Here is a 72,089-nt window from a genome sequence, read left to right as displayed (position 1 = left end):
TCTGCAATTATAAACTTCAGGTTACTTTGGAGTTTTCCTTCTGCTCTTTGAAAATTCCAGTATCAGGGTAAACATATACTCTTTGTTTGAAACATTTAATAGGCTTTCCTAACTAGACCCAAATGAAACACATTCCAAGATGGGCATCTTAGCACATATTTAAATCTTCCATTTTATCCAATTATTTTTCAAATGATCAAAGGAATGCAAAACTGAGATACAGTGAGTGGCAAATACTGTTTGCCTCAAATCAAGGACCTCAAATCAAGGAAATTTTCTCTAAGACTGTGAGTGCCTAAAAAAAGACTGAAGGAAGGGCTAAAAATAATGTGAAAATCTGGAGTTCTTGGGCTGACTCGGGAAAGTCAATGTGTAGGAAATGCTTTCCAGTGGAATTCCTGTAATATCACAGTAGAGGTCAATAAATTATGGCTGGTGTGACAAATGCATCCTGCTGACTGCTTTTGTAAATAAAATTGCATGGAAACATAGTTTCACTTATTTATTTATGTATGGTCAGTGGCTACTTTTGCACTATAAAGGTGGAGATGAATAATTACGACAGACATATGGCATGAAAACCTAAAATATTTACTATTTAGCCCTTTACAGAAAACATGGTCAATATCAGATCCAAGGGTAAATATGATGTCATTTGTATTGAACAAAGTTTAACCTCAACATTAATTCCAAATATTAGACCAGGTGTAAGAATTTATACAGATTAAGATACTGCATTATTTCATTCACTATGGGTTTCATTAAAGGCCAAGGGACAGCAGGCTGAACATCAAAAGTAGAAGCCACTGCCATAAGTTGGTTCAAAGAGAAAAGTCATGATATTTGGAAAAGGGAGATATCACTAAATATAACAAATTTAAAAAATAATAAAACTGGGTTACCACAGAAAATAAAAGAAACATTTTAGCCTCCAGAGGTACCACAGATATGAGAGAGTACACAGACAATTGAAGATTTAAATTGGCAAATTGAATCTAAACTATTTCCATCTTGCTTGTCATGAAAGATTTAAACAACTCAATGCAATCTCCAAGAGAATTCCCAACCATGTGAAGAGTAGCCATCCATCTGTAAGAATAAGAAAACATTTGTTCACTGGGCATATGAATAGATATAGCAGTTGAGAAAAGGGGACCCATCTTAGAACTCTATGCTAATACTTCTTAGAAACAGATCTGCAATGTAAAAGGCTAAAACTATATGGTGTTTTTAGTTGACATTCTCAGTGTAATTCGGAGGGCATTTATATATTACAACAATATGCAGTAATGAAAAGGTAATACTCTGAGTGAGGGAAAATTGATTCCGAGGGAAAGGCTGCTCATTTAAAAATATAGTGGGGACAGTAAACCCAGATCACAAGTATCAGGAAATTCAATTAATTAATTAATTAAAGGAATTCTCCTAGAATTTAGATAGAAAGGATTCAAAGACAAGAAAGGGAAAAGATAAATTGGATGGGTCTCTGTCCTTAACTAAGCCTGGAATTCCAGACTCAAACATTCATCTGCTTATTTGATAATTACACTTGAATATCAAACAGGCATCTCAAATTTAATAAGATCAAAACAAAATTCTGTATTTCTGTTGTTCTCAAACCTTCTCCTCTTAGTTAATATCACCATCCTACAGTTGCTCAAGGCCAAAATCTAGAAGAAGTCATTGATTCCTGTCTTCCCTGAAACCCCACAAGGAATCCATCAGTCTATTCTGCCTAAACTTATCTCTCTGTACCTTCCTTCCACCTCTGCCTTGCTGGTCCAGGTCAACGTTATCTCTCATCTGAACTGATATAAAAGTCTCTTTTCAGGGCTCCCTGCTTCCAATCCTGTCAGCCATCAATCCATTCTCCACAGGGCAGTCAGTGATCTTTTAAAAGTGTAAATCAGATCGTGACACTTTCCCACCAGAATCCTCAAATTGCTTCTCTTTGTAAGAATAAACAGGAGGAATCTAAAGACAGTCATGGGATAGGTTTTAATTTTCATAGGTACTCCCTTAAAAACAGACGGGACAACTAGGAGAACAGAACCTCAAATCCACATATATGTCTACAACAAAAGTAAATGATAACATTCCCACAAACCTCAAAATATAATCAGGTGCTGAGAAACCACGAATAGCGAAAGACCAGGGTTTATCAGCATTTGTGCAGAAGGCAGCATGGAATCAAACAAACATGAAAAGAGAAGAATCCCCAAATAGTCAAGAACTCCTCATTGGAAAAGTTGGTGAGGCAAATTTGATGACAGCAGCTAAATGGAGATGGTTTTCACCCAGACTAATTCAGAGGTGAGTGCCAGGGTCCCAATGTAAATGTCTCAACCAGCCATTGTTCCATTCTGATAATCAGAACATCAGATAAAGAATGTAAACTAATATGTATAAAATTGTTAAAGACAAGAAAGAAGACTCGAAACACGAGAGCACAAAAAAGGCCAGGGGAATGTGAAAAATAAAATAATAGAACTTCTTGAGTTGAAAAATAAAATTTTAAATATTTTAAAGAACTAAAGACAGAATTAGTAAATGACAAGACAGATGTGAAGAAATGACCCACAGTGCAGCACAGTTCTAAAGAGATAAGAATTATATATATAATTATGATATATGTATCCAATAGCAGTTTAAGAAATGAAGGACGGAGAACATGAGGGAGAAATAAATGCAAAGTGAGATGGCTTTTTTCATATTTTCATTTTTCATAACTGAATAAATATATGAATAATTAGATGCAGACATCACAAGACCTAAATGAGATAAAGGAAGTGAGCTCCACATCTAATCACATGGGAGTCAATCTGAATACAAAAACAATGAGTAACATTGATCAGTGAGAAACAAGTAAGTACCAATTAAGAAAAGTCAACTGGACTATTTATTTTTCATTTTTTAAAAAGATTTATTTATTTATTTTATATATATAGAGAGAGAGCATGAGCAGGAGGGGCAGAGCGGGAGAGAGAGAATCCCAAGCAGACTCTGAGATGAGCACAGAGCTTGCTGTGGGCTTGATCCCAGGACCCTGAGATCAGGACCTGAGCCAAAACCAAGAGTCAGATGCTTAACCAACTGTGCCACCCAGGCACCCCTGGACTGACTCTTTAAAATACTGAGGGAAAATAGCTTCAACTTAGAACTTATACTCAGCTAAACTATCATGTAAAAACCAATCAAATAACCAAATAGGTAAAATAATAAAAAAAAAAAATCTTCAGACAAATCAAAATCAAAATCTACCAACAGAGTTTTGCTGAAGTATCTCCTACAAAATATTATTTATGGAGACTAAAATTTAATCCAGTAAGGATTGTTAATGAAAGTTTAAATTGATACAAACATAAATTGTTATTATACATTAAATTTTGAAAAACTATCTGTGCTCTTTGCACAGGAATTTTTATCTATAAGTTTTATCCTAATAATTTTGCTATGCATATGTGCAAATATTTTCCCCCAAGAACCTTTCAAACTTTTTTCATTATATTGAAATTAGAAACACTTTTGACCTTCAACAAGAAGAGACTTGTGAAATATTGAAATACTATGCTATTCATTAATCATGTTTTTATAAAATAATCTGTCTGAAAGCATGGATAGGTGGTCTCAGGGATATTATTATTATTTTTTTAAAGATTTTATTTATTTGACAGAGAGAGACACAGTGAGAGAGGGAACACAAGCAGGGGGAGTGGGAGAGGGAGAAGCAGGCTTCCCGCCGAGCAAGGAGCCCAATGTGGGGCTCGAACCCAGGACCCTGGGATCATGACCCAAGCCGAAGGCAGACACTTAACAACTGAGCCACCCAGGTGCCCCCAGGGATATTATTTTCAAAAGCAGCTTATACTCTTGTACAGTTTGTTGAAATATTACTAGAGACATAACCTCTAAAATATTTAGATTAGTTATCTCTGGTAATGGAATTGTGAGTACTTTCAAATTACTTTTTTGTGCCTGAAAATATTTTAAAATTATTTCTACACTAAACTTTTCCTTTTGTACTCAGAAAAAAATTATTAAAAATAAATGCTATTTGTGGGTTCAAATATGCCTTCAGTTTTTGAAAGTTTGAGGACGGAGAACTTGAACAAGGCATGTTCGAGCATGAAATACCTGCTCTGATTAGCTTGTGAATTAAAGGAAATATTCAGAGTTTTTCGATAATATCCCAGTACCTCTAGTTTCACATGTTTAATTCAGAAAATGTGTGAGGCAAGAGGAGAAATAATAGAGGTGAAAAGTACCCATGGGAATCCAAGGCTGTTTCTAAGGCAACCAGGTACATTCTAACTAATCTCAAAATATCCTCACTTATCGTGGTGTCTATAATGTAAGCATATAAAAACTAATTTTTAGTAAATGTTATGTTTGGTGATTATTTCTGTTTATTTCTATTTGTTTAAGTTTTTCTTACAAATAGAACTTGTAACTGGCTATTTTTTATTTTGAATGACCAAGAAAAAAATTAAGCTTCCAGTTTTCACTACGACTATAAGTAGATTATAAAGTGGGAAAATATGTGTATCTTATTCCCATATTTATTTTAAATGACTACATAATTAATACAACTCTAGGCATGGATATCATAAAGAAAAGCCATTCTTAAAGTTAAAACAATATTTTCCCTTTCACATGGCTTATGCAGTTAATAACTCTAACAGTTTTTCAATGTTATACAAAACATTCTATTGATTTTTAAGTGCAACATTCAAGAATCACTGATGAAGGGTTTAAACAGATGGGGATTCATTCTTATAGAAATGGTATGTAACAAGCTTTTCCTGAGGTTAATATCTATTGGACAGAGATGAAGAGGGCATGGATCTGAGGACTCTGAATGTATCTCATTAATCCTACTAAAGCACGCCATGAAAAAGGAAACCACAAGTTCTAAGTAGAACACAGTGAGATTTGGCAACAATATGGTTTATTAGGCAGATCAGAAGAGGTCACTTAATTGTTTTAAAATGCAACGTAACACAGTCAATCCACAACACTGATGCTATCCTCTAATATCTCTAAAACAGAAATGTAAGAATAAGCTCCAATTTAATACTAAAGCAGTCCATGTAGAGAAACATAAAAGAAAAAAAGAACCTAGATATTACTAAGTGTGTAATTATTGCATATATATATATTATTACTGCATTTCAGGTAGGGCTAATCATAAAAGCTTGAAGGTTATTTTTAGTAAATTAATATTTTAAATTTAGCATGATTATCTACTTACTTTCTAGCCATGAGGAAAATAGTCAACTATGCTTCATTTCCTTTTATCTATATGTGGCACAGCATAATATGCTAACTTTTAGAGTATCAGGAGAATTTCAATGGCTGGTAATATAGTTCTCTGAAATCTGACAAGATTCAGCATTCTATTTTTTATATAGTCAAGATGCCCATTTTTTTTCATTTTATATAAAATATAAGGAGTGAATTTCTGCCCCCAAATACTCAACCTCCGTTTCTGTTTTCAAAAGTAACCAAAGTTTTTATGTATTACTCATTCACCCATTTCAGGTAAAAAGTATAAAATTCAATGATGTTTTACTAACTTTGCCATGTTGTTTAACCATCGCTATAAATCACTTTTAGCAGATTTTCATCACCCCAATGAGATCACTCATGCACACATAGTGTTTACACACACATGAACACCTGCCCCAGGCAACCACTTTCTCCATAGATTTCCCTTTTCTGGACATAGCATATGTAATTAATAATATGTGGTCAGGGCGCCTGGGTGGCTCAGTCGTTAAGCGTCTGCCTTCGGCTCAGGTCATGATCCCAGGGTCCTGGGATCGAGTCCCACATCAGGCTCCCTGCTCGGCAGGAAGCCTGCTTCTCCCCCTCCCACTCCCCCTGCTTGTGTTCCTGCTCTCGCTATCTCTCTCTCTCTGTCAAATAAATAAATAAAAATCTTTAAAAAAAAAAATATGTGGTCAGTTATGTATGCCTTTTTCCAGAGTATATTGTTTTCAAGGTTCATCCATGTTTTATCATGCATCCATAATTTACTTCTTTTAATTGGCAAATAGTATTCTATTGTACAGATACGACTCTTTTTATCTCTCCATTCATCAGCTGATGAACAAGGAGGGTTTTTTTTTTTTCCTATTATGAATAATGCTGCTATGAACATCCACATACAAGTCTTTGTCTGGACATAATGTTTTCAAATATCTGTGTAATTTTAAGGAATCAAAACTATGATGAAAAATGTACAATGTTAGAATGACTCAATAGAGGGCAAAAAATGTCACATTCTTTTCATTGTAAAACTTGAAAAAGCTGTTTAAATATTATCTCTTACATGTTTTAATAATATATGCATCCATTTTTCTTCACGACATTTGAGGACACACTTTACACACTATATCTAATAATTATAAATTCCCACATCAGTTTTTCCTAAAGTGACATCCTTCCATTCTTTTTTTTTAACCATATTTCACCATATACCATACCATGCTCCATACAGGGATGGCAAACATATGAGAAGTAACTTTTCCTCTATATTAGCAATGACCAAATAAATAAATAAATAAAATTGTCAATTAAAATTATTTATACAGTTAAAACAGGGGAACAAAATACAATCAACTGATGCAATTTTAAAAAGTTTTAGTCCTATCCAAAATTCACAAATAGCATGGACACACACATAAATGCACACTTCTGTTACAAATTTTTGACAATCTAATAAGTGGTTTAATTTATTCAAATATGCTAAAGCCTAAACCTGTTCTAGGTGCTGGAGCTTACTTCACATTCAGAATTCAAGAGTTAATCAGCTCTAAGTAAGTGCCTGTGTGCTGTTTAAAAAGATGTGATTGCAGATTATAGAACTTATTCTTCATCTGCAAAACTTCTGCATTATGAGGTATAAAACTTCTGCATGGTACCCAGAGAATTTTTTGTTGTCAAAGTATAGAGCTTGTTTCACAACTAAATTGCTATTTCCCACATTCATCGAATTTAGAAATTCATATTATAACAAAAAGTAAATTTGTTGCCCTCAGAAAATGTTCCTCCTCATCACGGTAACCTCACTTATTTATATAAGGCCAGAACTTTGATCAAATGCTGCCACTGCTCAAACCTGGTAAATTTGTAGCAACACTGCCACTGGGAGCGAGGCCCATTTCACGTCACTTTGGTTAGGGGAAAAATAAAAACTGATAAAACATCCCTACAAAATAAAGTGACCACCTTATTTCCAAATATTACTAAGTTATAGCTTGGCTTAGGAACATTGAGTGTTAATATTGATGTAATATCTAGAAAAAAACGACAACCTCAAACCCAGAAGAACATCTACTTTCTTCATGAAGAGAAATTGTTTACTCATTAGTAACCTCAGGGCAGCTGGTGAGTCACTGACTAAACTCCATTTTTATTATTTGCTGTGGTTTATGAGTTGGCAGAGACACATAATTTCTTTCAATCCTGCTTGTTCGTTAATGTTCAAAATCTTTCAGTGATGGATAGAGCATGCAACAATGCTGAGGCATCATTACACCCATTTATTTCTGAGACACTTCAGCTTTTGATAAAGTATAGTTTTAGAATCTAGTAAAATTGAATCAGGCAAGGTGAATGTTCATTGCTGAAGGCAACAGATATGTTCCTAGAAAGCAGAGGTGGTAAGGCTTAGTGGTGCATTATGGAGACATACTATTCAATTTGTTATTTATCAGTCATGTGAGAGCAAATGACAAGTTACCCAGATTTTTAGACCTCCATTTTCTCACCTCTCAAATGGGGATAATAATGGCATAGAAATTCCTCGAAGATCAAATGGGAAAATCCCATAAGGCTACATGGATCATACAAATTTTCATTTTAATTGGGACACTTTGAGAAGGAGAGCTATTTTTTTTTTTAGAAGAAAAGCTATTAATAATATGCTGGAATGACACTGATAAAACAAGATTTCCTGAACTAGCTGGGCATTTGATTATTTTATGTATTGCACACTTAGCATACTGCTTGGCACTTAGTGTTTAATTAATGCAAGTAAAGATTAGTGTTATTTTCATTTTTATCTATTCACCTGATGTTTGAAGTTCAAATCTCTTTTCAAAATATTTTGATTTAAGAGCAACTAAGATCTATATTCAACCTAACCATTGTCCTAGGGACTTTACTCATAGCCCTCATTATCAAGTAAACACTCATTCATGTAAGTCATGTTTACTTTGTCTAGTCTACTCGATACTGGGGTAAATACTGTAGACAGAACAATGAAGAGATAGTCCCTGTCCCTTGGAGCTTACTTCCTAAAAAACACACTCAGGGGACAACAAATTTCAAAAAGAAGGCAACCAATGCATTGTAGTAGAGTTTCAAAATGAAAGAAGGTTCTCTTGCAAATAAGTTTCCGCAGAAACACATCAGAAAAGTTATTGTAGATCCAGGGATTCATAAAGGTTATAAAGATTTCTTCTTTAATTTGAGAGTTTATTTTATTCCAGTTTAACTATTAACTAACCACTTTCCTTGACTTAGATCTCTAGAATTTTAAATGTCACTGTTCTGGGTAACTTATTCCTCTCTTCTGTGCTTTTTTTCTACTCTTCAGATCAAGACTGGAACTGAAGTATGAGGATATTCTGGGATACCTGGTCTAGGACCTACTAGGATTCACTTATATTACTAAGGATAGCCTACATTTATGCATAACCTCCCAAATCTTAATGCTTTAACAAATAAATGTCTACATTTTAGTCATGGAAATTTTGCTACTGGCTGAACATATCTCCAGAACAGCTTCCAAATGGTGACTCAGTAATACAAGATATTTCTATCTTGAGAATGTACCATCTCTACACTGGCTTCCAGAGTCATTTCCAAAAAGGAAGGGAGATGCTAGAAGGTTGAAAAGTGGCTTTAGTCCAGATTGGTTTCATGTCATTTGTGTTCATATTCCACTGGCCCTGAGTAGTTGCAAGAGGGCTGGAAAATGTGTGTGTGGGGGGGGGGGGGCGGGGTGTGCATAGAGATATTCCACCAGCAGCTAATATATCATCCACATGATTCTACAAGTTTCTAAAATGACTTTGTATGAGATTTAAGAAATTATCACGTGGAGTGTAGGCTAACAGGAGACACACTGTAGTTAAATTCAGTCTAGGGCTTGAGCAGAAATTGAGGTGAAGGGTGGTGGTGATAATATCAAAAGATGTGCTTTATTAACGAGTGAAGAAATGTTTCAGAAAGAAAGTCCTGAAAACTACGTAAAGCAGAGTTCTTTCCCAATATTAGCCCAATAATATAAAATGGAATATTAAAATGGGTCATTTTTAGAGGACTCAGAAACTTGAGGTACATAAGGTTTTCAAATACTTCACTAATTTTCTAGGTCAATAATGTAATTTCATGCTTCTGATACTCATTTTCAAAACTAGATTGAAGCATCTCTCTTCGTAAGCTAACTTCCTTAGACTCCAGTAAATTGAGAAATATGCCTTGACGGTGCTGGAAAAAAAAAATATATATATATAGTATAAAGGACAATATTTATCTTGGTAGGAAAACAAAATCTGCACAAAGAATGTCTTGGCATCCCTGATAGAGCCAGACACTGCACTCACTTCACTGATGCGTCGTATTTGTGTCAATGGAGGAAAACCTTTTTTTTTCTATCAACCGTTCTTGTTCTTTGACAATCTGAGAACATATAATTTAATTTGGCTTTGTAACAGCGGTCTACAGCTCCTCAGTGCAGAAACTCAAGTGTTCAGGATGATTTTGAAGCAAATCTTGAAAAAGAAACACAGGAGATGTGTGTGTGTGCGTGTGTGTGCATGTGTATGTGTGTGTGTGTGTGCACGCGTGCGTGCGTGTTGGGGTTATGTGTGTGTAGGTGTACTGTTTGGAAGATAATGACAAGAGAGATAAACAAGACAAGAGACAGAGTTTTGGTGTCAAACCTTCATGTCTAGGTGAAAGATTTCGTTTTCTGGAAATAAGAGGAAAAAGAATGTGAAAAGACAAATTAGGAACTCGCCATTTCATTTCATGTTGCCAACAGCTGTACCATGCTATATTTTGCTTTAATGAGAGTAAATATCTAAATTTTAAAGACCAAACTATATGTAAGGATTGTATTATCAGTTCCTCATATTAATATCAATATGAACATCTTTTTAAATGAAACCGAACTGCACTTAAATGAGAACACAGCACAATAAATTACCTCTCCTCTCCCAGACAGAGGTTAAATGGTGCTGTCCCACCTCAATTTAAGGCAGAAACAAAGTGTTAAGAAAATATGTATTTATTTTTGTGCTTCACTTCAGAAAAAAAACACGTATCTAAAACTTTAAAACCAAGATGCCTGCTTTGGAAAATTCTGCAAAGTTTGAATTTACAAGGTGGACAAGAATTATTTTAAAATAAAGAAGATTTTTGGGGTGCCTGGGTGGCTCAGTCATTAAGCGTCTGCCTTCAGCTCAGGTCATGATCCCAGAGTCCTGGGTTCGAGCCCCACATCGGGCTCCCTGCTCAGCAGGAAACCTGCTTCTCCCTCTCCTGCTCCCCCTGCTTGTGTTCCCTCTCTCGCTGTGTCTCTCTCTGTGAAATAAATACTTAAAAAAAATAAAATAAGGAAGATTTTTATGCCACAAAAATAAAGAAAAATCATAAAGTCATTCAGAAAATGATAGAAGGTTCTAGTGAATTTCCACCAAAAATGTTCTTATACAACCAAGGATTCATAAAAATTATAAAATTTTCTTCTTTAATTTGAGAGTTTATTTTAGTCCTGTTTCAACCACTTTTCTACCATTTGCTATAACTGAGATGATGTTTAGGGTTACTGTTTTTTGGGGACAAGATAGAAGGTAGGAATGATCTAGGCCACCGGTGATGACCTCCCAATAAAATAGAGACTTCTCAGAGGTAAGAAAACCATAAATCTGATTAAAATGTACATTTTGGAATAACATAGAAGGCTGATGATTATTGTGCAATTTTGAGAAAATTTGCAATATAATTATCAGTAATTAATATGCTAACACTTTTTTATTTTAGAAGGTATAGACATATACAATATTCATGTTTATGCATAAATATATATCCAGATATTATTTTATAAACAATTAAATATAAAATATATTTGTTTTAACAAGTTTCATATTAACACTAGAGATCTTAAAGAACTATTTCATAAAAGGCACTGGCACAAACATTCTCTGAGAGAAATAATTGAGTTTGATGAAAACTATTTACATCTGGTAATATACATGGGTCAAATTAAGAATCTTAGTGCAATACCAAGTAAATTAAAAATATTTTGTAGTATAAAAATAAGTGTAATAAGTTCTAATAGTAAATTTTTTTCTTCAGTTTCCATTTTAAGTACCTTACTTCACAGAAAGCTTTCATGAAGTAGGATCCTCTCTCTCTCCTTCTATTTTGCACAGGCATACATCATTCTTGCAATTTGCATATGCATAGCTCACAAAGTCTGATATTGGGCAACTGGATGTTAATATTCTATTTTAAAGCTCTGCCATCCACCATCCATAAATGTACTTTTCCCCATGAGATTCTGCTCACTGACTTAACTGAACAAATGATAGAAAATCATCCAGGTAAAAAGCTTCTGTCAAGTAAGAGGGAACAACAAGTTCAAGGAGAGGCAAAACTCAGAAAATCCAGCAATCTGTAATGAGTGAGAAATAATTAATTTTGAAAATATTATTTATGTGATTTTATCACTCCAAGTGATTCAGCAAGCCCTCAGATTTCCTAAAGACTTTTATTTATTTAGGGCATGTCAAATTTTATACGTATCCACTCTATGAATCAGAAAATACTGAGACTCTATAATAAAAATCACTGGCATGGTTCAATGTGTTAAGAACAACAAACTAAATGGATTAGAATCAATCCAAATGTGTTAAAAATGTTTTCTTTTTTCTAACAGTGAATATCCAAATGGATTTGCATGCGGGGAACCAGTCATGGAAGCAAATGGATTGACTGAGGAGAAAAACTACATAAACAAACACCACCACAAACTTTCCCCCTTATATACATACAACCCTAGTCCCATGTAGTGAAAGAAAGAGAGAGAGAGGGAGGGAGAGAGGGAGAGAGGAATGTAATTCATAATTCAGCCTGTTTACTTGCTGTTTTGGCATAATTTTCATATTCCCATGCTAAAGTAAATTAACTTTCCTGTTGAACTCCATTTAATTAAATAGTATTTTTTTTCCCCTTTCCTGCTTTCTGGCTTATAGCCTCAAGTAAATAAAAAGAGAAGGAAACCCCAACTGCACTATGTACAAATCTAAATGGTACTGCTGTAATATTTCTGTCATGTTCATTAGTTTCTATATCTTTTGTTTGGGGCTGGGCCTTTGCAAAGAGCAGTGATATTAAGAAACACATGTGGGCAGAAATATTCATAATGGCATAAGTTCATGAATCTGATATGCAATTTTTGACCTTAAATATTATATTCAATACAGAGCTAAATAAAGAAAAAACATTTTGGAGTGAAATTTGGGATGAGAAGTTATTTTTTCTTTCTACTTTAGAAATTCCTTATTTTATCTCATTTTATTCCCTTGCCTTCTAAAGAAACAATGATGAAAACCATTCCCTACTGGCAGGTAAAGTAGTGATGTACTCAGTTGTCTAGATGTAACCTCAGGGATGTCCGACATGAAGGAAAATGAAGCCACAGGAGTGGAGCCCAGGGGCAGAACTTTAATCACAAGAGAAATGGAGAAGTTTGAATCATAGTCCTATATCTGGAGGAACTGGGGTCAAAGATAAAGAGAACCCAGGGGCGCCTGGGTGGTTCAGTCATTAAGCATCTGCCTTCGGCTCAGGTCATGATCCCAGGGTCCTGGGATCAAGCTCCACATCGGGCTCCCTGCTCAGCGGGAAGCCTGCTTCTCCCTCTCCCACTCCCCCTGCTTGTGTTCCCTCTCTCACTGTCCCTGGGTCAAATAAATAAATAAAATCTTAAAAAAAAAAAAAAGATAAAGAGAACTCAAATATGCAGACAAGAAAGAAGAAAGGGCAAAGAGTGATGGACTGTGGAAGGGGTCTGGGGCTTGTTTGGAGCAACAAGAGCAGGAACCAAGTTAAAGACCTTCAGGACAATGTCAAAGCAGAATCAGATAGACAGAATTCTTCCCATGCTGTGACATTAAAGACATTGAAAGAGTAATATTTTAAATCCCCCTACTTTAAGACAAAATTGGCCATAAATTTTGGCATAGAACAGTACTAGTTTAGAAGTTTGACTAAAAATTGAGTGTGAATGAGCAAATTTTTGTGCTTGAAGAAAGCTTCCAACAAGGTAGGATGGAGATCTCTTTCCTATCCAAGTCACAGACTTCCCCAGACAATCCATGCTATCTCTATAATTCGTTGAACTTTGATTAAATTGACAACATTGGAGTCATTCCCCCCATTTCCAGTTCCCCAAAAGGAATACTAATATTTTTTATTCAGTTTTGTACTCCTCTAGCCAGCAGCATAGATTTGTGTAGCCTGATTTCCAGACAATGGAACATGGCAGCAAGATATTCTGCCGACTATCCTGTTTTTTTGCTGTGACGCAGTTCATGACATCCATCTTCTTCAGGTCAACACATAACCTGTGCTGACTTTTCAAAAACATTTCTATTGTCAGACATGTCTTGCAGATGTGTCTTCAGGGACCAAGAATTAGCAAGCAGAGCTGTGTAGCTTTCAGACCATTTTGGGCCTGGTTGAGCAGGCTGTGTTTTAAATAAAAAGTAAGTGTGTCAGTTGGTCCTTTCCTCATTTTCCTACTCAGAGCTCCTCAAAATCCACAAATGACTATTCTGATTGAAATGGGAATCTGACTGAACAGGATCCAGAATGACTACTAATGCCAGCATGGATAGACCTTAGTGGAATTTCCTTCAAACATTTTTGGCCATATGTGGAGGGAATCTGCTGTAGTCCTGTTTTAGTATAAGTTTTTGCCCTCACAATAGAAAGTCATATTTTGGATATCAATGTGAAACAGTTGGCCTTGGTCCTAAGATGACATCTAAAGATTCTGTAAAGATGTTTTCTATAATTTTATATGACACCTGGTATGAAGATGAGTAAGATAGTCCAGAAAGGCTTTCATCAGAGAGCGAGGAGTATGTGAATGCAGTCCAACCACAACCAGCTTTTCTCCTTTAGCATCAGGGCATGTGAAGACTGGCACAGATTTGAAAGACCAGGCTTTGCTTTAAGTCTTCTACTCTTTTCCATCTTAAAAGCCCCACTCAAGTCAAACTTCCTTTATCGTTAGGTTTGAGGTTATTGTTACAATTGAGACAAAAAGGTAAACTAGGACTGTCCTGCACTAGTGAGTTTACCATATTTAGGATGATTCTTTCAATGTTCTTCCTTTGATATTTAATAGTATTTATTATCTACATAGCAGTAAAATGGAAGTATATGCATTCTTGCATGTCTTTAATGTGTATGTATGTGTATGTATCTATAATTGAGAAGGATACAAAGATATGGGCATTTTAAATCACTTAAATCTCAACACTGAAAAATATAAAACATCATTATCTCTAGTTTACATAATTTGAAAAATCATTGTGCATAATAGAAATTTTACTTTAAGCTAGTAACTCCAGTGACTCAAACAAGTAAGGGACTGTACAAACACGTTTGTATTTTTTTCAAAACACTATACACCCATACTGTAAAGCTATCTTGCCTTGCTTGTTTATTTCAAAGGGATATAACCTAAAAAAAGATATATATTAATAAATAGTTTTCCTAGAGATCAACTGAAAATAGGAGAGACAGAAGATTTTATTAGACAATAACAGCTTAGTGAGAGAATAAATCTAGGGATTTCCTACTGGGGCCATGGGATATACAATGAAGAGAAGCAGAGAAATGCTTTGGGAGGCAGAGGTAAGTTTGGGAAATTCTAAATTTCTGTATCATTTATTGTGTCTTCTTTCTTCTACTGTGGTATATTTCTCCTTGTGCAATGTAAGGAAAAGGTTCTGTATCCAGTATCCCAAAGGTAAGTAAAATGGTGATTCCATTGAAAGAGAGGCTATTTAAGTAAGAAAGATGGATTCCCTTCATGGGAAATCAATTCTCTCAACTCGCTTTATATGGATTTCTTGCATCCTATAAGTAAAATGTGGGATGTAGAGGGAAATGTGAAATGACAAAGGGGTCTTGTCAGGTCACTCCTGGAAAGGTTTGGAACTATTAATGGGATCCACTGGGGGCTGACTTAGTAACACCTAAAAGTGGAAGAACAAAGTAGATGGAGGTTATCAGGATGATGAAAGGAAAATCAGGTTTAATCCTTACAAGGTGTTTGCATCACTATTTTTGTTTGTTTGTTTTTGTTTTTGTTTTTTTTTTTCCAGAAGAGGGCTGCATTCCTTTGAGTTCAAGATTACCCCCCATTTTTTTTTTTCTATTTCTGAGAGGGTACTTGAGAACTATAACATGCAGAGGCTAAGCGTTAGTGAGAGGTTCTAGAATTTATTTTTGATTCTGTTACTGGATTTCTAAAGGTTTCTATACTTCCTTTATGTACAAATCCATCTTTCTTCCCTTCCCACCCTTAATCTTTTATTATCCTCTATATTTGTTGAAAAACTTAAATGATCTGCCATGGATTCGTACCTCAACATCTTTATTTGACTCCTCTCCTCCTCAGCTCAGATGCCCCTTACTCAGATGTCTATCTTCCCTGTCACCCCAGCCATAATGCTCTGAAAGAATCCTGAGCCCTGGCCAGCTCTAGCTTGTCTCATCTACTTTTTAAAATCTCCTGTTACATAGCTGTCTTACAAGTTCCTTATGGCTCATCATATGCACTTAAGAAATATTCAGTGACTAAGCTAATCAAAATTACTCATTTAAATTTAATTGCATAAATCATATGAATCAATAAACTAACACATTATATTGTAGCTAATACCCAAGATGGCCCACAATGATCCTTGGCTTTTGATATTTACCTTGTGTGTACTCCCTTCCACATTATTCCAGAATTGGTCTGCGGGACCAATAGCATATTGCAAAAATGATGCTAGGTCATGTTTGAGATTAGGTTGTAAGTGAAGGCATCTTCCACTGATCATTCTCTCTCCCTTTCTCTCTTTCTCTCTCTCTCTCTTATCATTTGTTCTGGGGAAGTAATGTTAAAGGCAACCTTACAGAAAGGCCCACGTGGCGAGATCTGAAGTCTCTTGCAAAAAAGTGCATGAGTGACCTTGGAGCCAATCCTCCAGCTTCCAGTTAAGTCCTCACAGATGACGATAGCCCTGATGGAGAGTTTGACTACAGTCTCAGCAAAGACTCTCATACAGAACCATGCAGCTGGAGAGCCTGGGTGGCTCAGTCATTAAGCGTCTACCTTTGGCTCAGGTCACGATCCCAGGGTCCTGGGATCGAGCCCCACATCAGGTTCCTGGCTCAACAGGAAGCCTGCTTCTCCCTCTTCTTCTGCTTGCTGCTCCCCCTGCTTGTGCTCTCTCGCTGGCAAATAAATAAATAAATAAATAAATAAATAAAATCTTAAAAAAAAAAAAAGAACCATGCAGTTAAGAGACCTCCAAATTTCTTAGCCTCCGAAACTATGTGAGACAATAAATGCTTGTTTTTTAAGCTGCCAAGTTTTGGCCTAATACAAATAGGTTACGTTGGGGGAAATGAGACAGAAATCAAAAAAGTTCATGCATGTCATAAATGTCACTTCTAACCAATTAGTAAGGTTTGGCTGTTTCCCTCACTAGAAGTTTGACATCTGGGTTTAGAGGTATAAGAGCACCAGAAAATAGCCCAAAATAAGAAATTCTGCAAGTTATAACATGTTAAGAAGTTTCTCTTCAAATTTAAGACTAAATCTTTTCCCACTGATGTACTTGGGCCCATGTATCTGTGACAGACTCAGATACAATAACCGATAGTACCTCAGCATATTAATCACCCTAAAATGTCCCATCTAGTAGCACCATATGAAACCTATCCAACCTTATGCTTTCCTCTTAGAGTCAAAAGAAAGATTCTGCTGTGCATTATAATGAGAAAGGATAATTGTGCTGACATTTTTATACTTGAAAATTGTACTGAAATTTATGCTTTCCATATTTTTATTCACATCGTGTTTGATTTTATACTTTGTCCTTGCAAACAGGTGTTCCCAATCAGAGAAAACATATTTCTGTCTCTGAATCTCCTCTGTGTTCTTGGGCTTCTCATTCCCAAGGTATGTTTTCAGGTCTCCAGCTCCATAGCCATGGCCTGGAAACACTGATTTAATCTAGGGGATAAAGCATGTAGTGAAAAAAAAAGAGTGGTTCAGGGGCGCCTGGGTGGCTCAGTCGTTAAGCATCTGCCTTCGGCTCAGGTCGTGATCCCAGGGTCCTGGGATCGAGCCCCACATCGGGCTCCCTGCTCCGTGGGGAAGCCTGCTTCTCCCCTCCTTCTCCCCCTGCTTGTGTTCCCTCTCTCGCTGTGTCTCTCTCTGTCAAATAAATTAAAAAAATAAAATCTTTAAAAAAAAAAAAAGAGTGGTTCACTCTCCTCCATAGACCACAGGACTAACTGATCTCTTGATTCTCCCATGGTCTCACATAATGAAGAAACAAGACTTGCTCCGAATGCTGATACCAAGCACTTTCATGGGTTGGGATGAGGGAAGGGCAACATTGCCATCCCCTCCGTACAAACACACGCTTGGAATGAGAAGGTGGGTATCCTCAATGACTAGAAGAAGAAACCAATTAATTAAATCTGGGATGGAGCAAATTTTGAATTATGTGGCGTACAAGCACAGAAGGCCCCTCTGAACGCGGGGACCCAAGTCCTCTGTTGCTTTCCTTAACATCAATTTTCTTTGTTTTTCAAGCTGGTTCTCTCACACTTTTACTATGTTAGATAAAAGTTTTTTTTTTTTTTTTTAAGATTTTATTTATTTATCTGAGAGAGAGAATGAGAGACAGAGAGCATGAGAGGGGGAGGGTCAGAGGGAGAAGCAGACTTCCTGCCAAGCAGGGAGCCCGATGCGGGACTCGATCCCAGGACTCCAGGATCATGACCTGAGCCGAAGGCAGTCGCTTAACCGACTGAGCCACCCAGGCGCCCTAGATAAAAGTTTTTTGCTCCAAAACCTGCTTGGCCTTCTTTTTTTTTTTTTTTTTTTTTCTTAACATATACTGCATTATTTGTTTCAGAGGTACAGATCTGAGATTCAACAAAGAAGAAGAAGAAGGTAGCGGGAGGGGAAGAATGAAGCGGGGGAAATCGGAGGGGTAGACGAACCATGAGAGACGATGGACTCTGAAAAACAAACAGGGTTCTGGAGGGAGGGGGGTGGGAGGATGGATTAGCCTGGTGGTGGGTATTGAGGAGGGCACATTCTGCATGGAGCACTGGGTGTTGTGCACAAACAATGAATCATGGAACACTTCATCTAAAACTAATGATGTAATGTATGGGGATTAACATAAGAATAAAAAAAAAAAAAAACCTGCTTGGCCTAACTTGGATTTCTGGCTGCACCAATGAGCCTCAATAAAGCGCTGCGTACACTCTTCTGTGGTGAGAAGCAAGCCTTCCCTAACATGATCTTAAGTAAAGGAGAGGATAAAGTGTCCTCCACAGATCTTGATCCGAGTTACACAAAGCTTCCAAGGAAACTCTGTATAAAGCTGGTCTGTGGCACTGCAGCACCTTGTGTATGTCAAGTAAGTGGCTGCCCACAAGGTATGCCCATAGATCTTTCACAGAATTGTCCTTCTCTGCTCTTAACTGAAACTCAGTGGCTTTGCTGTTGGGGTGAGGTAGTTCTTAAGGACAGCAACGCATCACAACCCAGAGTGGTCATCGATGATTTCAAACTTCCTGAAACATTAAGGTCAGAATTGAAATCGCAACTGCATAACTAGTCAGAGAGATATACTTATCACATAGTCTTCCTCCAAAAATTTCTAATATCACATTTTGGATGCTCTTATTATTAGGGTATGTCTTGCTTTATAATTTTTCTGTAAGTTCTTTGAATCTAATAATCACCTTGTCTTCAGAAAAGTCAGTTACCAGAATCTCTATAATATCCCCCATCATATCCTCATCAGTGGTTTTAAGTGCCACATATTGTATTATGTGAGAAAATGCACGGTATTTTCTAGTTTAAATAATTTTTTTTGTTAAGATTTTATTTATTTATTTCAGAGAGAGAATGAGACAGAGAGAGCACGAGATGGGGAGGGTCAGAGGGAGAAGCAGGCCCCCTGCCGAGCAGGGAGCCCGATGCGGGACTCGATCCCGGGACTCCAGGATCATGACCTGAGCCGAAGGCAGTCGCTCAACCAACTGAGCCACCCAGGCGTCCCGGTATTTTCTAGTTTAAAGAAGACACTTGCCTTTAGTTAACAAATGAGAATAAGGATGGTAAGAAACAAAGCTCCAATGCTTTGATAGAGAAGGCTTCCATCTGTGTTTGTTCTGGAAACAAGTTGAGATGATTTTCCACTCACCCTATTTTCAAACCCACATGGTGTATTCACAATTAAATTCTCCTTAAAACACTCTCTGGCTCCTCCATATATTTACATCATGATATTCTTTCATCTGGTTCTCTACCATGAAATGTATAACTTTGAGAGTATCATAAAAAAGGTAAGAAAGAGGGAACTTTGCTTCTTCATACCCAGGAGTGTATATGTATGTGTGTGTAAGAATGAGAGAGAGAGAAAGAGAGAGGCCTAAAATTACAAATAAAAACAAATTTCTTTTTTTTTTTTGTCTTTAGTAAGTTACATTCTGTGCCTGAAAATATTGCTCAATGCACTTTCAGTTAACTAGAGTTAATCCATGTTTACTGTCCAAAGACTATGGAAAGGAACACAGAAGTCTGAATGGTGGCTTAGGGCCAAGAATATGAATTATTTGTCAAGCTGTTTTTATGTGTGCTTTATAATGGATTTATTACTGGGAAAATTAGTTAGAGGGAAAGACTTATTGAATTTCACAAAAACATGAGTATAATTGAATGTATTATTCACTTGGTGTAAATCCAACTTTATTAACAAGTGGGCATTATTCAATTGTTCAGGCTTTCCAGAGGTCAATATCCTTTCCTCAAGGCTAGTAAAAAGTTATTAGTCTTCCGTGTCATTATTTGGATTATTTAAGGCTGTGATGGACTGAGAGTTTTATTTTCTTTTTGGTCATTATTTGTAAAATATGTAAAGTGTTGAAGAGACTTCCAGAGTAAAAAACAATAAAAATTATTAGTGTGGGTGTTGGTATAATATATAATTATTTATGCTTAATTTTTCTTTTGTCATTTTATTTCCTTATGTGTGCACAAAGGAGGGGAGCCTGATAGGTGAATGTGTCCTAAACAAAGCTGCAAGCAAATGTGTCCCAACCTAGGCTTGGCATCTTTACTGAACCAAAGCTGTAGTTCATAATATGTTATATAGGAAGGTGGGAAAAGACCAAACACAAATGCCTCTCTTAGTTCATTTTGTCAAAGATCAGCCTAAGTTGGGCTGTCCATTATGGAGAGAACATGGATGGTGAGGACACCGGGGAGAAATTTAGAATAATGTTCTCAAAGATGGGGTCTAATTCCCTTCTCCCCTTCAATAAACTTTCTGTGAATATACCTGACTGGTAAATACTTAGGAGGAAACATCCCTAAAAAATTTAGAAGCAGAATTAAAAAAAAAAAAAAATGGAGACGGGAAGGGAAAGGGAAAGAGGAGGAAGGAGAAGGTGAAGGACATGGAGGAGACTGAGGAGGAGGAGGAAGAGGGATAAAATGCATGTGACTATCAGACATTAAGTCACTATTACCTGGCATTTATTTGTCTGGAGCAATCTAGCAACTTCACAGAGAATCTACTTCAAGTTATTGAGCATAGCCAAAGGCCATAATGAGCATTTTGAGTATAAATTATGTCTTTGTTGGCTTTTATTTGTTTAGAAAAGGAGCTAAGCTAGTGTTGGCAGCTTTGCAAACATCTAAGACAGAGACTGGCCAGCTCAGCAGTAACTGAGAGAAATATCAAGAACACTTACTGTGAGGGCGCCTGGGTGGCTCAGTTGGTTAAGCGACTGCCTTCGGCTCAAGTCATGATCCTGGAGTCCCTGGATGGAGTCCCGCATCGGGCTCCCTGCTTGGCAGGGAGTCTGCTTCTCCCTCTGACCCTCCCCCCTCTCATGTGTTCTCTCTCATTCTCTCTCTCTCAAATAAATAAATAAAATCTTTGAAAAAAAAACACTTACTGTGATATGACGCAGCTTAGGCATCTCTTTCTTAATCATGTTTTTCTCAGTTTACTCTATTTTCTTCCCTTCTTTTTTCCTGGAAAAATATTTAATGTCTTTGCTGCCTATGCCTAAATCTGCTAGGAACACCTCAGATCTGGGTTTACACTTGCCCAAAGCAATACAAGACAAAATTTTGTCCAGTTGAATTAAGGAAACAGAAATGAGCGCCTTTAAGGGTCAGTTCCATATCAAGGTGAATTAACTTCTATGAAGGGATAATTGGAGAAGATGCCATTTAGACTTCAGCAACTAATAGGCTAATGACCCAAGGATTTTTTTGTTCTTAATGTCACAGACTTTAGTTCTGCCATCTAGTGAAGGCATACTAATTTATATTTAGATATCAATGACATAAACTCTATCTCTGCATGGATGTGCATGCAACCTGGTCCTGTGAGTGCCATGAAAAAAAATAGCACGATGTTAATTGCCTCCTCACTATATTGCCACTATGCCATTAAATGTCACTCTGCCTCCTGAGACATGGTTACCATAGTCATTTGGGATAAAAGCAAATGGTTGTACTTTGTTTCACTTTGTTTTCCATATGCATATTTGAGGAATTGTAAGCCACTCATTTGAAACAATAAGAAGAGATTTAAAGAATGAGTTATGTCTGCCAAGTCTAAAAATCAATGTTGGTGTACTTTGTCTTGGTAGCTAACACTGAAAAGAGCAAATATTAGAAGCACTAGAAAAAATCTACTAAATATAAATATAAAATATATCCATATCTATCAACTTATCATATATATGTACGTATTTATATACACATATATAGCTTTTGAGGAAAATTTATAAGTATCTAGGAGCAAGAGATAATAAAGATGGAAATTAATGTTTTTTGTTTTAAATTAAGGTGCTAGCACTTCAAAATTGACCAAATTAAATTTATATGAAATTTAGATCTTAAAACTTCATGGCTTGTTCATTATAAAGATATGCTAAGGAGGTGGCTTATAGACTAGGGCACATTGCCCAGCTTGAGCTGATTTTTAGATTGATGACTGTCTAATATTTTCATACATATATTTTTTCATTAGGGAAATAATTTTCATTAGCTTTATGTTTAATGCAAGAAGTTCAAGGTTCAGAAGACATTGTTACTTAAAAATAAGTTGTTTGCACTATTTATGGATTTTGTTCTCCTATTGAGGGACACTAAAAAATTGGACTTAATGCTTCAATTTTCATATGGCTAAAGATACCAAATTTTTGTAGCTCACAAGTATAGTGAGTTTTTTCCTTTCATTTTCAGGTTTTTTTTTTTTACAGTTTTAGTTCTTATATTCCTATCTATTATCTTTGTAGACTTGAAAATAACATTCTCAAAGGAAAAAATCTACCAAAATCTTATCGGAGCAGGGTCCTAATAACATGTCAAGTGTTACAGGTCTTTTAGGTGAGGAAAACTCTTGAGAATTTCTTTTTAATCATGTAAGTAATCAATCTCAAAGTGAATTAAACGGGCATAAGTTCTTTACTGCATCTATGCTCAGGTTACAATGTAAAGGGGGAATATGCCATTTGAAGACCAGACAGTAAATGACAAGTTTAGTTCTACAGAAAAGAAATGAGACCCTTAAGGGCATTCAATTTTCAGAGGCACCAGTAATATTTATTTGAAAGATACTACAAATAGAAATCCTGAAATTACTCTGACTGAAAATTAGAGCTGAAACAACAACAGCAATAATGAATAAAAATGGACTGGTAATAGCCTTCGACCCAAATTTTGAAGACCCTGGAAAAGCAGCCTCCCAACTCCTCAGACACTGGCCAATATGTGGGGCTTATATTATTGGCCATAGTCTTAATACTGTTACAAAGACTCTAGAGCTCTCCCTACTCGTGTCCCTTTTCAGAGAGATAGAGTGTTCCTCCTTAGAGGGACATTCACTATGTCCAATGGCACACACCTTCTCACTTCCGTCCTCATGGTAGCTGGGCTATGCAGTCTTGAGTGAGGAGTTCTCCACCATATTGAGAACAAACCCTTTCGAGTTACTTAGAGTCTTCCGGGATTACAAAACCCCTGCAATGTATGGCACTGACGTCAATATAGTCAGGGACAGAGCCACATATATACAATAAAATGGGTTATAGGAGAACTTAATCTAGAAAATAAATGCTACATTTCCTTATTACAACAACACATTCTGATTTCCCTGCATCATTTCGTTTTACAAACATCTTATAAATCTGCCACATAGGAGAAAGTTGTGGATAGCTTCTGAAAATTCTCCATAAACAATTTATATTCTTTGATTTTTTTTTTGCAGCACTACTTTTGAAGACTATGTATATAATATGACAACTATAGGAAACTAGGAAATAAAGAGTAACTCAATGAAAAAATTAAGATAGCAAAATGAGTAAATAAAATGTTATTTTCTAAAGTGGGTTGCCAAACTCACTCGACATTTGTTAGTGGCTCCTAATATTGTTATTATTATTATTATTTTGACTATTATATACTTATCTAATGGTTTCTATTATGACACAAACAGCCCTAAGGATTTACGTATCTCCAATCAATAGTGGGGGAAACTTGGAAAAATGACACTGCAGAAGTAAGAGGGAGAGGATACAAGCCCAGGGCTTCAACTCCAAAGCCTCTTATCTTAATCACAAATCTGTTCTTTGCTCATTACATTCATCTCTAGAATTCATTTTTACTCTCTGTGCTAGAGCCAGAGCTGAAATAAGCTGAAAAATTTGCTGTTAGCAAGAGACCGAATTATACACAAAGCACAAGAAAATAAGTGTACCTCACTCTAAAGGCTGTAGGTTTTATAGTTTGGCCATTGGCTTGACAGTTCTAGAAAATGATTTCTAGAAGTTTTCCTCAATGATTTCAGCATTTAGAATTAATACCCTTGAAAATGTTTGAGGACATTTACGACATCCAATTGTTTTGTATTTTGTTCACCACAAACTTTTGAGAAGATTTTTTAGCAGGCTGGACATCCTCTATTGTACCATGTGACTGAGTTCTTGTTCTTGTTTCCATGGTTTCCTGGGATGTTTAGTCCAAGGGCTAGACTAGACCGAAAACCTAATGAGCCATTCTCCATTTTGTTGCTGCTTGTCACCATCTACACACACACACACACACACACTCTGTCTCTCTCAAAGCACTAATTAAAGAAAAAGTTGGTAGCTTTATTGATAAATATATAAGGTGATATTCATTTTTAATTTACTATTCCAGGTATATTAATAATGAATTCTTAAACTCAAAGGTTACTACCATATTCTAGATGTTTGTCCTCAATAAATAAGTCAGGCAAATCAGTTTTGGTATAGTAATAAGACTATCCTTGACCCCTGAACCCCATGGTGAGAACCTTCTACAAACTTTAGGAAAGGACATTGATAAAGATGGGTTGAAGAAGAGAATGATGGTGATGATGTCTTTTATGTTTATGATACTAAAATGTTTTCAAGACAGTTTTATATATATCCTCTAATCTGATTCTCACAGCACATAGTAATATACTAGTGATATATTGAATGTTGTAATATATCAGTTTTTTTTAATTTGCACTTACAGATAAGTGATAAACTGGTGATAGCAACGTGAACAAAATTTTACAAGCTCCCACTTATTTGTGACAAAGCCACAGTATGAATCTAAAATTCCAGTCCAGGGAATCACGTCACATCAAGTAAGTAAATTTTTTTTGTATTTGAATTCTCTGTCCTCACACTCAAACAAAATTAATACCGACACCAGTATTACTAATAATAATGAGGAGGCAAATATTATGAAAGATCCAGGATTCAAATCCAAATCGGATGATTTTTAAATCTATGCTCCTAATTCCAGCTATAACCTCAATAAGAAAAATTTTCGCTGTTCTTCTCTTATTTGAACCAAAAGATCTTTAGAACCAAAGTGATTTTAAGATAATAATTATATCTTAATTTTGCCTTCAAATATCATTAGTGTGATATGTGTTCACTTTTGTTTTAATGAATTTTAGTGGTCTGTTTCATTTTCCTTGTGGAGGTAAAAGAAATGTTAATTTTGATATCAAAAATATGTTAGGGATATTTGCCTTGAGACAGTGATCTGAGCTCATGTTTATAGATTTTCCCTTCTCTTCAAAACATCAGTGAAAATAATCAATGATGTATAAAAACAGAAAAAGCAAACAATAAAAACATGAGAATCTAGGACAACAGTATCATTCACAAGCCAGAAGCTTTTCAGAATTTCTATAAGACATAAATAAGGAGAGGCTGGATTGAGGAAAGAGCCAATCAATTCATTGTTTACAATATGCAAAGTAAGAGCTCAGAGAGAAAAAAAGGAGGGCAAAACCACTAAAGGATTTTCAATGTCATCTGCTAGCTTAAAGGCAAGAGGTGGAGTCAAAAGGGAGAGTTGGGACAATCAGTTGAGCCTAGATCTAGACAGTGCACGTGACTTTAAAAAAAAAAATTATTTGAGAGAGAACATGAGTGAGAGGAGGTACAAAGGGAGAGGGAGAAGCAGACTCCCCTGCTGAGCAGGGAGTCCCAGTGTGGGGCTTGATCTCAGGATCTGAGATTATGACCTGAGCCAAAAGCAGACACTTAACAGACTGAGCCACCCAGGTGCCCCCGTAGGTGCCTTTTGTAAATTCACTAAATGAATTTATACATAACCAAAATACTATCCACTATATATATAACTTACTGTCACAGTGTGGGTTCCCTTGGAAGCAGAGTCAGGGACAGAGCTTAACACTGTGGAAATATTAAAAAATGCCTTGGAGAGAACACCTGTAGAAGGGACAGAATGACAAAAGAGAGAATAGGGAGAAGCTGCACTGTGATAAAGGTCCAATTATAAGTTTGGCCAACCCCATCGGAAGCCCTGGAGTTAGAGTGTTCTTCTGAGGTGTCCTGAGATGAGCCAAGATGGCCAGGCCTTTATGACCCCACATCAGCCAGTCCCTGCTTATGGATCTTTCTATCTTCCTGGGAAGGGTCATGGTCTTGGATGAAGTGGTTTTTGGTAATTAAAGCAATTTCTAAAGAAGAGGATACCTGGAGGCCCACAGGATTCCTAACAAGTAGGTTATAGGTCCTTCATTGAAGCAGACTGGGGAACACATCAAAATGTTCACCACTCTTAATCAGGAAATGACAAGATTACTACGCTAAGTGGAAACAAAAATAACACCATTTCCTGATGACAATAGTCATACTGGGTAGAGAAGGGAACAGAGCCAGTTAGGAGTTAGAGAAGAGAAACTCATCTGCAGAGAAGGCTGTCTGCCACAGGTGCCGTACTTGACTCTGCTGAAGGAAGCAGTAGGAACTCAGAGCTAGAAAAGCAGAACTGCACAAGGGCTCAGTTTTTCCCTCCTCTTTTTATGTGACTACAAAATTGGAATAGTTACAAATATGACAGAATTCCCCTTCACTCCCAAACTATATGATAGTCTATAGATTCATATGGAAAGATGATCAAAGACAAAATAATAGCAAAAGTCATAGAAAAGAGATGTGGCAATTCTAAAGAAGAGAAAATATCTGAGGGTTAAGAGGAGACACACTGGTGCAACAGAGTTGCTGGGAGGACCACTAGAAAACTGTTACTCTCAAGGCCATTTGAGAGAACTTTGAATTTCTGAACTGGGGAAAGAGATTGGAAACGTATACTCTAATATGAAAGCATGGTTAGAGAAATTTTAAAAATAGTATAAATAATATACAGCAAATAAAACATGTAGGAAACCAATATAGACTTGAAGAGAAAGTCTAAAGATATTCATTTTAGGAGGAAAGAAGAGCAACATGAATAGGAAGAGATAATAATAGGCATAGAGTAAAAAGCTAGGAAAGATAGCATATTCATGAAATAAAAATCCCCAAAGTAAAGAGCAGAGTCATTGACAAAGAAACATTAAGTGAAAAAATAGTAAAACAAACAAACAAAAAAATCCCAAAGTTCTTGAACACAAGAAAGTCTTATGGTCTTTTCCTGTTTCTTTTCTCTTATCTATATTCTGTAATTTGGTACAGTCCGCATGTGTTAATTTCATGACAACAGCAGTGACTGATATAAACAACAGTATTTCAAAGAATTAAAACCTTAATTGTCATCAGAGTTCTCATAAACTTTGCATGTGTGCTTGGAAAGAGAAGGCAACAGCCTGAGAGCATTGCTTTTACAGCCTTAGTATTGTGTTTCAAATATTATCCTCCTGCCAAGAAAATTTAAGATCAAAGATTTTGAAATTCCATCACTGCTGCAGCCCAGTCAATATGTCACCTTTAATCTACAGTCGGCCATCTGCTTGAAGTTGTGTAAACATTAAAAATGTGGTCTTTAAAAACCTATATTCAGACTTTCTCTGTTGATAGTATATAATTAACCTCCTCTTTCAGTGTATATTTATTTTTCCCTTAAACCCTACTTTTAGAATTAACCTTCAAACACTATACCATTGGTCACTTTTATCCCTAGAGATATAACAGCCTGTTGTCCATATTAATCTGTGATGATTAAGAATCTAAAGACTTGGAACAGCATTATAATAGTAAAGGGTTTCATGTCTAATTTTGATGAGGGTATTTATAAGAACTCTTCTAATACTTTGTATTTTCAACAAGCCTGGTTTCAACTCAAAGCTTAGAAACGTTTTCAAGGTCAAGATTATTCTGTTCACCTTTGGTTATGTGGGGAGCATAGCAGAGATGCTAGAGATACCATGCTAGGGGCATTCAACTTGTTTTAAGAACCGAAAAGTCAAACCAAGCCAAGACATGAATTAGAAGGAAACCTGTGAAACAGAGGGCCCTGTTCCAACTGAGGGTCTTTGGAAATTAGGAATGGAAGGTTCTGAAGTTTTAGGCTAGAGTAACTAGAATTACAACTTTCTTTTTCCATTGCTACAACAAGTCCCCCTTTAGCTCCTTTATTTTTTTTTTTAATTTCTTTTTAGATTTTCTCTTTATTTATTTGCCAGAGAGAGATGCAGCAAAAGAGGGAACACAAGCAGGGCAAGTGGGAGAGGGAGAAGGAGGCTTCCTGCGGAGCAGGGAGCCCGACACGGGGCTCAATCCCAGGACCCTGGGATCATGACCTGAGCCGAAGGCGATGCTTAACGACTGAGCCACCCAGGTGCACCCCCCACTTTAGTTCCTTTAAGAGCCAGAGATCTCTATAAGGTAGAACCCAGATACCAGAAAATAAAACAAGTGTTTCACCAATATTTTGTTATTTCACCCTAATGGAGACATTCTATTTTAGAGTGTTAGAGCCAATTCAAATCTCCTCGTAGTTGAGTCTTAAATAACTTCCTGTACCCAGTTAAGTAACTTTGATTCAGATAGCAAAAGGAATTAAAACTCTTCCCTCTTTCCTTCATTTTCCTCCTTTCTTACCAATGATTAACTCAAGCAATATCTTACTCTATACAGAAAAAGAATTTAGAGGGAGCCAATTTCTCTGACAAACCAATTTAAATTAATTTAATAATGAAAGCAGTAGTCATTCACTGACAGTATCTGATTACATTATAATTAATGAAATTTTCCATTTTAAAAACTATAAAACTTTTCCAGAGAAAAATAATACTGCATCAACATAAGAATGGGTGGACTTAAACTCATTTTTCCCTACACATCTATTTCTTTTCCACGAAATCTATAAGCATATTCAAAGGAATGGTTTCAACGTTGTTGGTTCTCATATTTATACCTGCTGTTTATTGCCAATACAATATGATACTCAAATACTCTCTGCTCAGGGAAGACACTGATACAGATAAAGTCTCCAAGAGGGATTTCCTATCCCAGATGACAAGAGTCACAAGTATATCAAATCTAATGGCACAGGTCAGACAATAAAACATATGTTCCAGGAGCACATTTAATTAGGACAGGAACTGTTAGTGTGCAAGAGAGCAGAGCAGAATTAATGGCACAGTGTTTCTCGGTAGACTCTGAGGGGTTTGTTTTCATGTGATTAGAAAAGATTTGTCATGCACATTATGCCATCCCCTTTCTATCCTGTTACCCAGACTCTATTAATTTGGGTTTGCATTCTTACTCAGACAAGTTTTTCTCCCCTGGCTTCAGTACTTTCCCACCTACCCTTGGATTCTTCCCCCTGCCCCCCAAATTCCATCTAGTTATTCCATTGTACTGCTGCAAATGTTAATTAGAAGAAAAGTGATTTGCAAGCATTGATAGATTCAGTTAAAACTCTCCCTTGGACTCAATAGAGGAATTTCAAAAATATAAATTTAAATTTTAAAAAGAGCACTGCTATGAATTGGGGTGATTTGTAAATATCATACACTGGAAACTTTGCCAAATGTGTAAGCAAAATGGAAGGATTAATCTACTTATGAACAGAATAGTTTAACTTTATTTTTTTTAAACATTGAGAGCTTCTAAATATTCAAATAGAGTTCATATCATGAAGCTTTTAGTGCTGTGAAAAATTGCTAAAATTTATTATTCTTAAGAGAAAAGAATCGCCATTCTTGGGATGGAAGATTTCCCCTTAATTTATGTAATCTGAGCATCCTTTGCACTCAATAGAAGTGATTTTTGTTAGTCATTTTCTTAGCCACTTGGCAATCAACTCCATGGCTCCATTTCTTGGTATGTAACTACTTAACTTTATAGAATCTACCTTTCTAACTTGTAGCTCATGAACACGTGTAATTAGCTATTCTTTGGATTGCTACTGACTTTGGCCTGGCAAATGCATTTTTTAAAAGGATTTATTTATTTATCTGAGAGAGAGAGAGAAAGAGCAAGCATGGGGGAGAGGGACTGGGGGCAGAAGGGCAGGGGGAAAGGGAGAGAAAGTCTCAAGCAGATTCCGTGCTGAGGGTGGAGCCTAACGTAGGGCTCAATCTCACAACCCAAGATCACGACCTGAGCCAAAACAAAGAGTCACACACTTAATCGACTGTGCCATCCAGGCGCCCCCAGCAAACACATTCTAAGAAAGGCGTGGACATCTGGCAAAATAAAAATTCCGGCACACCTTGAAATACTGGTAAAAAATGAAAAAGATATAGGAGAACTATGTGAAAACTCAGTTGGTTTGGGGATTTTAATTAAGCTGCTATGCTAAGAATTAGAGTAATTTAACCTCTCCACCCTTCATCCTTTTTTCCCCCTCTTTTTCTAAAAGCCAGATATATAACTAGTTGGCATTGCACAGAACAGAGCCCCTCACATTAGTGAACTTCTTTTTGTAAATGGCAAGTGTGTTTCATTTGAATAATGGAAATGAAGCAAAGCCTCAATTAGCTGTATCTGCTGTAACATAGGAATCAGGCAGCCACAGAAAGACAAACATAACAGGAGAGGAGGGAAGGACTGGTGTGCAATTAGAAAAAAAGTGGACAACAAAACATCTGCAATTAATGGTTCAGGAAACAGCTTTGTTTGGGTACTTACAATCCACAAGCTGTTAGTGAACTCCTATCAAGGATTTTCTATAGTCATAATTCAGTGAGGAAACAAAAAGTAGGAAGTAAAGGGTAGCAGTCTTACAGCAGAGATCCTTAATACTGTCTGCCTTTAGTTTTTATATGGCTGTGTATACTTGGGTAGAATTTTACCCCGTGCCTTCTTAAGGACATTTCTTCAATTCCTGACAGAAATATCTTTTAAAAAGAACAAGTAATTATGCAAAAAGGAAATCTTAATTTGGGGTCCAAGGACCATGTGAAATTTAATGCAAAATTGAGTTCGTATTTACTCACGCCATACTTGTCTGAGCCTAGAATCAAGGCTAGTGTTAGTAAGTACTACCGCCTCTAGGCACAGATGGCTAGTGAGCTCCTGAAATATGTACAGTCTGAATCGAAATGTGTTATAAGTGAAAAAATATATATTAGAGTTCAAAAATGTAATATAAAAATGTAAAATAACTTAATGATCCTTTTACTGATTCTATACTGATACATTATATTCTAGGTATATTGGTTTAGGAAAAATATATTTGTAATTTTTATCTTTTTTTTCAAATTCTTTTTTTTTTTAAGATTTTATTTATTTATTTGACAGAGAGAGACACAGCGAGAGAGGGAACACAAGCGGGGGGAGTGGGAGGAGAAGCAGGTTCCCCACTGAGCAGGGAGCCTGATGCAGGGCTCGATCCCAGGACCCTGGGATCATGACCTGAGCCGAAGGCAGACGCTTATGACTGAGCCACCCAGGCACCCCTAATTTTTATCTTTTTTTAAAAAAAAATTTGCTCAATGTGGCTATTAGAAAATTTAAAATTCCACATGTGGCTCACATGCATATCTCCCATTATATTTCTAATGAACAGCATTCATCTAGAGCCTTTATTAATTTCACAGCTTCCTGGGTCTATTAAAGAAGAATGGAAAACTCATAAAGGGTCTCTTTATGCAAAGAATGTGTCAGGGTGTGTGGATGCTGAATCAATACTTGCTAAATGTATCTAATCTGTAAAAAAATGTGGAAATCACTTTGTCAGGGAGCATTAACAATCTGTTTGAGTTTTCATTAAGGAGTTTGGTTTCTGACATATCAGGCTCTTCTTTAAAGTACTGAGGGAAAATTCTCTGTCTGAAGGAAGAATCATGTGAGAACCTCTGACTGTGACTTGGTGCAGACTCACATTCATTAGGGGCTGCACGCCTCATTGGTGAGCACTGAGTGCCTACCTGTCAGCATGTCACACCTCACCGAACGTGGACTCCCAGGCGGCCACCTCAATCATTTCCTGCCTCACTTACCCTCCTGCCTTGATGGAGCTCTCTCCTACAGTTTGCCCAAAAGTCCATATAGTCTCACTTACGTACATTTTGGCATGATGAAGACAATCAATGTGGTCCTCAGGGGCTACCATTTTCTCTAAGCAAGGCTGAAAATTTGTATTTATTTCTGGTTAATTTGTACATTAATACTTTTCCTAGCTGCTTCTTGGATGTCATCTCTTTAGTGGAGGGAAAAAAAAAAAAAGAGCAACTACTTTGTCACAGAATTTGAACCTTAAGTAACGGAGCTGAGCTCAGTTGTTAGGCAAGCCTGTGAAAAACTGGAAAGAAAAATTCTCCCAATAGTTTATTAGGCTAGGTAATAGGGATAATAGGATACCCGAATTCTCTTTTCTTTTTGCATTTTCCTCTGTCCTTCAAAATAGAGTACAAAAGACTCAGCCTACCACAATGTCACCAGGCAAACTTGGAGATAGCTCCACTTTTTTATTCATTCCTCCTTTCTCCCTTTTTCCTTTTTTTTTTCTTTTTTAAAATAAGAAATGTTTCCTAACAAAATGAAGATTTCAACCTCCTCCTAATAAAATGCTGCATTTGCAATCCAGTAAGCCTGCTACATAGTGGGAACTCAATCACGAAAAGATTGATTGATTGACTGACAGTATTATAAGAATGATCCAGAAGCCTCCACTCATTTTAAATTCTCCTTTTCAGTGAACAATGCTAGTTTCTAGTGGCATTTACATAATCACACACACATATACAGACACATTATATCCTATTATATTGTATATTGTGTATAGACATATACATACATATGTATGGACACATATATATCTTTATACCTATATATATATACACATATATATATGTATGTATCCTTTTAAAGATAATGTTTTTCCTCTATAATTTAAGAAGAATATTCAAGAAACTGTATGATAGTTGTCTGTTAAAAGAACAGCCTGAGTGGCTCAGGAACAGAGGTACTTGGATATCATTTTCACTTTTTAAATTGCACACCATATGCTTATATAATTTAAAAATAAATAATGCTATATCCTCTTCCATTGTCCCAGTCTTCCTTTATTGGAGATTTTCTCCATCACTGTCTTAAAATTCATTTTCTCCTTGTCTCACCTTCTATTTATTCAACAAGTTGAATACATCTATACACTTCTAAAAACTTCATGTAAGGGAAAGCAGATTGGAATTCACTTAGGTATTGTGTGTAAATTTAGGAACAGAAACGTTTAATTTTATTTTTTGACTATAATCCAGATCAAATAATTTTTTTTAAAAAAAGGCTCTCTATCCCACTCACTACTTTCTTATATTCAGGTTCATTAGCTTAATATTTTTAAACAGGAAGATGTTTATTGCAGTGATGCTTTTCATAAAATTGTACTCAATTTTGTATCTTAAAAGGATAAACATGTAGACAAGATAGATGGGGGAATTTATCCATTTGGAACATGCAAAGAAGAAAATCTGAAATTAGATATAACTTAGGTTTTTATGCTTAAATTCTTTAATTGATGTCCTGGCTTCATGCCACCTCATTCACCTAGCTCCTTTTGGGAATTCACAAAGGGTGTCTACTTTGGGCTTATAAAGAAGCCTAACTGATGTCCTCATGGAAATCATGTGGGACTGTCATTTGATCCCACCAGAGGCGAGAGAGCATCATATTAAGAGTGCTTACTCCAGGGGCGCCTGGGTGGCTCAGTCATTAAGCCTCTGCCTTCGGCTCAGGTCATGATCCCAGGGTCCTGGGATCGAGCCCCGCATCGGGCTCCCTGCTCTGCGGGAAGCCTGCTTCTCCCTCTCCCACTCCCGCTGCTTGTGTTCCCTCTCTCACTGTATCTCTCTCTGTCAAATAAATAAAATCTTAAAAAAAAAAAAAAAAAAAAAAAAAAAAGAGTGCTTACTCTGGAACCTCATGGCCGAGGTTCACCACACACTTGATGTGGAACCTTGGACATACATCTTCACTCTTTATGTCTTAGCTTATTCATTCATAAAATAGAGAAAGCAATTACACTTCAAGGACTTGCTGTGTAAACAAAGTGAGCTAAAACATGAGAAACACAAATAGTAATGAGTGAGTAACCACTCGATAGGTGCCAATTATTATTTTTCTTCTATTCAACCTCCATCCTTCTTTTTTGGTATTTACTTTAAGATTTCCCCTGCCTTCAAATTTGCACTGAGGTGACTTGTAACTACGGCTAATGCTCACAGAGGACCCCGTCTCCATTAGAAGCAGTATTGAGCCTCCTGGAAAAAGGTACAGAGGAGTCTCAGATCAGTGTGGTGCCCTTTAGTCCTCAATATGCTGTAACTGTGTTGTCTGAAGATGTGGGGAGAATGCCTCCCTGCCCACATTTTCTGTAATAGTTTGTCACCTGCTTGAAAGTAGGGCTGTCTTGCTTCCCAAGTACATAGTCTTCAGTGAAGTTAACTCTGACAATTTTGCATAGCTCCCAAGTTTAAAAATCCAAGAAATACTAACTTATGTAAATTTGATGCAAAAAATAAAGTGACTCACTTTCTCCCTCTTTATAATCCAAGATACATTCAGTTTTTACCATGAAAAGGGATGCTGATTTCATTTATTTTATTATGTCTAAAATTAAAGAGCCACATGCCTTATTTGAAAAGCTAAATTTTCATTTCATGATGAGACATATTTTTGTATTAGTTTTCCAGGTGGAGTATTCCTTTGAGCAAAAGGGCATTCTAGGGTTAATGGGATCTGTTCTCATTAATAGTAAAACTTATGAATGCCTTTAGGTTTCACCTAAGGGAAAACACAGCAAATGCAAACTGTCAACTCATTTAGATGCATCCTAAAATCTCAATCAAGTACAGTGAAGTCTTGTCAGGAAAAATTATTATCCTCTTGATTTAAAGAGTGCATTTTCTCTCCCTAGTGACAAAGGAAGCATTTAATTATTAAAAGCTTATAGTGGTCCAAGTTGACAACTAATTTATTTCATCACACCAAATATGTTGTAAGATACTAAGTTTAAGATGTATCTTAGAACTTTCAGAATTGTTTCACAGGAGGTTAGGATAAATTACCATTGTTCTCAATATTTTTCAATTACCAACTTTTCGGTTACAAAAGCATGATCAACATCAATCAACACCATTTGCAAAAGAGTTGTAGGATAGTGGGAAGTGTCCTGAATTGGCTTTGTGAATATTTGGGTTTCATTCCTGGCACTCCCACGAAAGTTGTGACATTAGCAAAGCCATCTAGCTTCTTCTCTTTTTAGTTCGCATGTCTATCAACTACAGACTTTGGCTAAATATGCTTTATAGTCCACTTCTAACGGTAAACTATTTAGAGTGTTCTTTCTTTCCCTAGTCAACCCATCAATAAAAAGTTTATAAATTGCAACTGAACAACTGAAGTAATGGTCAATATACCAATAATGAAAAAAATTTTAATAAAAAGTGTATTTCATAATTTCTGGGTTTCGACAATGTAATTGGTGACTGGCAAAGAGAAACAGTCTGATCATAACTCATATTGGCATGAACATAGAAAAACAGGCACTTCCTTAAACTGCTGAAGCAAATATATATATTAGTAAAAATTTTATGGATGATAATATGCCAAAATGCATTAAAAGCAGTAAAAATGGCCATTTAATCCAATATTCCTGCTTCTAAGAATTTATACTGAGACAAAGGGTATATTTACAAAGGTGGTTTACATTTATACTTAAGAAGAGTTAACATATAATTATTTACAATAGAAAAAACAAAATATGAAATCAAAATTTAAATATTAAAGAATAGGAGATTAGTTACATGAACGTCAAAGAGACTCTGCACAGGGTAATAGCAGGGACATGCGCTTTGGAATCAGAGGGCCTGTTATACTTCAGGACTGTGAAATTACCTACTAATATTTTTTTGTGAAAGTTCCTAATCACAATAAGACTCGGTCTCTGCCCCTTTAAAATGAGAGTAATCATGGTATTTTCATCAGAGGATTGTTGTGAGAACTAAATAAGATATGAATTTGTACTGGGTTTTATACTATTAACTCTCAACATTAGTATAAATCTACATGATGGACACTCGTAGGTATCCATTAGCACTGTGGGTAAAAAGCTGTCAACTGACATGGGAGGTATTTTTTTTAAAGATTTATTTATTTGAGAGACAGACAGAGAGCACAGGGGAAAAGCGCAGAGGGAGATGGAAAGAGAAAATGTCAAGCATACTCCCTGCTGAGCACAGAGCCCCATGTGGGGCTCCATCCTACTACCCATGAGATTGTGACCTGCGGGGAAACCAAGAGTCAGATGCTTAACTGACTGAGCCACCCAGGCACCCTGACATGGGAGGCAATTTTTAATTATGTAATGACTTTAAAAAAATAAGAAGTTCCACGGCAGAATAGTATTAAAGTGAAATCCTATTTTTATAAATAGGGAAAGAGAATGAAAAAGCCTGCATATAAATTCTTTGTTCATTTATATATTCTAGGTTTTCTATAAGATTCACCATTACTGTTTAATTTTTATGAAAAAAATTATTTATGCTAAGTTGTATATAAGTCAGAGCAAAACAGTAAAACACTAATATTCATTGAGACTTAAAGAAAAACAGAATTTTTAATTATACTTAATCAAAATGAAATACTAAAAGATAAAGTGTATCCTTCCTAATCTGAATTGAATTTATAGTTTGAGAAATCACCAGGAGTAGAATCAAACTAATAATAAAATATTTTAAAATTTTAAGAGAATATGGGGATTGTAATAAATTAAAATTATTCCAAATTTGCCTATGAAATCATGAAAATTTTATATACTATTATATATATGTATCTTTTAATACATAGCTGACCCATGGAGTGGTGGGTAGGTGCCAGAAATGAAGAAAGAACGCAAAGGAAGCACAAAAGTGGGATCTGAAACCAAGATGTTGTATTTGCATGTAGACCCCATGGGCTATACACTGACAACTTCCACATGGAACTTATCTCCATGTTTGCCAGATGCTGGAGCTGGATGGAGCAACTTGTGTAAAGCACAAAGTTTTGAAGGGCTGATCCAATTTTGAAAGAAAGGATTAGGAAAAAATTCTATTAGGAAGCTCAGCTTCTAAAACAAATAGAATACCAGGCTCTTTCTGTAGTGCATGGAGGGCTCCCACAAGTATATGTGTATGTGTGCCCACGTGTGTACGTGGGCATACACATAGAAGAGGGGAGGGCTACCGTAAAGATAAGCACTCAGGTAAAAAGAAAATATAATTTACCAACAACATAAACTGAAGTTCCATGAAGCAGGGTTAGCAAGTAAGAAACACAACTAGGACATAGTAAAATCCTATTTTATTTATTTAATCCAATCTTAAAAATTATTTAGGGAATTCAGGTAGGCATAACAAAGTATAAAGAAAGGGCACTAAAGAGAAAAAGAAAAAGAAGCAGGCAAATTTAAAAAAGGTAATTCCTAGAAATAAAAGAAAAAATGAAGTCTTTGAAACTACTGTCCATTATAGGAGAATGGTTTTAAAAAGTATAGTATATTCAAACAGCGGAAATTTGGACAGAAGTAAAAAATGAATCAATTCCAGCTTTAAGCATCAAAAGGGACATTGGTTTAAAAAAAAATGATAGAGGATATATCCAATATGGTGTCAACAATATAAAATTTAAAACATTCAAAACAATGCCATATATTATTTATAAATACATGCTTAGTGGGGCCCTTGGGTGGCTCAATTGGTTAAGCATCTGACTCTTGACTTTGGCTCAGGTCATGATCTCAGGGTAAAGGGATTGAGCCCCAGGTCTGGCTCTGTACTCAGTGGTGAGTCTGCTTGATATTCTTTCCTTCTCCCTCTCCCTCTGCCCCTCCCCAGGCTAGCACACACACACTCTCTCTCTCAAATAAATAAATCTTAAAAGAAAAAAGAATACATGCTTAGTATCAGTGTCAACAAATGCATATAAACATGAAATTCAGGGTCATGTATGGATATGGAAACTGGAAAGGGACACAATGAGGCCTTCAACTGCTTACTCTTTTTTTCTTTTTTTCCCTCTCCAGGTCATTAGTGAGCATACTGTTCTTTATATATTTTGTATTTATGAAATATTTTATAATAATCTCTCTTAAATTGTACAGAATTCAAAAAAATCAAACACTGTAAAACAATAATTCATGAACTATCCTAGAGCAAGTTGTTTGACACTAGAAAAATCTAAATATTGTATTGTTTACTGACATATAATAAAGTCTAAGCTATAGTATGGTATTTGTACATATTTATGTAAGGAAGAGAGAAAAAAAAGAAGGTCATAATGTGGGGTGGGGTGGGGTCTATCAATAAGATGTCAAGAACTGTGTGAAGGGTTGTAGTAGTTAATATAGTTAATAAAAACTATGCTAGTTAATATTAGTTAATATAGTTAGTATTAGTTAATATAGTTAATAATAACCTCAATAGAATATGTATATTACCAAAAGGTCAAGAAGATAACATTTTGAAACTAAAACCACAAACATGTAAATTTGATGTTTTAAAAATCATGATAATGAGTTTGTCTTGTTCTTGACTTTAAAATTAGTATTTCCATTTGTCATTGCATGTGATACTTGATTTAAAAAAGATAATCCTTGGGCGCCTGGGTGGCTCAGTTGGTTAAGCGACTGCCTTAGGCTCAGGTCATGATCCTGGAGACCTGGGATCGAGTCCCGCATCGGGCTCCCTGCTCGGCAGGGAGTCTGCTTCTCCCTCTGACCCTCCCCCCTCTCATGTGCTCTCTCTCATTCTCTCTCTCTCAAATAAATAAATAAAATCTTTGGGAAAAAAAAAAAGATAATCCTTTCCCAAATGTAAGAGTGTAGTTATTTTTTTGATACTGATATTTAACTTGAAACATTTGTGATCAGAGTGGAGCAGCATTCTACATCTAGAGAGAAGCCTGTGATGTGAAATTCCTGTCATCTTACTGAATTTTTATGTACCTCCTCCATCTATTATTAAGAGATTGATGTTTGAATCTCAAGTTAGGATAGTGGATTTTTCAATTTCTCTTCACAGATGTATCAAATTTTACATTATGCATTATGTATTTTTAAATTGTAATTATGTGCATACCAGTTTGAAAAATTCCAGGAGCCACAGCTACAAATGGATGATTCACAGGTGCTCATGCAGTAGCCACAATGAAATTGAGCGTGTCAGAGAGGGCCACTGCTACCAACCTCAGCTGGTAATTTTCAAAAACTTGATGTCTTCCTAGTATCTGCCTGCAACTGTTACTAGAATATAACTGCTTTCCCTTCTCTTACACTTTTGAAATTTCATAGGGATACTCTTCTCTGATAAAGTCTCATCTAGACCCATAAATATAAGGGAATCCAGGAATATGTAGTTCCAGACTTCCATAAAAGATTGCCTGTTGAGGTGGCATTGATGCAATGTTTACCATAGATAATTCAGCACAATATATTCTTTGTTTACTCAGCATCTATAGATACCCTTCTACCTTCACTTAACTCTCTAAACTGCCATGTACAAACAATAGCATTCTTTCACCTAACTTGATGTAACTGCCTATTAATAAAAATTTGCCTACCCTCTCCTCAAAAACATGTGGACAAAATTCTCAGAAGTTACCTCTGTGTGATAAATATGTGTGTGATATATATCCTTATTCTAGCTCTGTCATGATCTCCCTGTGATATATCAGTGAGGATAGATGGGGGTACAGTTCAGTAATGAATAAACCCCAAATATCAGTAACTTAAAAATAATTTATTTCTAAATCATGGTGCATTTCCATGTTTGTTTGTTTGTTTGTTTGTTTTAGGATTTTACTTATTTGAGAGAAAGAAAATGCAAGCACGAGAGAGAGAGAGAGAGAGAGAGAGCGCTCACCAGTGGAGGAAGGGGTAGAGAGGGAGCAGACTCCCCTCTGAGCAGGGAGCCCCAATGTGGGGCTCACTCCCAGGACCCTGGGATCATGACTTGAGCTGAAGGCAGATGTTTAACTGACTGAGCCACCCAGGCAACCCAATTTCCATGTTTATTAATGGGGTCTTCTGTCCCCTGTTTTCCTCATTTGGGGAGTCAGGCTAACAGAAGTTACCTCATCTAGAATATTGATAGTCAAGACAGCAGGGGAAAAGAAAATGGAGAATATGTGACAATCATAAACACTCAATTCAATAAGTTACTTCTGTCCATGTTTTATTGGTCAGATCAAGTTTCATGGCCATGCCCAAGTTTAAGGGAGGAGGAGTCTGGTTTTCCTATATTCCCAAGTGTAAATGGCAATAATGTCAAACCCAGTAACCTGTGATAGAAAATAGGATTTTTCAAGGGATAATAATCAGAGAGGTAAAACAGAAAATACCTTAGATACCACCCAAAACATTTTATTACCAAATGTTGTTTCAAAATTTTTTAGCATATTTATTTTCAAGTATTTATCCTATTCATTCAAGATTAGACATTTTGTTATGAAAGAATGTTACAATATGGTTAGCTTTTCAACTCTGCTTCTGCTTATTCAATGTTCAATTTTTTTTTCATTTCAGTCTACCCAACACTATTAAGCAGAACTAAAGACATTACTACTCCAGCTATGTCAACAAGCTATTGTGAAAGTAATGTTTTAAGATATTTTCTATTCCTCAAATACCCAAGAAATAAGACTCACTGCTCATTTATTCAATTTCATATTGACCTCTTATAAGACTTTAGCTGAGATCAGTGATTTAATAAATGTCCAGTTTTATAAAAGAATTTGGTAAGAACATTACAAAACTTTGAGGATACATTTGAACATTTAAATGAATATTTTAAGCCAAAAAAACAATAAAGTAAGTAAAAAGCAAAACAATGAAAGAAGATTTGACAGTTGTCTGGAGACAAGAACTGGTATAGGGATATTCAACACGTATTCCACAATGTTTTTTTTGTGTGTGTGTGTGTGTGTGTGCAGAATATAAGGATTTGAGGAGCCATGAGAATATTCTTGAAGAAAAATAATGCTATCATAGTGTTTGTTTTTCAGCAACATAGCATTGTTCTTCAGAAAATGGAGGTGTCTTCTAAAACTCTGCCTTCATTCATGGTTCATGTTTTCCACTAACTCTTTAAATTTCTTTTACCTCATTCCCACCTTCCCCTTCCTTCTTTTTTCATTATACAACATATATCTCCAACTATCTAAGAAAAGAAAGAAAAACATCTTTCACATATTGGGACGAGAACCATGAAGTCATTTATCTATGAATGTATCATATATCTTGCTTACTAAGAGAACTATAGAAACAGACATTGTAGACCTTTGAAGAGAAAGAGGAATCAAAATATATAACAAATTGATCTTTTTTTGACTTTGCATTTCTTAAGGTGTAAACTCAGTCAATATGCTTTTTAGTGAAAGGAACAGAAAGCAATATTATAGGTAGACACAGTAGGGGGATCAAATGGAACACTTTTTATTCTATGTGAAGAGAGTTGAACATTTTGAAGGCAGAGAGAAACATTCCATAGGCAGAGATACTTCAAATAGAAGAAATTAGTGCAAATTTTGGTCAAGCTATTTTTAGGTACTTAGGGGTGAAAAGAAGAAATGCCAGCTTGAAAGAGGGCAATCACTTTCTCTTCTAAAATGGAAAGAAACGCTGAGAAGATAAAGAGGTAAGTATGTTGAAATAAAAAGAGCAACAAATACGGGAATTCTTCTTAGATCCTAAAAGCCTCTGTAAAGCAAGAAATGATAACGATCTTCTGGGAATGATAGGCAAGTTGTTCAATAAAGGACAGTACCTGAAAAAGGAAGATGTGATCCTAATTAGCTAGAGTGAAGAGTTTGCCATGGAAATAAGCATAAATAAACCCAGGGATCAAGAGACAACAGCACAGTCTCAACTGAACTTAACAGATCTAAAACTGAATTTGGTTATGATTTCATTTCCTTTTGCCAGATCATAAAGAATTAATATTAATATTCTTCAAGGAATAAAAAGTAAGTAGAGTGCCATCCAAGAAAATAGTTTAAATTGGAAGGAAGAAAATGCTTCCATTTTGCTTTCCTTTTCCTGATCTCCTCACAGAATTACAGAATGTCGGAGTTAGGGAGGATCTTGGGATCTAAGTCTCAATTCGGATATCTTCTACACAACTCCCCTGACATGTACTTAATCTGTGCTTAGGAATTTCACTTTCGTTATAGGAAGCTGTCTACCTGAGCTCTGAAGCTGAGGGTACTAGGTGGGAGGCAGACTGGGGAGTCCGAATGGTCTTTATTATTTTAAGCCAAAAATCTAGCTCACTGTCCTTTCGCTGAGTTCTCTGCTGTAGTGACAGATTGGTTTCTTCCTCTTTGATATGAAATCTCCTCAGATGTTTAAAGTCAGTCATCAGGTTAACGTTTCTAGACTTGTGAGACTACCTTCCAGTTTGTCAATGCCTCTTCACATTTGTCACCATCACTCTGGATATAATTTTTTATCTGTGTGAAGGTACTTTTACAGAGCATACAATAAGGATGATCAAAAGTCCTGCTTTGCCTGAGACTAAGGGGGCTTCCACAATTCCTGACTTTCAGTACTAAAGTTAAGCAAATTGGAATGATTTGGTCACCCCTCAATGTACACATTGCTTCCATCATCCACAGGAAAACAAATACTTCTTTATCTGGTTTCAATCTCTTTCTCTTTTCCTGATAATTCCTCTGGAAAAGATGCTGATGACCAAATCAATCGTCAGGCAGCAGGAGGATGATGGCATGGGGAATAAACAATTGAAATCATTTACAGTTGGACTGTCAGGACCAAGATGATAAAAAGTAATGTATTCCTTTATATACTGTGCTATGATTGAAGTGATTAGGAGACTCATTTCATATACTGGTTTTATGATATTTCAGGCATTCTACTGTTCCAGCCACCCCCAAGCCACAGTCATCTGCATTACATTAATGATACACAACAGACAGTAACCAATTATTTACATCATGTCTCTTGGAATCATCTCTTAGAATATTTAAAAAGCAGAAGTATTTTCTTTATTCCAAAATGTGAAGAGGGAATCCATGAAAATACTTCACAAACTGCTTTCTTATCATCGCATTATGCCCTAAAGTGCCTCTACCTTGAAGTACCTCAAAGTTTTGTTCAATTTCTTAAAATTTCTTAGGGTACAGACATCTATATCTTTCAACAAAAGCGTTTTTATTCTGATGGCTGCCCAATGCTACGAAGTGCAGATTCTTGAAGATAAACTTAACAATTCAGATGTTTTCTTGCGGCTTCCACTGTCCAAAGAACTTCCATGATTTAGGTCTACATTTGCAAATAAGCAAAAGAAGACCAGGCCAGAGGTGACAGTGGAAGTGGACCATTTCTCAAGGACTTGATTCTTGCCAGTTAAAATTATAGCCGCAACCTGCATGCATTTATCCCCTCCCTCTACAGGAAGTCAGCTAACTCCACTGACACTCCTGACCCCTCTCAGTCTGGTGCTTTCATTTCATTCCCTTCCAGTCAAATGTGTCCAAAACTCAGGAGGAGATTTAGAGTCAGTTATAAGTAAAAAATTCTTTTTAGGAGACTTTTACTACTGTGAGAAACTCAAAAGAGATAGATTCTTATATAGACTTAGCGACATCGACAATCATATTCATACTAAATGAGTTAATACCTTACTTAGAAGAGTGCCTGTACATAGTAAGTGCTCAAAAAAAAAAAAAAAGTCAGCTATTATTTATTTATTTATTTTTTAAAGATTTTATCCATTTTTGACAGAGAGAGAGCACAAGCAGGGGGAACAGCAGAGAGAGAGGGAGAAGCAGACTCCCCGCCAGAACAGGGAGCCCGATGCGGGACTCGATCCCAGGACCCTGAGATCATGAACTGAGCCGAAGGCAGACGCTTAACCGTCTGAGCCACCCAGGCGCCCCGAAAGTCAGGTATTATTAACTGCTATTTTTAATACTATATTATAATGAATATTTTATTAATATATAATGGTTCAAGCACATTAAAAATGTGGAAATTGCACGTAGGACAATACAGAAATTATCTAGAATTAGTATGCTCAGAATTATTCTGCTCAGAGATAATATATGTATATTTGAAATTATACTGTGCATAAATTTTAAAGCTTTCTCTTACAGTTTCACTATTTTGTATATTCATTTAATGACTACATAGTTTTCTATCATGTAGCAGTAAAACTGTATAATTAATGAATTCCTTAATACTGAACATCAACTTTTCCTAAAGTTTTATTTTTCCAAACAAATTTGAGTATTAATATCATTTCTCCTAAAACTTTCAGCAAATTATTATTCCCTTAAGATCACATTCTAGAGAAGAATCTTTGGGCCAAAGGGTACAATTTTAAAACATGTGATTCGTATTGTAAATTGTTCTCAAAGGAAGTGTGGCTAGGGGCGCCTGGGTGGCTCAGTTGGTTAAGCGACTGCCTTCGGCTCGGGTCATGGTCCTGGAGTCCCGGGATCGAGTCCCGCATCGGGCTCCCTGCTCGGCAGGGAGTCTGCTTCTCCCTCTGACCCTCCTCCCTCTCCTGCTCTCTGTCTCTCATTCTCTCTGTCTCAAATAAATAAATAAAATCTTTAAAAAAAAAAAGGAAGTGTGGCTAATTTTCATTTACCTGAGCAGTGCCAAATTGCTACATCCTCTCTAATAGATGAATGCATCTATGTATGTATATGTCTGTATATGGATCTATCTATACACACACACATATATATATACACACATGTATATATGTAGATTTAGATCTATTAATCTTTGTCAATAATTGTTATTTTAGCTTTTATAATCAGTATTTTATTTTATTTTTATTTATTTATTTATTTATTTATTTATTTTTTAAAGATTTTATTTATTTATTTGATGAGAGAGAGAGGGAGAGCACAAGCAGGGGGAGCAGCAGGCAGAGGGAGAGGGAGAAGCAGGCTTCCTGATGAGCAGGGAGCCCGATGCGGAACTCGATCCCAGGACCCTGGGATCATGACCTGAGCCGAAGGCAGACGCTTAACCAACTGAGCCACCCAGGCGCCCATCAGTATTTTATTTTTAAGAACATTTTGCATAACTCAAAATATCTTTAAATCTGTGATGAAGATAGAACATGAATACTGAAGTCACAGAAGTGCTGTGGCAATGTTACGGATAAACGACCCAGTTGGTAAGTGGTAAAGAAGCAAAACGTAAGCCTTTGAATGCCAAGTCTACAATTCTTTCCATTTTAGCAAGCAGAATTAACATGTCAGTAAGCAAATTTCTTTCTTTCTTTCTTTCTTTCTTTCTTTCTTTCTTTCTTTCTTTCTTTCTTTCTTTCTTTCTTTCTTCCTTTTTTATTATGTTATGTTAATCACCATGCATTACATCATTAGTTTTTGATGTAGTGTTCCATGATTCATTGTTTGCATATAACATCCAGTGCTCTCTGCAGTAAGCAAATTTCTTGATATGTGGTGGTAGCCACTAGGATCATTCACTCTATTTTAGGAAATCTAATTTGGCATTTTACCTAAAGTAAGTCAAAGAAGTCAATGAATAAAGCAGAATAAATGTACTTACAGATGTCCTGAGTCAGTGGTTTTTGAAATATTTAACTTTTCCCCCTGTGGTATGCTTGGGGTTTTGTTGAATAATATGGTGTGAGACTTAGTAATTGTTTGTTCAGTTGATTGACAAGCATTACATTGAGTAAGTAATTACTTGTCATAGGGGTTCGATTTTCCACTGATTTATGCTAGGTTTTACTCTATTAAAAAATTAGACCATAAAACTGTCCTAATAAGGATGACTCGGGCTTCAGCTGTAGGGAAAAAAAAAAAAATAAGAATAAGAGCCAACTCATTTTATTACTAAGACAAGACTGATTTCTTATCAGCATATTCACCTTATGCCCAGGATGCAGGTCTCAAAGTAGTCAAAATTGAAAAGTGTCATGGCCATAGACATAGAAAACCAATTCTTTTAAATCACTAATTTCTCTGATTTTGGATAAAAATGGGAAAAATTAATCAACAAAAAGAACTGTTGATTAGAAATATCTAAATGTGCTGTATAAAGTTAACAATTACTATTTTTAAAGAACTGAAGACTTATATTCAAGAGCTGAATTGAAACTATCATGAGAATGTATGCGAAATTATTATAAGAAATTATTATAAGATAGTAAAAAATGACAACTTATTAGATTGCTTATAAAAGTAAGTCTAGTCTTGGATAGCAAAGTCTAAGAAGTTAGTATCTGAAAACACATCAGAAGTAATATAAGAACACAGAAGAGTTTGCTGAGAATCTTTCATTATTATTATAGTCTCTACATACAACAGAGATTACAACTTTAACAGCACCAGGAAGAAATGACAGTACCCTGATTCTGTCTGATTCTGTCTCAGTATGTTCCATTCCTCTGAGATAGTCTATCTTTAAAAAAATGAAGAAAACTAGTTCATGGCAAAATGAGACCCTAAGTTATGCCTACTGGCTGCCTAATCTCTCTTGTCTCTCTCTTTTCTATTTATATTTTGTATGCACATAAGCAATTATGACATTGTTAATATATTAAAGAACATAGCTATGCAATCTAGTGGTATAGATTTAAATCCTGGCTCTTACTAATTAGTTGTGTGACCTGTATTAGTAGTTAAAACTCTCTTTGCTTCACTTGCACCCTAAATAAAACAAAGATTTAGTTCTTCTTATCTCATATAGTTGCAGAAAAATTCATGTAAAAAACTCATTCCAATAAAATATAAGCTTTCATTATTTTTTCTCCAGAAAGTCTGTAAGATATCATGAAAATTATTTTTTAATGTCATGATGCTGAACACACGCCAATTTCATTTTCATTTGTATTTGGAAGAGAATTCTGATTGTCTCATTTATGCTACTGTACTATAAATTGATGATATCCATTTGTCATAAAAGCTAAGTCAAAAGGATATCACAAAAACCAGTTGGGAAAAAAAAACAAAACCGTGAATTCAGAAGGTTATGGAACACTCTGTTCCAATCTCATCAGACATATTGTACATACTCTCAGAATCAGGCATGAATAATAAACACTGAATTATGCGAAGTTTCAGTATACTTACACTTAGTATAGAAAGTCTACTCTCTACAGCTTTGTGTTTGACTCTGATAAAGCTCTTAAATATTTTTTTTCTTTAAAAGGTTCATAAGAATGAACAGATATGAGGAATGGAGACTATGGTTTGAGCCCATGTATTAATCTGTCCATTCTAATCCCAAAACATTTAAACAAAGAAATACAAAAATGAGAAGACATTGATTCTAGCACAGGATGGCATAAGTTAGATAGGTGTTTTGAGAAATGTCTATAAACTACACTGCAGGTTAAACTGAGTTGAGGGCAGGACCTGTGGTTTACTGCTTGAAGGAAAATCCCACATGCATATAATGGGAAGTGTGTCCCCAGAATCCCTGGACAAACCTAGGTTGAACCAGCAATATGACGTCTGACACCAGAACAGATGAGAAAAGAGGACGGGAAAAGAGTTGGACGAAAGACTTAGAGAAGTGGCCCAGATACCAGAAGCAGCGCAGTGCCAAGGATTTGCATTTGACTGAATGGCTGGTGGTAAAAAAACTGACAATGGCTAAAAATGGATTCAAGAGAAAGGCAATGGTACCAGACAGGAAAGAATTAACTACTATTTTGCTGACACACACAAAACAGGAACACAAACTTCTAGGTACAAAAGCAAAACTTCCTATGAAAATAGCAGACAACAACAACAAAAAAGAGAAAGTATCTAGGTACATATTTTTCAAAAAATGAGCCAGAGGTAAGAATGCTAATTTAAATACTCCCAAATAACACAGAGTAAGATGGACAATTAGCTAATAATGTTAGATGTTAATTCTACTTACGTTAACGAATAAATTTAATGTGCCAATAAAAAAAAAGCAACAGGATTTTTTTTGGCGGGGGGGGGAAGTAGCAAATTAGTAGGATTATTTCAAAGTACACACAGAAAAAGTAATCAAAGGATATCTAGCAAAATTCAGAAAAATAACAACATGAAGCACCAGCCTTACTACATAATACAATGAAAAATCTCAGCAATTAGAGCGTAGCGCCAGTACAGAAATAGACAAAAACACCTACCAATAAATATTAGCAAATAAGGAACATCACAAAGGTCATAGGAGAAAATGTATGTTTGATACTGAATTATAAAAAATGTGATATAAAAAAAGATGACAAGCAATAAAACCAGTCATATCCACATTTAATATCTAAATAATTACTGGTGGCGTGGCTATAAAGTACAATCAGTGAAAACACATTGAAGTAAGACATCTTTCATTTAAAATAACTTTATCATCTAGAGCTAAAAATCCATGGTTCTTCAGCAAACTGTGTAATATTTAAATAGGGGGGAAAGTATAATGAGCAAGGAAGTACAAATATGCCAAAAGTTTTCATTTAACGTAGGAAGAGCAAATGATTCAGGGTTACCTATGATTTCCGTAGAAATAATTAGGTTTGGCATTTTGTTTTTTACTGAAACATAACGAGTATTCTAATGATTTTCGGATGTATATCTTCCAAATCACTAGAAGAGACAAAAAAAGAAAAGAGAGAGAGAGAGAACAAAAATCTCTGTTTAACTCCACAATTCTGATAGCGGTCCAGTATTAGGAAATGTGATAATAGGGGCACCTGGGTGGCTCAGTCATTAAGCGTCTGCCTTCAGCTCAGATCATGATCCCAGGGTCCTGGGATGGAGCCCCGCATCAGGTTTCCTGCTCAGCAGAAGCCTGCTTCTCCCTCTCCCACTCCCCCTGTTTGTGTTCCCTCTCTCGCTGTGTCTCTCTCTGTCAAATAAATAAAATCTTAAAAAAAAAAAAAGGAAATGTGATAATAAAAATTCATCACATTATGAGATTTAAAGTGAAAATACATGTAATCTGGAACAATGCCCCCCAAAAGAATTTGATACACTGTAACATATACTGATTTTTTTATATTTTTTAACAGAATACAATACTTTCACTAATTGGAAATTGAAGGAGAAGTTAATAACATGATAAAGCATGACTATCTATCACAAAGAACGGTTAAAATCCTATATAATGGAGGCCTTCTCATTAAAATTAAGAAAAGACAAAGACATCTGACTTCTCCGCTTTTATGAAAGGACTATCCAAGGTAATTGGATAAAAAAGAGTTTCTAAAAAGGAGTAAAAACATTGGAATAAAAAGTTAAAGTAATAATGACAGCTTGCTTGAAATCACAGAAGAAACAATTGCAGAAAGATTTGAATTATTCTTAGTATGAGTTACCAAAAATATATATGGCTACATAAACAAAGATTACAGAAGTAATCTTATTTTTCTTTTCTCACTTTATGCATCTACATTTTATTCTTCTTTGCTCAAAAATATTTTATTAAAAATTGTAATAGAAGTTGTGATGAAACAATATTAAAATAAACTATATATCTAAATAAGAAATTAGAGTCACTTCTATAACATGCAGACTAATGAAGCACTAAAATTATATTAATGCCCAAACCCTTCAATATTTTCCTTGAATGTTTACAAGTATTAATATATTGTACCTCCTTCCACTTAACTTACTTATATTAGAAAAATAGTTTGCTTTTCCTTGGAGCTTGAAAACCATGATCTGGAATTCTTCAACATGAGGGAGTTTATGAGAAATTAACCTTATTCAAATTCATGTTATTCATATCTTTCCTCTCTTTCCTCCATGTAACACACACACAGACACACACACAAACACATGCAACTGAGCTTTATATGTATTACTTCACTTAATATCACAATGTCTTTTCAAAATATGAATTATCATTTTTTAAAGATTTATTTATTTATTTGAGAGAGCGAGAACATGAGAGGGGGAGAGTCAGAGGGAGAAGCAGACCCCCCGCTGAGCAGGGAGCCGGATGTGGGACTCGATCCCAGGACTCCAGGATCATGACCTGAGCTGAAGGCAGTCGCTTAACCAACTGAGCCACCCAGGCGCCCGAATTATCATTCTTTTTAACTAATTAATTCTTTAATTAATAATTTTAGGTGGGGGAAAGGGGCAAAGGAGAGGGAGAGAGAGAATCACACAATGCTAAGATCATGACCTAAGCTGAAATCAAGAGTCAGGGATGCTTAACTGACTGAGCCATGTAGGCGCCCCATCATCTTTTTTTTTTTTTAATGGGAAAACACAGCCACAAAAAAAGATAATCTTGCCCTACCCTAGGATTCATGGGGAAAGAAGGGGCAGTACTGGGACCCATGCCCATTACTTACCTCTCACAAAGTCTCCACAAAGAGAGATAATTGAAAACTAACGTGTTATTCTCTATAAAAATTATATTCTGGTAAGAATATCTTTGAAGAATTGATTTATATATTAAAAAAAAACAATGCAAAGGAAGTTGAATTATTGTTCTTGCCCTGCCCCCCAGATGTTACTAGTATCCTTAGGAAATACCAACAATAATGCTCAGACTGTTAGAATTATATATAAAACCTTTCCCAAAGAAGTTCCATTTAAAAGCTTGCCCTTGGAATGCTCTGGGTTATCTTCCCCTTCACTCTAGTTCCCTCTTATCTTGGCCATAAATAAAATAAGGGGAACTGGGAGATACGGATTTCCACATACATATTAAATTTGTACCTCCTTATGTACAAGTGGAAATCATTATTCTCATGGAGATATATTTTAATATTTGCTTCTTTACTAATAAAATTAAAACCGAGAAAGATGCCATGTAATTTTACATCCTTTAGGTCAACATATTTGGGAAATAAGATAGCCCTGGTTTGGGGGGAATTTATGCCCCATGATCTTTATTTTTCATGTGGAGGAGTTACCGGTGTCTGAAACTCACACTAGATTAAAGAAACTCTTTATTGATCAGTTCTACATGCACATAGTACAGCCAGGGATGAAAACCACTTTATCTCCCCATCTCCCCACTTGTCACTCATTTTCTCCAGTGGGAAGAGAGATGAATTATAGATTCCTTAATCTCTGGAAAAGGAATTGAGCAAGCTTGACTCAGCTGTGGCATCCTTAGAAGCCAGCCTGTCCTCAGATCCACGCGTTTTGGTCTGTTTCCAGTCTTGTGGTGAGGGGGCCACTCCTGGTGAGGAAAAATCTATCGTCGTCCAGTGCTTATGGGATGAATTATTAGCATGCCCACTTGTCCACAGATCTACAGCAATTTTCTAAAAGGCTATATCGGTCATAAAGGTCATATTTTGATCTATTAGTTTCATGTATTTATTACTCTCTGGATTTGGAAATGGATGCATAGAAGGGCTGTTATTTATATACCACTTGCCTCCCACAAAACTTCAAAAGTATAATTTCCATTTTACTTTCCCTTTACAACTAAAAGCTAAGAAAGCAAAGTGAATAAAATCACACAGCCAGTGTGGGATGTGTGCATGTGTGGGGTCATCATGGATGGCAGGGTTGGTGGCAGGGGTGGAAGAATCAAACTATATATACAATATATACAAAAATACAAACAAGAAACAAACTTTAAATTATACACTGAGGTTGTCTCTCATTCAAGATTAGGTAGGTATTCACAAGCCACAAACATCTTTTAAAACTAACTTTTACTCTGGGAGTTAAACAGGATAGGGTATAATGGCATAGATAAGACCGTGGAAACTGAAGTCAAACAGGCCTAGTTTTCATTCCTATTCAGCCCTTTCCAAGTGGTGTGACTTTAGGCAAGTTACTGAAACTCTCCAAGCTTTAGTTGGCGAAAATGAGAGCCCACCTTCTCAGCTTCGCATGAAGATTATGTGAGGTAATGCATAACACCTTTAACACAGTGTTCGGCATATAGTGATCAGTAGATATTAGCTGTTATATCATTACTTTGTAAATGAAGACCTGACAGGCAGAGAAAAATAGGCAATGTGTTTAATATCACCAGGCTACAAAGTGACAGTATGAAGCTAGTATCCACGGTTTTTAACATTCTTCAACATCATACCCAGCTTCATTCCCACAAACTTCATTCTCATGAACTCGTTCCTAGGAACTTAAATTGAGATTTGGTGCCTTGCTTCCTTAACATATTCTTTTCTGTGCTTGAGATATCTACATCTGGTCTTTCTGTTCTGCAGTGCTATTTACCAGTTCTAATGTTGTAAGACGTTACCTCTTCCATGATGCTTTCCAAGATCATGAGGAGGTGCTTGTTCTTTTATTAAAAAATATAGCCTGTGCCTCTCATGTGGTACTAATCAGAAATTTCCTTGGGTTGCAATGAATTATAAATAGCTCTCAGTTACCTTGCTAGATTTTATGTTCCTGGGGAGTAGGGTTTGTCTTATTTCTTTGTTTGGTATATTACCTTATATAGAACAAGCACTTAATAAGCATTTGCCAAATAAAAAATAAATGAGAGAACCTGTCAACATTCACTTAGTACTGAATTTCTAAAAAAAAATTGAAATAATGAGATTGTAGAAACAATGACAAAGTTAAATCCAATTAAAATGCCACAGGTTTCATATAGGAAAGAAAGAATTCTCTAGGATGAAAATTAATTGGCATGAAATAACTTCACACCCAAGTGGTGCTTCTATTATATTTGGGTACCAATTATATGATCCTTCCAACTGTTTTTAGAGAAATTTACATTGGGCAATTAATACCTGACGTCGAACGATGAGTCAAGGGAAACTTGGTTTTCCCATATTATCGCTAACTCCCACAACAAAAAACCCAAGGGCTACTAATAAGTTTTGGAGTCATCACAGGAGCTACTTCTAAAAGGTATTATATTGTGGGATGCCTGGGTGGCTCAGCTGGTTAAGCGTCAGCCTTCAGCTCAGGTCGTGATCCCAGGGTCCTGGGATCGAGTCCCACATTGGGTTCTTTGCTCAGCAAAAAGTCTGCTTCTCCCTCTGCCTCTGCTGCTCCCCTTGCTTGTGCTCTCTCTCTCTCTGACAAATAAATAAAATCTTTAAAAAAAAGTTATTACATTGTGATGAAGACAGAGAATAGAATAATATATAGATCTATTGGCAACAGGTTGATAGATTTGCCTTTAAAAAACTATTACATTCCTTACTCCCTATACTGCTTCCTAAATAATATCACATCGGTACTGGCTTAATATAACTTTTAGTCTAAGTCTTTTTTTTTTTGATCCAAACTTATAGTTAGATTCATGGTACATATATTTAATTCATATTGACAAGGACATCACTATAAATAGTAAGATACTAAATTCATTAAATGAATAAATGAATGAAGGAATGAAACACTGCTACTGTTAGCACTACATCAAGTTTTCGAATGCTTAGAGAAGATACTTGATTCACACTTCATTCACACTTGATTCACACTTGCAAGGAGGTCTTCATCTCAGGATCTATACAATATTTTCATGTTTTTAAAAAAATTCTAGACTAAGATCTAAATTTGATGCTATGATTCTGCGCGAAGGATGGCTACTTATTAATCTCCTGAGATAACACTGATGTAAGGTGAATGAGGTACTCATATCAAATCCATAATTTCAGGAGTGACAAAAAACACGGTGATCAAGAGAAATCCTAAGTTGATGCAATATTTAAAAAAAAATCACACCAGCCAACTATGACCCATAAATTGGCTGCCTATTTTGTGAGTGAGGTTTTATTAGAAGTAGCAACACTAGGTAAGTGTATGCTCCATCACTGGGGTTTGGCCAAAAAAAAAAACAACCTTGCTGGTACTGATTAAATCATGTCCTAATAGAAGCCAACACTTAATTCAATCTGTTATTTTGCTCAAGTGGTATCTGAGTAATACAAAATGAATCAAGGTTTTTAGAAAACAGAAAAACAATAGTGGGTATTATAGAGATTATCATCTTTGAACACAGTTCTCTTCCTCCAACAAACAAAATGTGCCAGTCACTATGCTCTCACTTGGACAAACTCTTCTAGTTTTATTTAGACTACTTTAACTGCTTTTACTTATATGGGCCTCTGTAGACACATATTCAATGATTCAAGAAGACAAGAGATGCAAACCCCTCTAATTAGATGAAAAACTAAAAATGGTCTTAGCAACATACTATATTCAAGGCATACTGATAGCTTTAAATGGTGAGATTCTTTTCCTGAGCCACAGAAAAAAGATTATATAAAAGATAACATATATATTATTTATTTTAATATAATCATTTACTGTTGATGGCTGTACCAAGAACTTTATCGGATAAAGACTCTGAATATGATTTAGGAATTATCATTCACATTTTATAGATTAAAAAATAAGACCTGATGTAAGCTCATTACTGGTGGACAACTATTCCAACAGATTTCTCACTCAAAAGTCCACGGTCTTTTTACTAACACACATTGCTGAAAATAACCTGAGAAGTTATTTAAGCCAACTGCCTTTTTCATATGAAGAAAATGATTCTTGTCCCAATTAAAAACAGAATGAGATCTATGTACTAATTCTTCTGATGCCCCAGGACAGGGTTTTTCCATTACCCACGCCCAGACCCATTTATTCCTTGCACCCACCTATGGCTGCTAATATTCTCAGAGCTGTGTTTTTTCTGCATCAGGAGCCATCACACTCAGAAATGCTGGGATAGGAAATTGAGGCCTGTAGCGAATGACTGACTGATACAAGGGTACTAAGTAGCCAGCCTCCTTGCCTTGAGGTGGGACAGCTGAGGTGCCATTGATATTTCAGAGTTCTCTGAGATCATGGTGAACCTTGACTTAATCTGAACCATCCCTTTCCTTGGCTTCTTTCCATCTTATCCTGTGCCCTCACTGGATCACAGGTTTTTCTCTTTAGGTCACTCCTGCAAAACACGTCTACAACAATCACCTTCTCAGAGCCTGCCTATATAAAAGTCACACTAACTATCTGTGTCGACTCTTTTAGATATTTCCTTATTTTTATTTTATATTTTAAAAATTCTCCATCCTTTAACAAGCAAAGTCTGTGATTCTTTTTAGTTTTATCACTGAACTGGGTAAAAACAAAAATGAAAAATATGTCCTCCATACTTAATTAAAAGTTTTTGAAGAAAATCAACGGGGGGAAAATATATCAGTCTAACACTTTTTCTTCAAACTACATCGTAATCCATACCTCTTGTGAAAATATATAACTACATAAAATTAATTTTAAAGTGCAAATACTATCTTTCACTGAATATAATGTATTTTCTTTGTCTTTTTATACTTTCTATTTGGTTTAAATTGTACTACAGGCCAAATATTATATCCAGCTATTATTTCTTAAAAATGTTGGCCTGATGACTTTGACTATATTGACAGTTTACTCCCTGAAACTTGAAACCTGCTTGTATCAGCACTTTCCATGTTTCTTTTCTGGGAAAAGGAGGAAGGGCACCCTCTCCTGTCAAAGGCAACAAATGTCTCTACATGGCCTCTGAGACTCATTCCTTCTTATCTTTATAGGGGCTACATTCATCCATTTCTTTTTCTCCTACATCTTCAGTCTCTAATGACTATTTCCCATTTATTTAAAAAAAAATGATACCAAAAAACCCTCCCTAGTCCTAAGCTTCCCCAGTTACCCCTCTGTCTCTCTACTCATCTCATTTGATCCAGTCAGTTCCTCCTTCAAAAACTTGCTTTCTACTCTTAGTCTCTTGGACATAACATGTTTTTGATTTTTCCACTACATATTTGGTCACCTTTTAAAAGAATCATTTTGGTTCTTCTTCCTTTTTCCACCTAAATATATATTTCTAGCATAACCTGCTTTCTAGGCAGGAAATTCAAATATTCAGTCCCTTATTGGCATCTCCTTCTAGATTTTTCACACTCATTTCATATATGATGTATCTACACTGAAATCTCTGCCTGTCATCTGCAGCTCAGGGACATATGCTAGACACTGTACTAAGTGTCTACAAACATACCATGTAGGTACAGACAACACATAATCAACATACAAAACTTAACAAACACATTGATAAGAATAAGATCTTTGGCCTCATTGAGATTATAACTTAATATGGAAAAATAATACTATACATGGTTACCATTCAGTCTAAAATGTGCTTTGTAAGATGAACCATGAGTGACAATGGACTCTGAGAAACAAACTGAGGGTTCTAGAGGGGAGGGGGGTGGGGGGATAGGTTAGCCTGGTGACGGGTGTTAAAGAGGGCATGTACTGCATGGAGCACTGGGAGTTATACGCAAACAATGAATCGTGGAACACTACATAAAAACTAATGATGTAATGTATGGTGATTAACATAACATAAAAATTAAAAAAAGATAAGAACAACATTGGATTTACAATAAAGCTATAGTGATCAAAAAAATGTGCTTTGTAGAGGAATTAGAAAATGCTAAGTACTGTGATAGTGTGTAGTAGGTACCTAAACTAATCTGGGGTCACATACCCTTTATGGAATGCTTTCCAGAGGAAGCTCTATTTAAACATATTTATACTATTGAATTTAACTAATATGTAAACTTCATAGAGATATATTAAACTCTGGACCTAGCAAATGGAAGCTACACCATTTATAGCATTATGGATTTTTAAACATGATTATTTAAAAGGCAACAAATAAAATCTCAGTAAGTTTCCAAATATACACATAGGACATATTTTTTGAACACCATGAACTAAATAAAATAGAAATGAGTAATACAAGTTTAAATCCATCATAAAAAGAATCAAACTACTCAGATCATTTTCATTAAAAAAAAAACCCAACCTATATAAGGTAGAGGGCAAAATAAAGATACCTGAAATTAATTAAATGCCAGAAAAAAAATATATAATTAAAAACATATTCAGTAAGCCACTGAAATATACAATTATTTTCACAAATTTCATTTCCACATTTCTAGATAACTTCTCAAACAATGAGGAAATAAATTTAAAATAAAGCCAATAATAAAACAAGAACAACAAGAATGTGGCATATGGAAATTTATAAAAATCATCAATGTTCTATTCTGATAAATATTTATATGTAAATGAGCTTATTATATCAATAAAAAATTAGTCCAAATATTCATCTTACAAACATTAAAAAAACATTAAACATTAAAAAAAAAACAACCTATATAACCTATACAAGGTAGAGGGCAAAATAAAGATATCTGAAATTAATTAAATACCAGAAAAACAAATATATCATTAAAAACATATTCAGTAAACCACTGAAATATACAATTATTTTCACAAATTTCATTTGGAAAAAAAGCCATTAATGCCAGTGGAAATTTATAATTAAAACTCTAATGATAAATATTAAGGAGATTACAATTATAAGAAACACTATATATATGCTAGAAATCTGAAAAATATGTATAAAATGGGCAATTTTTCTTGGTAAAATGCAATTTGACTTAATTAACTCAAGAAGTAGAAAACGTGGATAAATAAATTACCATGTGGACCATCTGTTGAAAAAATTTTGAGAAAGGTTAATTTATTTTTTTTTACAGTAGTTAAAAAATTTTTTTCTACATTTCTACCACCTGCAACTACAATCACAACTTTGGGAATATTAGGGGCAGGTTCACCCATAACTTTTACAGTACAGGGACAGTAGGTATAAGCCAAGTCCTACCTACTAACTATATGTTTAAATATTTAAAAGGTAAAAGTAAAGATATCCAGCTGGAAAATAAGATATGGTATACCTCCTACCCACAATAGATAAACTTTCCAAGCATATGTACATGAAACTAGAATTTCATATAACTGAAAATTGGTAAAATAGCAAAAACAATTTAATTGGTATTACACATGCTGATAGCTGATGGGTGGGATGTTTATAAGAAAAATAAAGGCATTTAAAAAAAACTGTATGGTTTTATTCCATACATTTTTGATTCTTCCTACATTTCAGCAAAATCACTAGTTAGGTGGTTTAAGTCAAGATTTGACACAACAATGTTGAAGTTCTTTCTTATTTTTAAAATTTCATCATAAATTGCTATTATATTACTTAAATTTCTGCTTTCTCATGGAATTGCAACTATGGTACTTAATTTTCTTTTTTGTCAAACTTTTCAATGTGGCATAGTACCAAAAAAAGAAAAATTCTAAAAACAGCAGCATGTTTTTAGCTGACTAAAATCACTCTTCTTTTGAAATTTAAAAAAATCACTTTTTCTAAAAGATTTTAAAATAAGTTTAATATTTTCCAAAGGAAAATAGCCAAACTTAAGTCAGGTTTTTTTGTTTTGTTTTGTTTTGTTGTGTTTTGTTTTTGTAAACCATGCCAAATAACTGTAGATAGCACAAGTTAAAAATTAATTCGATTTTCTGCCGAAGACCACAATTTGCTTTTAGTGTATCTCACGTCTTATGTTTATTCAGTAAAATTGTTTTTTGCAGGATTTGGATGGAATTATCATTGTGTGTCCAACAAGAGTTTTAAGGTCAAATTTTATGTGTGCTTCACATGACATTTCATCTTTGGGCAGATTGAGAAAGCTTCATGTGTAACACCTGCATTTTTCAAAGAATATTATTGCTATCAACTTAGTAACACATGTACATGGAAAAAAAAGAAAGCTTTTGATTTTCAGTCAAAATTCTAGTTTGTGCATTTTCCCCTTGTTCTTTTTTTTTTTTTAAGATTTTATTTATTTATTCATGAGAGAGAGAGAGGCAGAGAGATAAGCAGGCTCCCAAGGAGCAGGGAGCCCAAGGCAGGATGCGATCCCAGGACCCTGAGATCATGACCTGAGCTGAAGGCAGACGCTTAACCATCGGAGCCACCCAGGCGCCCTTCCCCTTGTTCTTGACAATATTTACATTATTCAAGTGAAGCTAAAATTTTAATTTTGAAACTAAATTAAATGTTAAATATTTTTATGAAATAAAATAACTCATAATTCTTGTATTTAAGAATCCATATAGTTGTCAGTATAAAAATCAGCAGCATGGCTACTCATGTGACTTGTAGAACTAGTTATATTACAAATCTGAGAGAAATACGTGTTTTTAATACCACAGAATATTTTTCAGTACCATGTGAACTGTTGCAAGCCATCAGGACACACATATATGAGGAACACATAGAGAAGTAAGGAGACGAAAACTCATCCCTTCTGGGAAGTGAGGATGCCAGCATCCATGAGACTTATGCTCTCTAAGAGAAAGGATTTAGCAAGTTGATTTATTTTCTTTCATATAAGCACTTCTGTTGCTTAAAATTTTACTGTTCTGAAATTGATGGTGGCACAACTCGCACACCTTGTAGGCATTTGGCTATAGTTCCTTTTTGTTCTGAGGATGAGGGTTAGAGATGTAGAGAAATGTTTCTCTGATGCAGAGTGATGGGTGTTCACAGGACCTCTTCTGCCCTGGCCTTGCAACGCTAATGAGGAGAGGAGCCGGTCTAAGACAAAATGCCAGTGATTTGGAGGATGGCACTGAAAGAAGTAGAGAGAACTGGGTCTCTGACAATATCATTGGGCCCCTGAAATAATCACCCCTAGAACAAGCCTACCTCTACATTTCTTACGTGACAAAATAAAAGTCCATTAATGTAGGGCACTTTCACTGGCGTATCCATTAGGATTTGAAGAGTACAGCAGAAACCATTTCAGGTATTTCTGGTATGAAGAATTTAATGTAGGGATTAAGAAAGCATTTTAATATGCAGAATAATGGAAGTCAAGGGAGTGGTCACTGAACATTTCAAACTGAAAAGCTGAAATGTGAGGTTCTGGGCATTCACGCGGAAGCTGTCACAATTCTAAAGAATCTGTAGAATTTCCATCAAGTACCCAAAGACCATCAACTGATACATCTGGATGTTCTCAAGAGCTTACTGGTAAATTACTGTAAATATCCTCTCTACCCATTCACCTGGCTACCACCGCCTCCAGAGAACAAGGGCCTATCTTTCCCTTCAGTCTTCTCAATCTTACACAGTGACCTCTCTTTAGAAGAGTCTGATCCCTACCCCACAGGGAAAGGGAACCTAGGTAGCATGTACTGAATGTTGCTCTTTGACCTCCACAGAAGAGAGTGTGGATGGGACCTATTATGATGCCAAGTTGACTACAGACAATTCAACATGTTTGGGTTTTCTTTCATTTACTAAAAATACCCACATCAGAGCACTATAACCATTCAAATTAAGTAAAGGGAAAAAAAAAGAGACTATTTTTTTTTAAAACTATCATAAGTTACAATATTAAAATTTAAATTTTATAGTGTTTTCTTTATATATGATATGCTGAAGCAATCAAAATGTTTGACAATCCATGATACATAAGATCCCTTGATATATCATTAATTAAATTCAATAATACTCCATTTTGTTTTTATATGTTTACTTATATTCATCTGTATTTTTAAAATTATTTAAAATAGGCATGTACTATATTTTAAGAAGTTTATTGGGTGGGAGGAGTTAATTTTTTATCCTACCTGCCTTTCCTATAATGACATGCCTCTGAAAATACATTAGGATTAATTTACAACTTGGAAATTCTTAATAAATTATTAACATTATTGATATGTATAAATATTTCCCTTGGCACTCTTCTATAAAAATACACAACAGGTTAATACTGAAGAGATGAGTTATGAACAATTTAAAAAGCTAGGCATTTACTCCTTAAGTAAATAAGACAATTATACACATACTTAATATACCTTTAATAACAACAAATAGGAAAACTTAGCACTTACTGTAAGGAACTATATCTAAAACTAAGATCATTCATTTATTCAAAATTTATCACATAGCTTCTTTCAATGCACTGTATGCAAGTAAAGTTGTAAATACAGATAATGTCAAATATCTGTCTTTAAATTAATATGATTAATATTATATATAGCATATATAATACATTATGCATATTATACATATATGATGAAATTATGACAAACCAAATTTTGAATTTAATAAATTATCAAATATAAGCATGAATAATATGATATAATAACAAAAATAAAGATTCACTTCAATTCTAATTTTCTAATTTGTACGATAGGTGGGTGACCATATAATTCACCGTCCAAACAGGACATGAAAACTCTGCTAAGAGAGCACAAGAGAACATGAGTTCTGCTAATTATGGTGAGTCTCCAGGTTCAAAGAAGAATATATGGTCATTGTATGGATAGGAAATGGCTTCATAAAATAGGTGCTATCTATCTAGATCTTTTGATCTAGAAGATTGAATCCTATAGGAAAATTTCCATATATGTGTAGAAAAGTCATTAACCTTGCAGGACAGGAGGAAATCAGTCCTTCTTATTATGGTTCTTGAGTACTCATATTAAAACCCAAATATATTACCTCAGAGAATATGTATTTATTAATACACAAGTAGTAAATGGGGTATTTGTTTAGCTATTGTCATTTTCAAAATGTTGATGGCAATGAAGAGAAATTTATATTTTTAATAAGGGGATAACAGTGGCCAGAATTAATCAGAGATCTTGGTTAAGGGGCAACATGAGAAGTCTGTAACATACAGGAGATCAAAATAGGACAGGAGAGGAGATAAAAGACAAATTGCTATTTAACAACTTTAACTTAAGTTGAACCTAAGACTTATGAGTTTGAATTTAAAAGAAAATATATATGAATACTTTGTATAAGAACAATAAAAATGTGAAAAACAAACCATTTTAAAAAGAATTGGTTGAAATTTTAGAATAACTTAAGAACTCCAGCACAATAGATTCCTTTATTCCTTTGTTAAAAGATTTATTTATTTGAGAGAGAAAAAGAGAGAACAAGGGAGCGAGTGTGAGTGGGGGGAGGGGCAGAGGGATAGAGAGAGAGAAAAAAAAAAGAATCCTTAAGCAAACTCCCCACTGAGCACTGAGCCCTATGAGGGCTATCCCAGAACTCTGAGATCATGACCATAGATGAAATCAAGAGCCAGCTGCTTAACTGAGCCACCCAGGCATCCCAGATTCCTTTATTCTAGTTTTGAGTGTATACCAATTTTTTTTTTCATTCTGTAATTTTCTTGGTCTCCTCCCAATGGCTGGATGAGTTACAATTACTAAATCTGTTGTTCAGTTTGGCAATTTTTTCTCTTTTGCTATCAATATGACTACCTTTTTAAAATTAAGGCAGCCTAGATTTCTATCTCTAGTAGAGTGTTGAATAGGAGTAGGAATAGTGGCCATTCTTGCCTTCCTTATAATCTTACTGGAAATCTCTTTATAGTTTTCCCATTAAGTAATGGGAATAAATTAAGACATCCCCAAATAAGTATGTTCCAAAGAAATTACTTTTAAGAATATTGAGATTATGTAAGAAATTAGGTAAGTAAGCCTGATGCATTGTTTATTCTTTATAATCTATACCTACCACAGAGTAGGACAAAATAGTAAAACTGTCATTAGTTTTTCCATGTATTCGTATTATGTGAAATGAGGAACATTATCCGTTACTATTATTTCAGATTGCTGATTTTGGAAATTATTAGACCTAATAACATAAGGACAACTTATATAGGAGAACTTCCTAGTCAAACATATTAATATAACTCATATAATGTTATTATTTGAAATAATTGAGGTCAATCCATTATATCTCCAAAATACTGTTCTGTTCTTTATACCATAAATCACATATTGGAACTGTAAATGAGTTGGGAAGTAGCACACTGAAATGGGGCCTCGGTGAGGCATATTTTTTATTTTCCATCTATTTTTTTATGAGACCTTGGGAAATTAACTCATTTTAGCTGAACTTCAATTATTCTCTCTGTACAGCGTGTATCTCTTGTGCCATGATTATTCTTCCCATCCATTTACTTACTATATCATTATGATAGGGAATGATATTAGGTTAATTATTTTCCTTTCATTTATTGAAAACCTGATGTCTTCCAAAGGCATAGAAAGTTTTAGTTCTTTTTCCTTCCAGGCCTTATGTTAGCCAGGGGAAATATTGTGTTAATTTCTATTGTCATTTAACTTTTCCTTTTTCTCTTAAATGCACACACAAATAAACATGATTTTATGTTGATAGATATGAATTTCAGATTGGTTAAACTAGATCATGTAGTAGAGTAAATTCTCAAAACCTCAACAGTTTAACACAATAAACTTTTATTTCTTCCTCATGTACCATATAACTTATGCAGCGAGGGTTGCTTTGTTCATTGCACATTCTCTAGGACCAAGGGCAACCTGGACTTTATCTCGACAGCCTCCTACTCACTGCCTCAGTGGGATAGCACTTATTGAGCGCTAAGTCAGTAAATATTATTAAATATTCCTGATAGGGACACTATATAAACTATCTCCTGAAGACACTTGACTAGAAATTAAAGACTTGAATCTTAATAATGATAAAAATAATAAAAATAAAAATTAAAAAAAAAAATAATAATAGCAATTACTTGTCCAGCACTGGCTACACAACAGAGTAAAGTTATACATATTTTAGCTCACTTGGCTCCAAACAACCACCCTTTGAGGCAGATACTATTAGTATGCTTGTTTTATAGATGAGGCAATTGAAAAAAAAAACAAAAAAACAAAAGGTAAGTAATTGGCCCAAGATCAAATGCCAGTAAGTGGGAAAGCCTGGATTTGACCTCCAACAATCTGGTTCCAGAGCCTGTGCTCACTCACTAAGCTACAATGCCCCCCTTTATGGAGGATTCCATCTTCAGGAAAGTTTCTAACTTTGGAGTAGTCATTTTCCTTGTTTTGTTTTGCTTTGTTTTTCCCTGCTGTAAAAAAAGGAAAAAAAAATAAAAAAATTGAGACCAAATGATCCCCAGATCCCACTTCCCATTTCATGAATCTATGAGTAAGGTAAGGAAAATGGTTTTAAATGGCAAACCTTTAGATACAAAAATCTTCAGTTTCCATTCAGATATCACTGACAGAAATGACATAAATCTCACCTGTAGGATCCAATGCTGTCATGTTGTTGTACTTCAAAGACAAGGAACAATTATAGCTTTTCAATAAGGGAGGTTTACTCATTATAATTAATTAATAGCAAACATAAATCAGTTTCAAGAATGCCAGGCCCAAGACAAGTAGGAGCATCATGTTATAACCAAGAGAAAGGGTCAAAGGTATTTGAAACAACCACTGATTAAATACATCACAAATTTCTCTGAAAAGTTCAGAACTTCTAACTTTTTTTAGCACTTCAATATCTCCAAGAGGCAGTTATAGAATCTTAATTTCATAGTCAAACATATGTGAGAAATGCTAGATTAAGCAAAATTAAGCAAATTTCTTAGAACCTTTACCATGATGATAGAATCACATACTTAGAAAGAACAGCCTTTCCCAACTTACTTAGCTGTGAAACTCCTATTTCTCTCATGAAGCATCTTGTGTGAATAATGGTCCCTGAAATATTCTTTATGAAATACTGGTATCAGAGTTAAGGAAACATGAAATAGAAAATAGTGAGTTTATTTTAAATCCCTGGGAACTTGAAATAAAAACTATAATTTTAGCTCTCTTAATAATGTAACTTTCTGATTACAAGTTCAATTTCTCTGTGGCTTGATATATACATGTGTGTATATATATAAAAATTACTAAATCTGTATGTGTATATATACGTATATTATTTTCTCTCTCACATATATATATGTGTATATATGCTCCTTATACACATTATATATTCACATACAAACCCTTATCAGTTAAGTTCTGGACAAAGTCATCAACTTTCTAAAATGCTTATTAACAACATGAATATCCATACTAGAACTCTATTATATGTATCCACGTTCTTAGAAGAACATTGCATAGGGGTGGGAGTTGGTAAGAATCACCTTAGCTAGGGTAAAAATGTCCAGTGAAATATAATCTTCACTCATTTTTTTTTCCCAAGCTACAAGTCAACTGCTACAAAGGTCAGCAGTTATAGTCCTCAGCGGATTCTTAGAATGTAGAAAGAGGGAGTTTGAAATGATTTGTTCTGTCACCTGTTCCCAGAAAAACTGACATAATTTAATATGATGACTGTTCTCCTTTACCTCATTAAACTGGTAAAGGAGAGCTGGATAGAATCCTAAGTAATTTATGACTTACTACTTATAAAATATGAGTTTGGGATTTTAAACTCTACTTGGCTCCCACTCCCTAGCCAAAAACATCTGTATGCATATAATAGAAAACCTGGAGTAAAATCCCTTCTAAGTCAGCCAAGGCAGTGTAAATAAGCACATCACCATGTAAATATACAATAGCATCTATGGCTTTTAGCAAAACAATGATTTGAGGAGAGTTATCCTTTATACCACCATGGCTTAGAATCAGTGAGTTACAGAAAAAAGGAAGGAAAAGAAGAAACATTCCAAGTAAATACAACAAATAAGAAAAAAGAAATTAAAAACCCTTCAAACAGTACTCTAGTATTGTGGTTGATAGCCTGGTTAGAGGTTAACTACACAGGTATTAAGAGGGGTCTGCAAAGTATATTTTTCAAAAGTAGAGTTTCTGAAACCAAAAGGAGAGTCATCTATCACAGGAGTGCCCAAGAAAAACAAACTGTTATATTTCCTCACTATTGCCTAGAATTAGTCTAAACCTACATGCTAACTTTTGTTTTACAGTGCTGATCTCTGGACATGGCAAGTTATGTATGTATGTGTATATATATGTTTAACTGAGTTTTGGAAAAATAAATAATTATCACTTAAAAAGAATAGTTTGGTTGATCAAACTTTTTCAGAAGCTGTGACAAATGGAGAGGTTTATTATACATTATTAGTATATATAGGATAGTATAATTCAACTCCAGAAACAGAATGCCAAGAAAGAAGTGGCAATTTTTCAAACAGATAGACTATAATCAAAACATAAAGTGTTTGTGTCCTTCCAATCTCTCTAGTGGAATGAAATAAGCATAAAAGCAAATATCTAAAATATTTCAAAAAGGAGCAACATTCCACAGCATTTCTGATAAACCTCCCTATAATATTCAAAGTCACAGCTTGCTAGGACTTTATTACAGATAAATGGAATAGATTATAAATAGTTGGCCATAAACCTAAACTTCTCCGATTTGTAGAGTAGTTACCAAATTTCTAAATATGATTTTTCATTATGCTTCTTTTCAGAGATACTACTAGGGAAGAATGTCATGAATGCTATTTCAGATCTGTCATACATGATCTTCTAATCTGCCAACTTTTTGCAACTAAAGATGAGCTCATGTACAAGTTGACAAGAGGTGGGGATGAGTCTAGGCTTTCTTGAAGGTTGTTAAAAGTTTAAGTCCCCCCCATTGTGCAGATACGCTCTGAATTGGCTTGGTAATTTTTATAATGACAGCGGCTGTCAGGTGAGAGGGTAAATTATTCAGCTTAACTGGGAGTGTTGTCAGGAACAGTAAAAAGGTGCTAGAAATAGAAGTGGTCCCAGCGAGTGGAGAGAGTGACTTGTGTGAGCTTATCAAATCTCTCTGGGAATCCTGGATGTTTCATTTTCCCCTAGGTATGCTTTAGAATCATTGCTCTTACTGATGATTACACTTTCTTTCCATAGAAAGTGAAGTGGAAAACTTAATCAGATTAGCCGAAATAGGAAAAAACTCAGGTATGTCAAAAGAATCTGGAGATTTTGGCCTTGACATCTCCAAGCCTGATGACTCCTTACAAATGATATTACTACCAATTACTCTTATTAGTAGTGGTGGCACCAATACAAGTGTACTACATACTTTAACGTATATATCCATAAATGTCTACAACTTTCAATTATCTCTCTAGAAGTGGTCAACCAAAATAGGTTACCATTTTATATTGAAATCTGGATAATTATTTTCTCTAGGCAAGATATGGTCTAAGACATAGTGAGATAAATTCCTAAAGATCTTATATGACTGCGGTACCCTAGGGTACCTGTGGTACCAGGACTGGAATTACATCATCCTTTGGTGTAAACTGAGCTACAGGGCAGTTTCAGAGAGTTATTGGAGTTACTGGAGTTTTTTTTTCTATTTTGTTTCATTTTATTTTTTGTCTTCTCGGTATTTTTTAAATTTCTGAGTTAAACTTTATAAAACTGAAGATTTCACATAAATATATAAATTCTTGTCTTCTAAGGAAAAGCAGAATATATGGAACGATAAGGATCATGTTCAAACATGGTAAGAGTGAGCTCTGATAGAAGAGCTGCAGTTCCCTGGAAATGCCCAGAGGTCGCCATAGTGCCCACCTGGCTGGCATTTAGGTTCTCTCTCTGGTCTTTGTAAACATTTGAGACTCAGAATTTTTCAGTAGACAATAAAAAGATCCAAGTAGCAATAGGTTCTTACAGATGACTAGAAAAAAATATAGGCAATATCTAACTGATATAGCAAATTACTCGAAAGTTACTTGAGATCTGAGAGTTCTTGCAATAGGCAGCCAGACCTTTTAGCTGTGATTTTTACCCAGTTGCCTTGATGTCTCTGGATAGTGGCTGACAGGACCAAATCATGTGTCCCATCATCCAGAGAGAAAGGAACAAGTTACTGAAAAGCAACAATGACAAAGTCCCAGGCAAATGATAACTTATACAACTTAGGGGTTCTGGAGATGGTCAATGATTGGGTAAACAAACAGAAATTATTTCAAGAACTAGGTCACAATGCTATTGTTGAAAGAGCAGCACATATAACTTGAAACTGAGTCCCAGTAGATAGGGTTTATTTACTATCTACGGTCTTAGGTCAAAATTGGTATCTGCCAAGAGCTCACAGGTAGGGTCCAGCAACCCACTGCAGCTGTGAGGATGAGAATGGCCCAGAGACTCAAGTCTGAGCTATAATAATTGTGCATTTCTATAATGAAGCTCCAGAGTGTTGGCTTAGCTGACACAAGTGATGACTTTATCCTGATGGAAAAGCTTTTTTAAGCTGTGGGGATATAGAAGAAGGAGTCAAATACAGGAGTTTCAATTAGGGGTCATGGATATTCTTCACAGGAGATGCATAATTTTGGTGTAGCCAGTGTATGGTAACTTCCTTCTTCCAGGAATGTCATGCTTAAAATGTTCTACTCTAAGGTAAAATTAATAAACATGCTATTCCACCAAGATATCTTGAAAAGACTTAAAACTCAAGGCAGCACTGATCGTTTGTCTAGTAACCTGAGGTAGAGGATACTTGCCCACTCTTTAAGCCACAGAGTAAGTCACTATGGCAACTCTGGACCTGAACTGAAACTACTTGGTGTCTGATACCATTATCTGAAATTCACAAGATCAATGTCAGATATGGAGACCTGGGCATTAAACAATGCGCTTTGTTTACACTGACATGTGGCTGATGTTACTAGCCAAAAAGGGTTTCTTTCTAGCAAACTGAGTCTAATGCAGACATCACAGGACATAGAATAGAAGAGACCACATGGTACTGAGGATGAGAATGGCCCAGAGACTCAAGTCTGAGCTATAATAATTGTGTGGATGAGCTGGGGTCAAATATTGGGAACTTTACTCCTTCATATGTAAAATAAATATAATATTAGTACCTTGCCAGAATTGTTATAAAGATTACTTGAACAAAACATATAAAGTGTTTAGAAGTAACTCTTCCCAGTATAAAGACTGATGATTTAATATTGAAGGGGCAACAAGGTAGACTACATTTAAAAGAAAACCAAATTCAATAGTGCCTGAAATAGAATGAAGCATTTTGGGGAATGGATTCTAGCAATTACTGCAGTTGGTGGATGAGGCCAGGTGGATACATGGCTTCCACTGACTAACTCCTCTTTATTCTTCTAGTCTCAGGTTTGTTGCCACTTCTTCTGGGAAACTTTCTTTGACAGGCTGACTTGAGTCAAGGGCTTCAGCTTTGTGTGCTCATACCATTCTGTCATTCCCTTATCATAGGATTGCTTGTGATTCATTGTGAGGAACTGTTTGATTGTTGGGTCTCTCTCAGTAAGCCATAAACCCCATGGGGTCATTCATTCCAATTTATACTATATACTTAGCACAGCACTAAGCAGATAGGAGGTATTCAATAAATATTTGCTAAATAAATGCATAAATTATCTATCGATTGCCAGAGTATATCTACCCACATGGGTAAGAGTGCTATAACTAAGATCATCAGATATACAACTAGCAGCATCCAGAACTGGTGTGATAATTCCCAACTTAGGTCTAATGTGAAATCATTATGACATGAAAGTATAAGGTTGTTGGTCTTACATAAGTCCTGAACTAATTGAGAGATTTATAACTCCCCATGTTTGGAAATCAAATGGTGATTACTTATTCCTTGGAAAGCTATGAACATTTTCCAGTCCTGGAAAAAGGCAATTTTTAAATGCTGTACGTTATAACTCAATTATTCATTCACACAGCAAGTATTTGAGCAGCTCTTATCCTAGATTTAAGGGATGCAAAAGTGAACATGATAAATATGTTCTTTTGTTTTCATGAAGATTATATTCAAGAGAGGAATACAGAAAACAAAGAAACAAGCAACCAGGCAAATGAGATAATATCCAATATTGAAAGGTGTCATGGAAGAAAGTAATATTGGATAATGGGATTCAGAGGACTGGGAGGTAATGAATAGGGCTATTTTAGATGAGACATCATGACTTTTTATTTCAGAGATGAACAATGAGAAGTTACTAGTACTGAAAAGATCTGGGGGATTCTATTCCAAACGAAAGAACACAGAAAAAGGCTTTCAGGGTGTATGTGACATGAGCAAAGGACCAGGAGAGCAAAGGAAGCTAGAGCATAAAGAGGAAGAGGGAGAATGAGGTGAAATAAGATAAGGGGGTTGTGTGTGGGGGGGGGGGGTGGGGGGCGGGTAGGATCCTTTAGGCTTTGTGCATCAAGGCAATTTGAATGTTACTCTGATTCCAATGGATAACCATGGGTTTTTTGTTTTTCAGCATCATTTAAGTTATTAAAAACCATCATGGCTATTATAAGGAAAATGTACAGACTCTGTTATGAATGCTGAATGAACACATTATATATAAACTTCAGACATCATTAATAATGATGTTGCTAGAGATTTTGCTTCTTTTTCAATGCTGCATAATGATTTGAAAATCCCTCTGGCTGAACACTACAGTCCAATTGTTCTCTATTCTCCAACATCCCCAAAATGATTTTGTTGACAGATCAATAAAAACAGCCTTAATTAAGGCAGTGCAGGTCACATTTCACATCAAAGACAGCTGATATTAATTGGAATCAAAAATGACCAAACTACAGAAAAGTCTCCTACAGTCTATGCAGCACCACCACTCAAATCATCCCACACAGGTGGCAAGGTTATTCATGCATAATGTCCCACAATGTCTCTTCAGAGTCTGAACCATTCCATACAAAGTGGGACTTGCCATTTTCTCTTTTGTTTGCAACCAATTGAAATTCAGATTGGAGAAACTTAGAAAACTCTGTTTTTCCCGATTTCATTTTGTTTCTCACCAGAAAACGTTTGGGACACACTCGGATGTTACCTTCTATTCTCCTTGCAGCGTGTCATCAGGGTGAGGTTATAATTGATGCTGACTCTCAAGCTGGCTGTGACTTATTGTCCACAGCAGAGTTGAGCTCACAGCATTTGGCCATTTGTTATAAATTCATACAAAGTTTCACAAGTAGTTCTCCTTGATATGTCATTATGCTATTACCTTTAAATGCCTATAACAATCACTGACAATTCTGAGTGATATGTAGATCTTAGCAGGTCTCTAGGTTCTCCTTAATATTTTTGGTTCATAAAGAGACTAGGTATTATATGTTCCATCAGTTATTTCAAAACAAATCATGTTCTATTTTTTCTCTCTGGATGGGAGTGTTCTTGCATACTCTGTTCCACGCCAGGTACTGGTTAGTGAAAGTCAAATAAGGCAATGATCGCTTTTTTTTTAAGGAGTACAGAGAATAGTTGTTTAACCAACAATTACATGTTACATCTGAGAACTAGGTCCTATAGCCTCCTCCATTTCTCCCTCCTCCATGTAGCAGTAGAATCTAAATCATTGGAAGCCTCCTCTCCTGAGGTGAATCTTCAGTAAAACTCTGAAGGATAAACTGCATTAATTCTATGAAGAAGGAATTCTTTGCATACCTGAGGGGGGTAGGAAGGGCTGGGGATCCAGAGCAAATATGAAGACTGTAGGAGGAAGGCAGCTTCCCCTCACTGAGTCAGAAGGGAAGAAGTAGAGATTTAGGTAGACACCCGTCAACTGTTAGAGAAGGAGTTGGGGCGGCCATAATTATCTCAGAAATTATGAGGTTGGGGCACCTATGTGGCTCCCTCAGTTAAGCCTCTGCCTTTGGCTCAGGTCATGACCCTGGAGTCCTGGGATGCAGCCCCACATCCGGCTCCCTGCTCAGTGGGGAGTCTGCTTCTCCTGCTGCTCCTCACCCTGCTCATGCTCTCTCTCATTCTCTCAGATAAATAAATAAAATCTTAAAAAAAAAAAAAAGTATGAGGTTGGGTTATCTATGTAGGGAGAGGGAATAGAGCTGGGGTTTTGTAGAGATGGTGGACTACTTGTGACTGCCACTGTGGGAAATAGGAAGAAGGAGGTTAAGACTGGAAAATGCAACTGTGTGCAAGTTAGTAGTTTGTCAGAAATTCCAATGTTAGGAGCATGGGAAGTTTTGATGGAAAAATAGTTGTACTTCTATTATATATTAAAATAATTATTTGGGGGATGAATTAACACAGTTGGCTATTTGTACTACACAAATAAAATGGTGTACACAAAATATTTGTACTATGCAAATAAAATAGAATTATTTAAAAATGTTCCAGGGATGTCAGTGATTCTATGATTCAAGCTTACAATTTGCAATTTCACTTACAAACCTGGGATTTCTTCCCATGAGATCTCACTCCTGATATTCCCCATTCTAATTTCTCCCTTGACTCAGCCCTTCCCACCCTACCTGTGTCTAGACACCCAATCTGCCGGATCACCAGCTCTTTGTCCTCACATGGCTCCCTCCATTCCAATTTCCTATGAAACTTAAGACTCTGGTCATCAACTTATCATATTATAAAT

The sequence above is a fragment of the Mirounga angustirostris genome, unplaced genomic scaffold (assembly GCF_029215605.1).
Source record: "Mirounga angustirostris isolate CCGP_5_RB_7025 unplaced genomic scaffold, mMirAng1.0.hap1 SCAF_10, whole genome shotgun sequence".
Lineage (NCBI taxonomy): Eukaryota > Metazoa > Chordata > Mammalia > Carnivora > Phocidae > Mirounga > Mirounga angustirostris.
This window is presented reverse-complemented; position numbering follows the sequence as displayed.